The 72,089-nt window shown below is 42.4% G+C and overlaps 2 protein-coding genes across 3 annotated transcripts in view; both read left to right on the forward strand.

The window, feature by feature from the left end:
• The first annotated feature begins 1,011 nt into the window (after positions 1-1,011).
• Positions 1,012-58,740, forward strand: ITGB2 (integrin subunit beta 2). 2 transcript variants are annotated; one of them, XM_069985228.1, is made up of 16 exons: positions 1,012-1,069; positions 23,728-23,788; positions 25,228-25,319; positions 27,953-28,136; positions 29,461-29,631; positions 32,120-32,361; positions 33,643-33,798; positions 35,015-35,110; positions 40,100-40,189; positions 41,352-41,489; positions 41,770-41,957; positions 44,384-44,628; positions 47,112-47,322; positions 52,852-53,060; positions 55,329-55,495; positions 58,358-58,740. In XM_069985228.1, the coding sequence occupies exons 2-16, from the start codon at positions 23,731-23,733 to the stop codon at positions 58,421-58,423; spliced, it is 2,313 nt and encodes a 770-aa protein (XP_069841329.1). In that variant the 5' UTR covers positions 1,012-1,069; positions 23,728-23,730; the 3' UTR covers positions 58,424-58,740. The 2 variants fall into 2 exon arrangements, with proteins under 2 accessions (XP_069841329.1, XP_069841330.1); XM_069985229.1 differs by lacking the exon at positions 1,012-1,069 and adding an exon at positions 15,949-16,166.
• Positions 58,741-70,253: 11,513 nt separating this feature from the next.
• PTTG1IP (PTTG1 interacting protein) overlaps positions 70,254-72,089 on the forward strand; it is a 19,488-nt gene continuing 17,652 nt past the window's right edge. Inside the window, exon 1 of the mRNA XM_069983260.1 lies at positions 70,254-70,381. Within this exon, the coding sequence (XP_069839361.1) occupies positions 70,312-70,381 (70 nt within the window). The 5' untranslated portion in view covers positions 70,254-70,311. The remainder of the gene's footprint in view (positions 70,382-72,089) is intronic.

Genomic DNA, 72,089 nt, shown 5'->3' on the forward strand with positions numbered 1-72,089 from the left:
CCTCAAAACCTTAGCAAAACCACCTAGACTGCCCTGGCCAGTCTAGTAGAAGGCAAGGTTATCCAGATGGGACAACCCACTAAATACTCACATCTTTTAGATTTATTTACCAGGGAGAATACTGATATCAACTAGAGAGAAGAATCTACTGTCATAAAATAATCATAAAAGCCTTAAAGCGTAACTGTCATTTCAGGGTCATTTTTTTGAAAACATTAAATATCAATAGTACAAGCGATTTTAAGAAGCTCTGTAATAGGTTTTATAAACCAAAAGAGTTTCCTTCTGGACTGAAATAGCAATCTCCCAGCCTCCCCCCTCACATCAGATGAAGCAGGATTTCTGTGTCCACTATGTGGCTATGGAGAGGGGAGGGGCTGTTAGGAGTGACTGAGCACGGAGCAGTCCTGCAGAGCACAACACCCTGCAATCTTCTCTCAGTAAGTTCATAGATAAGCACTGACCTTTCTGACACCTGAATTTAGCGTTCTAGGTGCCCAGAGAGTCTAGAAACAGCTGACCTTCATGTCACCTCTTCCTGCTCCCTCATCTCCCCCAGCCCCTCCCCCCTTCATAGGCTTACAATGGAGAGAGCAGAGCCCGTCTTCACTGGCTTCTCTGTAATGAAGACGTGTTTGCCTGATAATGCATAGATAAGAATCATGGGGGGAGGCTGGGAGATTGCTTCTTGAGTAAAGAAGGAGGCTTTTTTGGCTGATAAAACCTATTACAGAGTTTCTTAAAATCGCTTATACTACTGATTATTGCAATAAAAAAAATATGACAATTATGCTTTAACCCCTTAAAAGAGTTGTAGCTGAGATGTGCCGATGAATTTATAATGTTTTATAGAAGGACAGTTCACAGTTATTTCTTGGTGTCTCAATCACCCTTACACATGTCTAACGCAATACTTATTAAGAAGTAGAGAAGCAGTTCTTTCATCATTACAAGCCTGTATTGGTTTCCTCTTTTTACCCTTCCTGTTTTCATGGGAGTCATTTGAAATAAGACCACAACTACACTAAAAGTAGCACTACAGCCGAGACCCTGGCGTCCATCTCATGAGGTAAGTGTACACTAGTTCTTTTTTATTCTAGATATGGTAGAGATAACACATATATATATATATATATATATATATATATATATATATATGCATTTTTGTTTGTGACTTAGAAATAGATTAAGAAAATGAACACTGTGAATCAATGTGGATAGATACTCCTTATGCAATTTAGGCTGAGGATTATAAGAAAGCCCTGACTGTTGTATGGTTGTCCTGATCCAGCTCCACTATAGTATCTTGTGCCAGGATAGTATTGTTGAAATAAACAATTATTGTTATTATTGAAAATAAAAATGCGTTTTTACATCTAATACTTCTAGCTACAGTGGACAATACAGTGAAAAATATGTTAGAATAGATGTGCTCTTGTGATGTTCTAGCTACCAAGTGGTCCAAATGTTGACCCTCTTAGGCCAAACTAATTTTACACTGTGGCATTCCTTAAAGAATAACTTAAAAAAAAATGTTTTTGTATCAGCACACACACAAAAAAAATCATTTGTGTAGGACATATTTTTCACACATACCAATTTGGCACACTAAGGCTATGTTCACACAACGTCAAAAATGGAGAAAAAACATCCGATTTCGCTATTTAAAAAAACGTTCGTTTTTGCAGCAATTTAACTGACTTCAACGCAATTGCATTGAAGTCAATGGGAACACGGACGTCCTATGCACACAATGCATAAAAAAACGGACGTTTTTGCCGCGGACGTCAAAATAATGAACATGAACATTTTCGGACGTTTTTTGCAAATAGTGGACGTTTTGTATTAGTTGTTCACACACAGTTCTTCTATTGTCACCGTTCTTTCTCCGTTTTTACTATTAAATTCAATGGATTTTTCAATTAAGCCACAACCAAAGGGTAATTAGTAACCCCAAACTAAGATAATGTGCATACACCCGTATGCCAGGCTTTGAAAAACGTCTGTTGTTTTAGACTCAAAATAACGGACGTAATTTTAAACAGAGCTAAAAAAAAAAGGTTGTGTGAACATAGCCTTACACTGTACATTTTTTTTATTATTTAAATTTGGACTACAATCCAAAAATCCCTTATTGTGTTATTTTTTTATGGTTTTCACCCTGATCTAAAAATACGTATTTACAATTTTGGGACATCATATGTGGTTATTACTGTATACAGGTTGTATTAGGCACAATACGAGGGGCTATCTTTGATATATCTTTGGCTTTACTCAAAAAGAAAGAAGATAGGAAGATGAAACTTTACACTTATTCCACATACTCTCCACTGATGTCAGCACACTTCTTACATTGGTATTCCAAGTTCTGTAAGCCTTGTAAGAAGAAGGATTTCGGTTGTGCCCCAAACCAGTCATCCGTAGCAGCCATGGCATCAGAAATGGTGTGAAGTTAGGTTCCCTTAAGGTGTTTCTTTGGTTTTGGAACAGATAATAGTTGGAGGGAGCGAGTTCTGGTGAATATAGTGGGTGGTCAACTACCTTGGAGCCTGGCTCCACCAGTTTTGCCATGGTCGCTTGTGCAGTGTAAGTTGAGGCATCGTCTTACAGAAACAAGGTTCCTTTGGACAGCTTACCGCACCTTTTGCCTTCAGAGCTGCCTTCAATTGGTAAAAAAGTTCAATGCAATACCTTGCATTGATGGTGGAACCATTTCGAAGGTAGTCCATTAGCAGCACACCCTCCTTATCCTAGAACACAGACGCCATCACCTTCGTGGCTGATTTTTGCAGCCTGAACTTCTTTGGACCAGGAGAACCACTGTGCCTCCACTCTTCTGACTGATCCTTGGTCTCAGGGTCATACAAATACTTCCAGGTCTCATACATAGTGCCCAGTTGCTCCAGGAAGTTCTTATCAGTCCGGAATCACTGACAAATGGACCGGGAAGTTTTCACTCACATGATTTTCTGATCTGTTGTCAAACTTCTGGGGACCCATATTGCAGATAGCTTCTTCATGTTCAAATGTTAATGGATAATGACACAAACACGTTCACGAGAAATCCCCATGATGTCTGCTATTCCTTAAGCTGAAATTTGCTGATTTTCCAGTATGAGGTTGTGCACAACAATCTCAGGAACAACAACCACTCTCGGTCATCCAGGACGTTCATCATCATTGGTGCTGAAGCAGCCTGTTTTAAATTTGGCAACCCAGCACTTACCTATAGAATATGAAGGGCATTGATCCCCCAATGTCTGTGACATATCACCATGAATATCCTTCGTGACTTTCCTTCCAGAAATAGGAATTTTATGACTCCTCTGCTGTCATTTGCACAAAATTTGGAAGAGATATATTAGACCCAAAAGGCTTTCTTGTGATGTAACATTCATTCATAGGAACAAAAAAAGAACACAGAGTCCAAGACTTATCAGTAGCCCCTCGTATATAATTTTTAAAAATATTTTTTGTGTCTATTTTACTTTCCTTTTTTTCCTACTTGTTATCTGGTATCCGCACTTTCTAAAGCATACCACTGATATGGCCTAACAGGCTTTTATGAGAGCAGGCCCTGGGGACCTTTGACAGATGTCTGGCTGCTTCTATAGTGATACCAGCACTGCTCCCTGTATATTGCTGCAATCAGGTTTAATTGCAGCGGTGACTACATTAACTATAGGGATTAGCGTTTATACTAATCCTGACAATTGTAATTAAAGTGTTTTTGTGGAGCCTCATTTTTTTTATGATGAGTTGTTTTTTTTAGCAGTTAGGGGGGTTGCTTTTAGCAATTTTCATATCTGTATTGGGTTTATGTCTTGGTATTAGCAGTGAGTTGTTGCATTATTTATACAGTCTGTTAGATAGGTAAAAGCGGCACTCACCGATACGGGAAAGCTGACCAAGGGTTCATTTTGTCTTTTTGTCTGTGTTGTAGATGGGGGCAGTAGCTGGCTCTACTTGGTCATGCACTTCACCTATCCCAGCATTATTTGGACCCTGCATGCCCAGAGTACAGGCTTATTATTACCCAAGGAGAGGCTAGAGTAAGGGCTGCATTACACAGTTCGATCAATAATGTAAACAAGCGCTTGTGTACTGAGCCTTTTACACAGCCCAGCTATCATGCAGCAAGCGCTGCACAGACAACATTACCAATGTCCGTATAACCATTGCCTTTAGTGTAAAATAATAAAGTTCATACACATGTGACCACGCTCCCCAGTGCCTCTGCCTGCTACCCGGTATCTTCCTGACTTTTTCCCTGTTAGATCGGGTAGAAGCCATGAAGATACCAGGGAGCAGGCAGAGGCCCCAGGGAGCGGGGTAAGGTATCTATGAACTTTTTTTAAACAGTTTTTAGGTCAGGACAATGATCGTTGTCATCAGCTGATCATTGTCTTTATTACTCAGATGGATAATCTGCCGAATCAGCCTGATCTGGTAGATTATTGGTTTGTGTAAAAGGGCCCTTATTGTAAGTAACATAGTAAATAAGGCTGAAAGAAGACAAGAGTCCATCAGGTTCAACCCAGGGAAATCCCACTGTGTTGATCCAGGAAGGCAAAAACCCCCATGAGGCAGACGACAATTGCCCCATCACAGGGAGAAAACTCCCTCCCGACTCCAATGGCAACCAGAACAATCCCTGGATCAACGTATCACCGGAAATCTAATGCCCATAACTTGTAGTATTATATTGTTCAAGAAAAGCATCCAGGCCTCCCTTGAACTTATTTAATGAATCAGCCATGACAACATCATGTGGCAGAGAGTTCCACAGTCTTACCGCTCGTACAGTAAAGAACCCGCGTTGATGCTGATGATTAAATCTTCTTTCCTCTAGATGTAGAGGATGCCCCCTTGTCATGGTTACAGACCTAGGAGTAAAAAGACCACTACAAAGATCTCTGTACTGTCCATTCATATATTTGTACATTGTGATCAGATCGCCCCTAAGACGTCTTTTTTCTAGCGTAAATAACCCCAAGCTTGATAACCTGTCCTGGTACTGTAACCCACCCATTCCCTTAATGACCTTTGTGGCCCTTCTCTGCACCCGCTCCAGTTCAGCTGTGTCCTTATATACCGGTGCCCAAAACTGTACACAGTATTCCATATGTGGTCTGACCAGTGATTTATAAAGAGGCAAAACTATGTTCTCATCTTTAGCATCTATACCTCTTTTGATGCATCCCATTATTTTATTAGCCTTGGCAGCTGCTGCCTGGCACTGATCACTAAAGTTGAGTTTACTGTCCACCAATACCCCCAGGTCCTTTTCGGAAGTAGTTTTACCCAGTGTTTTATTATTTAGCACATAACTGTACTTATTATTTCTACGGCCCAAGTGCATAACCTTACATTTATCCACATTAAACGTCATTTGCCATTTCACTGCCCAAGCCTCTAGCTTCTCCAAATCCCTCTGTAATATGATATTATCCTCCTCTGTACTGATTACTTTACCCAGTTTAGTATCATCTGCAAAAATGGAGATTCTACTCTGTAGCCCCTCAACAAGATCATTATTAAAAATCCACATATGTGAGGAAAAAGATGCGGGGGCACTCACCGTTGTGATGCGTAGACTTTATTTCATGTGTACTTTAAAATACAGCAGGTACATCTGAAGCGGGTGCAGACGCCAAACACTATTCACACGAGCTATGACAGCCGTTTCACGCGCATGCGCGCTTCGTCAGATGACGCTCCTCCCGCAGGTCCCAGGTGAAATACCTTCAATGACGTGCGCAGAGGGGCGTAGCTTACTGCAAGTAGATTTCTGCTACAAGTTAAAACATAATTCTAAAAACAGTAAAAAAGTGCTTATTCTCACCGAGTGTTTTCACAGGAACATCTGCAGCTCTATTTTATCATTAAGGCCGCAGTTACTTTGAGCTTGTGTTTTCATAATCAGTCTTGCCTCATATTGTAGCAGTAACCTATTGGTATCCTTTCCTGCGGTTCCGTTAACCCTTTTTAAACCTGTAAAATTGAGGCATTTATAGTCTCCATCGTGTTGTTCTATGACATGTTGAATTAGTTGAATTTGTTAATTCAAAAAACATTGTGTACGCTCCAACGTGCAACTGTGGTAAATTTTACATTGGTAAAACAACCAGACCACTAAACCGAAGGTTCTATGAACATGTATATTCCATAAAAAATAAAAAAGCCATGACAAGGCTAATTCAACATGTCATAGAACAACACGATGGAGACTATAAATGCCTCAATTTTACAGGTTTAAAAAGGGTTAACGGAACCGCAGGAAAGGATACCAATAGGTTACTGCTACAATATGAGGCAAGACTGATTATGAAAACACAAGCTCAAAGTAACTGCGGCCTTAAAGAGTCACTGTCGTATTTTTTTTTTTTTGCAGAAATCAATAGTCCAGGCGATTTTAAGAAACTTTGTAATTGGGTTTATTAGCCAAATCTGCCATTATCTGCATGTAAAAAGCCTTTTCCCAGGTCCCCCCCTCCTTCCTCTTTTTCATCCACTCCAAAAAATCTGAAAATTGTGACTTGTTGCAGGAGTCGTACCCTGTCTGCTCTAGGGAGAGGGGAGGGGGGAGGAGGAAGGAGGGAGTTAGCACGGCAGCAGAAAGCAGATAACAGAGGATTACAGGCACGGAGCTGGGTGACAGCTGTAATCTGAGCTCAGACAGGTCACTGGTGACTGTCACAGGAGATATCCCGTGAGGGATTTGTAGATTAACTCTTTGTTGTCCTGTTTTGGTCTTTTCTTTAGCTCTCTCCTTAGGAGAACAATGAAGACAGGGGGGAGAGCTTGAAACTGCTTTTTCATGATAAAAATGCATTTTTCGGATAATAAACCCAATTACAAAGTTTCTTAAAATCGCCTGGACTATTGATTTCTGCAAAAAAAAATTCACGACAGTGACACTTTAATGATAAAATAGAGCTGCAGATGTTCCTGTGAAAACACTCGGTGAGAATAAGCACTTTTTGTCAGGAACCGGTGACACCAGACACACAGAGACAGTGAGCCCTGAGCTCAGCCCCACCCACTGACTCTACCTACTTGCCCCCCTAGGCTAAACCCTAGGGCAGCAACTGGGCGGCGGTCCCTGTACTGGCTTGGTGGGACAAAAAGACAAGACAGACAAAACACAATAAAGAATGGTCGACAGTCCGGGTCACAACAATCGGGCAGCGCAGTACAAAAACACAATCCAAAAAGCAAGGTCAGTAAACAGGCAATATGGTCAGGGGCAGGCAGCAAGCAGGGATAGTCAGAATACAAGGCAAAATAGTCAGAATAAACAGAGAACTAAACAGAGGCAGAAGCAGGCTGAGACAAGCTCAATAACCGGCACCAGAATGCGCCTCAGCCAAACACTTATAGGGAATAAGGAGAAACACCAAGCCCCTATTGGACAAGGCTCCTGGTTCCAAACAGAATCACCTGCGGATCAGAACTGGCAGCAGTTAACTCCTAAATAGCCAGAGCACACAGCAGATGGGTGGGGCTGAACATCATGATAGAAATAGGCCAGTGTTCAGACAGGGTTCAGGTTACTGCACAAGACATACAAAACACTGAATATCAGCGCCATCTCAGCCGCACAGCACAAGCTGAGGGGCGCACGGAGTTCATCCCAGGCACATTCATGACACTTTTTTTTACTGTTTTTAGAATTATGTTTTAACTTGTAGCAGAAATCTACTTACAGTAAGCTACGCCCCTCCGCGCACGTCATTGAAGGTATTTCACCTGGGACCTGCGGGAGGAGCGTCATCTGACGAAGCACGCATGCGCGTGAAACGGCTGTCATAGCTCGTGTGAATAGTGTTTGGCGTCTGCACCCGCTTCAGATGTACCTGCTGTATTTTAAAGTACACATGAAATAAAGTCTACGCATCACAACGGTGAGTGCCCCCGCATCTTTTTCCTCACATATGTGGATCTGCTAAGTACTGTCTATTTTCTAAGGGGAACACCCCGTGTGCGAAACGATTATCCTGACTTCAATATGGGTCTGTCTGATAATTCACCTGTGTCTAGTGAGTATTGCCGGTACCATACTCCTACAATAAGGTTTTTTTCATTATTAAAAATATTATGTAATTATATTAATTTAGGTTCCACCTTGTGCATGAGACCAACTTACCATGGTGGGATGGTTTACACTATTTGCAAATGGTATGCCAAGAGCCAAGAGCTGTGGCCAGGCTGAGGTGCGAGTTGGCTACCTGCCGCCGTGCTGTCAAACGAAGGCCGCCCGCTGCCAGACACTGTGGGAAAGGGCAGCACGCGGTCTCCTGTGATGTAGTGATGACATTTTGGAGCTAAAACCTAGCTTTCCACAAAGTTCCATTCACAAGTTATAATAATTTCAAGCTACACTGATTGCCCTAGAATTAAATAATATAGTAACTCAAGGGACAATTCTGTACAATTAAAGGGATTCCCCCCCAACCCCAGAAGTGTGGTGCATTATACTCACCGCATTCGTGTCGACCCCCGGCCGCCATCTTGGGACAATGAAGACATCTTCGGGAGGCCGGCCGAACCGCTCCAGCCAGCCACCCCCCCCCCCCCTCTGCCGCGTCATCAGCTGCTCAGTCGCAATTGGCTGAGCACAGTTATGCTCAGCCGATCGCGGCTGAGCAGCTGATGTCGCGGCAGAGGGGGGCCAGAATGAGGGACGGCTGGAGCGGTTCGGCCAGCCTTCCGAAGATGTCGTCATTGTCCCAAGATGGCGACCAGGGGTCGTCAGTAATGCAGTGAGCATAAGCTAGCTGCTAGCTAGTATAAGCTAGCTGCTTGCTCAATCCAACTCATTGCAGAAGACAGGTTCCATAGACAATTTAACTAATTTAACAGGTTCAATTTAGCTATAAATGATGTATACTTGAGCTAGAAATATTGTCCAAGCACCGTGAGCAATATTTAGCAGGGGGATTTGTAGTTTACCTTCCTCTTTGCTAGTCAGCCAGGTCTAAAAATGGTTCAACTGAAAGGACATAGGTCAGATGACTTATTACTCATTGGATCCCCTTTTTTTGTTTTTTGAGCATGTTAGTATGCAGTATCAGCCTTGAGCATTTCATATCTAATGCTTAAATTTATTATAAGTGATTTTTTTTTTATTGTGGGAAAATGTTGCATAAAGAATGTCTCTAAGTTGGGGTTTACACTTTATTTAAAACTGGCTATGGCTATGGTGCCTACCTCATAGGCCTCATTCACACATTGGCATAATTTATCCGTAATTCTGGATCCGCAATTCTGGACAAATTTAAAACACTTTGATTTCAATGTGCCTATTCACACATCTGCAATTTTTGACTAGGCTGCAAAAAATAGCACATGCTGTATTGCAGATTAGCAATTGCAGAATGGGCCACCAGCCGTTGTTAGAATTTGTAAAAGTTGTATTTAAGCTAAAAATCAAATATAAAACAGAAATTATTTCTTTCCTCATGGGATCGGGAAAAAAATGGCTTGCAAAGTGGCTTTGGAGAATTCTAATGTGGCAGGATGGTTTTCAAAAAATGTAAGGTTTAGGAAATTGCAACTAATTCAGCTTGGTGTTGGGGGCAGTAAGTGAAGTGGGATAAGTTATAAACCAGTTATGGTTTAAAAAAAAATGCAAAAGAAGGGTCTGTGGAGCCTCAGTTACGAGTCTCAAAACACAGGAATAGCCAGATATCCCTCCAGGGGAGGAAAGCCTATTGCCAAGGGGGTGACTCTCAGTGGGAAATTACCAAACCACCCTGATACGTGGCCCCTAAAGTCCCACTCGGTTGCGGGTATTGAGACACAAATAGGGAAATACCAGGGTGGCTCCTTTTACGTCAAAGTCTAACTTTATGGCGAGTATTGTGACATGACAAAGGTTTACCAAGGCAGGCATCCATCCACAGACAGCCGTTTCAGGGTAGTTGCCCCTCATCAGTGTGGAGTAGGATTCTGGCTAACAGGGGCAATGAAAAATAGACCAACAAAACACAGCAATTGCTGAGCTCAGGGAGACCAGCGACAAAAAATCAAATGGAGTACTCACTGAAGAGTCTCCATTTATTTTCATTGCCCCTGTTAGCCAGAATCCTACTCCACACTGACGAGGGGCAACTACCCCGGACCGGCTGTCTGTGGATGGATGCCTGCCTTGGTAAACCCTTGTCATGTCATGTTAATACTCGCCACAGAGTTAGACTTTGACTTAAAAGGGGCCACCCTGGTATTTCCCTATTTATGTTCCAATACTCGCAACCAAGTGGACTTAAGGGGCTAGGTATCAGGGTGGTTTGGTGATCTCCCCACTAGGAGTCACCCCCTTGGCAATAGGTTTTCCTCCCCTGGAGGGATATCTGGCTATTCCTGTGTTTTGAGACTCGCAACTGAGGCTCCACAGACCCTTCTTTTGCATATTTAAATAGGAACTCTGGATAAAAAAACAATGTTTTCTATTAAAAGTACATTAAAAGTTATATAGATGTGTCTATAAAATGTATTACCGTATATGTGCGGTTCTGCCACACTGGTAGCTGATAGAAATCCAGGAAGTGAAAAAAAATGGCCCTGTGCCAATTCACATTGTCTCCTACTCCTTCTGCTATCCCCCCTTAGGAGACAAATCTTACATGCCTCTGTCTCACATTGTGTGTGTTTGCTGAGGACAGGCTGATGATGCAGACAGGGGGTAGGGCGTGATGTTACAGGAGGCTTGGCTGGATCCCTCTATCCCCTGAGTGATTCACCATCTTTGAATGGCCAGAAGCAGCTGCTGCACTAATTTTACTGATCGTGATGGGTGGGGGACTGTGATGATCAGCTAAGGGAAATCATTGCATTCTGGGAACTGCTCAACCAGGAAGGGCAGAAACACAATACAGGACAAACCCCCCCCCCCCCCCCCAACAAATGAATTTTTGGTAGTTTCAAAAATGGGATAGACAGGTTAGTAATGCTATATGCTTCTGCAGAGGTTTCATTTTTTTAACCTCTACCTGGAGTTCCCCTTTAAATTAATACAGGGCAATGTATCAATGGAGACTCTTCAGTGAGTACTCCATTTGATCTTTTTGTCGCAGGTCTCCCTGAGATCAGCAATTGCTGTGTTTTGTTGGTTTACAAAAACATACCTATACTCACCTGCCATCTTTCTCTGTCCAGCGTTGCCACTGCGGTCCTCTCTGCTCTGTCAGTGTTCCGTTTGAGGGCTCTCCTGTTTTTTTTTTTTTTTTACATCATAGTCAATGATGAAGAGTGTAAACTAAAGGTGTTTCCGCTATACTGACCTGCCATCTTTCTGTGTTCAGCGCATCCACTCCGATTCTCTCTGCTGCTTATGTTTGTTTCCCCTGGATGATGTATTCTCCCTGCTCTCCTTATTATGTGCAAACACCATGCGGCCCATCACTAGCCCTAGTGGCCAGTGCACTGTGTTTGGAATGTTATCATCAGAGCAGGAAGAACATGTCACCCAAGGGAAGCAAGCAGAAGCAGTGGAGAAGCTACACTAGACACAGAAAGCAGAAGACAGGTGGGTATAGTGTATTTTATTATTTTAGAACCATAGTAGGCTATATTTTGCAAATTACAGCTGTATTTTGGCAGCAAAACGACGGCCATCCAAAAAGGTCACCATAAAATGGCTAATAAAATACATTGAGCCAGACTGTGATGGTTAGAGCATAGACAAAACAGCAGGTCTTGTAGGACGTTTCATGTATGCAGCTGCCAGCACCCACCTAGGGAGCTCAAAGGAAAAACAACCAGGGAATTGCTGACAGGGTCTTGGGCAGTCAAGGCTTATACATGGGGAAAGAAGGCTAGCCCACCTAGGCTGTTCTCACACAAGAGCTAATTCATTACTTAAAGCATACTTATGGGTAACCTCCCCATCTGGGCAGATTTCTGGCTTGGTTTAAATCCCTAGTCTTGTTCTAAGGCTTTTAATCAAACTTTGATCTGAAAGGAAAGCTTTCTCCACCAGATGGCAGCAGAGAGCTGCATTGCATGCTTTTCTTTTGAGAGCTATTGGTAATGTTGTAAGAGGTCCCATGTTATCCCCACCAGTGTAATGGTGCAGCAATAACATGACAGACACATACCCTTTTCTCGTAAAATGATGGAACACAGCAACACCTCTGTGGTTTGTGGTTTCGAGAAACATATATACAACTTCACAATGCTTGGTGGTTCTCACAAAAACACATATGCTTGAGTCATGTACTATAAAGTTGCAATGGCAACAGATAGCTTGTAGTTCTTAACGGCAAAGCCTCTTATTGCAGTCTCAATGTCAGTCCCTTAGATCAGGGGTTATAGTGGCAACCTGATGCCATGCATGCCTCATACCACTACTAGTCCATCTCCTGCTCCAGAGGCACAGTGGTTAGTGTCCAGGTGAAATCACATAACTTTACTATTTTATAAAGGGTTCTTGAACCATTGATAGCCTCCTTGCGTGCTTATGAATGTTATTACTAAACGTCTTGAGCTGTGCTTTGGCTTTGATGTCTATGTTTTTTCTTTACTAGGTTTTTATCAAGACAATTGTCATTGAGTACATGCAGATAAGGAAATCATATTCTGACACTGGGTTTGTAGTACTTGTTAATGCTGATTTAGTAATATATTTAACAGAGTAGGATGAAGAACTGCTAAAAATAAACACCAATACTCATTTTTTTTATGCAAAGTTCCTCAAAAATTTCCATTACATGGCAAGAATGTCACCACCCACATCCTCAGTACAAAGTTTTTTCACCACTGATTTCTTTTTTTATACCAACTGGATACGCAATAAGGCTGGGTTCACACTACGTATATTTCAGTCAGTATTGTGGTCCTCATATTGCAACCAAAACCAGGAGTGGATTGAAAACACAGAAAGGATCTGTTCATACAATGTTGAAATTGAGTGGATGGCCGCCATATAACAGTAAATAACGGCCATTATTTCAATATAACAGCCGTTGTTTTAAAATACCAGCAAATATTTGCCATTAAATGGCGCCATCCACTCAATTTTAACATTGTTTGAACAGAGCCTTTCTGTGTATTCAATCCACTCCTTGTTTTGGTTGCAATATGAGGACCATAATACTGACTGAAATATACGTAGTGTGAACCCAGACTAAAAGTCTTATTCGTCAATGTTCAATCTCTTGTGACTCATTGATTCAGAGAATGAAGGTGCATGGTCTTATATCCATACATAGAAGTAAAGAGACAGCATCCAAAAATAGTGAAAAAACGTGTAGCTTTATTCACCAAGCCATGGCTTGGTGAATAAAGCTACACGTTTTTTCACTATTTTTGGATGCTGTCTCTTTACTTCTTTGGAGATTTTTTTCGGACTTGATCCAGTCTGGTGAGGCGTGCATCTGTTATTACTTCTTCATTGATCTTCTTTACTCAAGTGCTGTTGGACTTTGTTATTTGGATTATATCCATACATAATGATACCTTCTATTAATGGGAGATATGGAAACTGTCACGCCTTTGAAGCAAATCTGTATGGGCCCACGCCAGTCTGTTCTTGTAAAAAACACAAAACAATGAACCTAGTGGTACATTTACTTAAAAAAAAAAAAGACATGTGGTAGAGAGGTGTCAGGAGTTTTAATGGGCCAGGTTCTGGATGTTTAGACCGGGAGAAGTGTATGCTAAGCATAACATCTCTCACAGCTCTGTGCACATGTAAATCTAAGGACTGCTTCATGTTATACTCCCTGAGGGTTATGTTTACACTACGGAAACCGCGCGGATAAGTTCCGGACGATTCCGTCGTCCGTACCCGCTCACGGCGGGGTGCATCTCCGCCCTTTCCATAGACTCAATTCTTTATAAATCTTTGTAGGCTTATTTGCCTGGATAGATCTGCAGGTCAACATTTTAGTTTAAAGAATGCAAAATAAAGAATGCAGGAAATCCTAATTAAGGGTATGTGCACACTATGGAATCCGTGCGGGTAACCTGCCGTGGATTCCACTGCTTGCCCATGTTCGCATCTCCGTCCATGGCATAGACTTTATTCTATGCACAAGCAGAGTCTGCCATCCGCCAAAAGAATGAACAGGTTCAGTCGTATATACTTTGGAAAAGAATTTGGTGACCACCATATAAGGTTAGATGCAGGGGCGTAGCTAGGGGTTCAGCCTAGGGAGGCGAGTGAGTATGAGTGGGCCCCCAACCAATTATGTTACCCATAGGGAACCTCAGTAGATGACAATGCTTTCCGAATAATAAAGGGTATTTTCTACTACATTATGCATAGTGAACAGGTACTGAGAACAGTGACAAAGACTTTTTATATTTCACATATATAACCATGTAAAAAGGGGTTATCCAGCATCACAAAACATAGCTGCCTTTTTCCAGAAACAGCGCCACTCTCCTCCAAAGCTTGGATGTGGTAGTGCAGCTCAGTTTCACTAAAAGATAATGGAACCAAGTTGTAATACCACACACAACATAGAGAAAGCTTTGGCGCTGTTTTTGTTTCCTAATTAGCCATAAATCCATTCTTCTATCTCTTTATCTCATATCTATCTGTCTAATATCTATTGGGCAGTATGAGGACTACACCACAGCTGATGGTCAATGACCAAATTAGCAACACCTGAAGGGGATACTAACAGTAGCTATAGAGTAATTGTATAGTACAAATACTGGGTAATAACAATAAATAGTCCCATGCAGTTCAAGGGATATACCAAAAAGACAGACTACTGCAACATAACTAAATGGAATAATTATGTTACTAATTCATAGAAACAATACAAGACAATAAATTAAAAATGTAGGAGAATTCAGCCCCGATAATTATGGTGTACAGGGTATATGAGAGCAGCCAATTTATGCCTTTAGTGGGCCCCAAGCCTGTATGGGCCCAGGAGCGGCCGCCCCCTCTGCCCCCACCAAATTACGCTACTGGTTAGATAGTATACTTATACTTATCCTATATATTTTTTTTTTCATGCAACATAACCAGAGAATCTCTTCTTTTCATGACTTCTATTGAAAGAAAGGCAGTTTTCAATCTTGGGGCATTGTGTACTTTACCAGTCATTGTTAGAATTAGTAAAAGTTATACTAGGCTAGGGTCACACAAACGTTTCACCCTCCGGCACATTTTCGTTTCTACTTTCCGTTTTGATGATAGAGAAATGGAACCAAGCAGGTCCGTCTATCTCCCCATTCATTTCATTGGCTTTTTATTGTGTTTTGTTTGTCATAGTTGTGCTTAGTTTTCATCAAATCCATCAGCATTCTGTTTGTTTGGACGGACATAAAATTTGTCTTCTCTCCTGTGCTCTGCAGCTTCCCGGTCCCAGCGGGTGCAGCGTCTGAGTGGACTGTCACTCAATTTAATTACATAGATTCCAAATTGTGGATTAATATATTCTATAATATATTTTTAGAATAGTTGGAATCTTTTTTCTTTTTTTTTTTTTTAGAGTGCACAGCTCACTGCTTTGGCTTTCTGCATCTAAATCTAGAAGGGAATCAGTGCAAATTGATACATTGAACTCATTAGCTTTGTAAATCTATATGTAGGGACAATTTTTTTTGTGTGGGGGGCAATTAAGGTGATTAATGTGAGCGGGGTCCTGACTTCTGTGACCCCAAGCGTTATCAAGAATGAGGGGTTCCATATCCAACTGTAGAGCAAAATGTGAATATACCGACATAATGACATAAATGAAAGTGTCAGCATCATCTATAATTTTCTGGCAGTTTGTCGGGCTTCCGCTCGAGCAATGCTGGTCCCCGTGTTGGCCTCCTAGCCCTCTGTCTAGCATCTGCTATGAATATAGTTACGCCCATGTAGTTAGAAACAAATAACATTAAGGAAGGGGAGGATATTACACCAAATGCTGCAACCATCATTTTGTGTATTTCCTCTGAGACTAGTAGATCTTTCCTTTTGTGTTACATGTTATATCTCTCGGTGTGTAGGTTGTAAGATACTTTATGATATGTGGAGGTTGTTGCTTCACTCCCACAGCAGCCTCAGTACTATCAGAGGAAATCAGAAAGAGGAAGACTCTGATACCGCAGAACATTTTGGTTACCACATTGAACACACTATATGTGATTTACAAACTTTCCAAATGACATTCATTTAACATGAGCTAAATGCATTAGATGGGAAGCCTAAAGAAAAGGTAAGGGTATGGCATATGTGTCTGGCTGAAAGCATTGCTTCGGAAACTGACGATTGATTGGATAATTTTCTGGAACTAGATAAACTATAACAGATTAACTATAACTAGTTAAACTATAACACAGGACATGAACTAATCTTAGTCTTTATGGAACTTAAATTATGACGGACTGATAGGACAGCGGCAGACTATTTAAGTTCCCTGCTACTAATATGTGATATGGCTGATCAGGATATTATGATATGCAAGCTCTTGTCTATGCTCTTTGGTTTGAGGTTTTCCCATTTTTGATATACAGATCTTATACTTCAATGCTGTATGATCAAGGTCAGATGTGAAATTGTTGCAAATCTCTGCCATGAAGTTGCTCCCCGTGAATTTGTTTTTAAGCTCCCATTGCACATTGTTCCCATTGCACTTATGCTGTCTATTGCAGTATCACATATCCATCAAATGTATCCATCCATCCTTGTGTGTCCATCACATGTATCCATCGATATCCACACCAAGAACAGGATGCTGATGGGTAACGGGAATATACAGCATAAACAAAATGTAAACCTAGCCTTACAGTGCCTCACTTAAGTATATCTTACAATTTCTCCAAAGTGTATTAGTCAAACTTTAAAAAAAAAAAAAAAAGTTAATTTTTTTGGCCTAAGTTGACTTGGTACATAACAAACAAACCTAGAAGCTAACATATTCACAAAGCACCCGGTTCAGGCTTAAACATATTATACATTGTGCGCCATTTGGCTACATTTGTTGTGCATATTTAAGGCATAAGCGGTACTTGTCCGTTACAAGAACAATAGAATATGAATGATTTGATAAATTTCATCCTTCCTTCCTGTGACTTAACATGTGCTAGAAACATCAAAAGTTTTGATCAGTTGGGGTCTGGATGTTCAGACCTAATGAAAATCTGCCCTTGTAGTAACATCCAACAATCAAATGACAAATTAAAAATCATTCATTGTTGTCTTTCAACAAGTCAAAAAGTTATTGTTGGTAGTCATTGGTAGATAAAAGATGATGTGTGGGTCGTCCTGAGGAATGATTAACGACTGCAAAAATGATCAGTTATCAGTGAATGTAATAACATCAGAATGGTTCCCGATAAAACAGCTAGTTATCTCAATCATTATGGCGAATCTTTAAATAATAATTGCTCTGTGTAATAGGGCCTTAACTCCCTGACTGCATTCACTATCACTCTGCTGACTTAGGGTACTATTACACAAAGCAATTTTTCGACGATTAACGATAAACGAACGATATGGCAAACGACCTGGAACCGTTCACCCAATTACACGGGACGATGATCGTTACTTATGAACATTATTGCGTTCGTCCTGTCGTCGCCACTGCGTTCCTTGCTACTGCGAACGGCGGAACGATGTCTTATTACATGTGAACGATTTGCGAACGATCACAATAAAAATAGGTCCAAATTCTATTAAATTATTAAATGACCAACGATTTTTCGTTGGACGTTTCATCATTGTCTGCTATTACACTAAATGATTTTTCGAACAATAATCGTTCCGTATAATACCACCCTTAGGGTACTATTACACGGAACGATAATCGTCCAAATTGGCCCGATTCGGCCGATTATCGTTCCATGTAATAAATACAACGATCAGCCGGCTGATCGTTGATATAGGTTCTGACCTATTTTTGTCGGGCGCCGACCGCGTACCGCTACATGTAATAGCGGTGCGCGGGCAGCGACTAACGATATACATTACCCATCCACGTTCCAGGGCTGCTGCTGCGGTCTTCTTCTCCCCGGGTCCCGCGCGCTGTAACGTCAGAGTGGCCTGTCAGCTGACAGGCCGTCCGGCCAATCGCACGCCGCGGCGGTCCCGGCCTGTGATTGGCTGACCCGGGGGCGTGACCCGGGGAGAAGAAGACCACAGCAGCAGCATCGGTAACGATGTCCTTGCAGCCCTTGTTTAACGATTATCGGGACGTGTAATAGGCCCAGTAAACGAGCGGCGATCTAGCAGATCACTGCTCGTTTACAGGTATTATTGGGCCTTGCTCGGCCTGTGTAATACCACCCTTAGACTTTGTGTCCTATTATCGATAATCGGCTGAATCAGGCCGATTTGGCTGATTGTCGATTTGTGTAATAGAGAGTACGATCAGCCGTTGAAAAGATCATTGGCTGATCATTTCTTTAGATCCTGACCTAAAATCATCGGGCGTTGGGAACGCATCACTACGTGTAATAGCGCTACACGGGCGACGGCTGATAATAATAGTGTAAAATAATAAAGTATTTACTTTATTAGCTGCAGAGACCAGGGAAGGCCAGAGGACACCGGGGAACGTGGTAAAGTAAGTAAATACTTTATTATTTTACAGTAAAGGCAAGGGCTGCACAGACATTGCTAACAATGTCCGTGCATCCCTTGCTGCACAATAGTCAGCCCATGTAAATGCTCAGTAAACAAGTGCCAATCTAGCAGATCAGCACTCGTTTACACTTTATGATCGGGATGTGTAATAGGACCCTTACAATAAAGAAAAAGAGGGAAAAAAGAGAGAGAGAAAAAAAGCAGAGAACACTTCTCCCACCTCTAACAATTAGTGAGGGTCAGAACTCCCAGACTGATCAAAACTTTTAACATTTCTCTGGAGAACTTTTTTTTTTTTGACAGTGCCCATTTAACAAACAGGTTGCAGACAAGTCTGCTTAATGACTAAGGGAAGCTTCACACATATCGGATTATATCCGCTGCGATTCCTGGTACTGTAATTTTCTATGGGTTTTTACATACTCGCAGTGGATTTTCCTTCAGCCCGAGTATTTAAAGCCCCTTCTCACTTAACCGAGAGCTGCCAGACTAATACGTTACGTGGCCATGCTCCTGCATGCTTCTCTGGCTCCCGGCTCCCTGACATTCCTCTCTGCCAATCAGTGCTGAACCAAAATGATCAGCACAGCGACAGTCTGCTGCTCTTTGTTCCATGTAATAGGAGACCCTGCTCTTCCCGCTCGGTGTCTGTGTCCGTAATAGCACAGTCAGTGAGCAAGAAACAAGGAGGAGCCGAGCACTGATCTGACAGGTCACCGCTTGCTTCATGCTCAACATCGGCCTGTGTAGTAAGGCCTTTAGAGAGTCAAGCTGAATTGTTTTACCACACACAACCTAAGGACCTGTGTGGTGCTGTTTTTGCAAGAAAGTAGTTTTACTTTTTATAATTCTGGAAAACCCTCAGGTTTAAATGGTGTAAAGGGTAAATTTTGCCGTTTTCATACCTTATTTTATATCATACGTCATAGTGCTTGTTCCAGTAAAAAGTGATCTTTTATCATCTGTGGACTGTGCTATCTGGCTTCGGCTTCACGGCCGAAGCGCCACTTAGCCACGCTTACAACTCAGCTGGCTCCGCCCTGTGCAGTCATCAGTGTATAGGTCTCGCCCCCTCAGCGGCCATTGGTATGGGCCAACCTAGAGGGGGTGGGGCCTAGACCTTTAGGGTGGCCTGCTCCAATGGCTGTTTAGAGGATCCAACTGTGGCATTGTGGGTGGGGCGATTCGGTCGTGAAGCCCCGCCCAGATAGCATAATCCGCAGATGATAAAAGATTACTTTTTACTGGAACAATCACCATGACGTATGATATAAAATAAGGTATAAAAACTGCTAAATTTACCCATTACATCTGTGTAGAGAAGTCATAATCCAAAAAGGGGGTGGCAGTGTCACTTTAAAGGGCCCCAATTGCAGCCAACATGGGCTGGATCATCACACAACTACTGTATTTTGACATTATAAGGTCCAACGAATGACTTGAAATATGAGATGTCATACTGAAGCTGCAAAATAAAACAAGTTACAGTGATTATATAGCAGAGTAGTAAAAACTAACCAAAAGGAAAAGTGGAGCATTGATAAGGCATAGATTAAGCATTCATTCTGTGTGAAGTAAAAGCCATAGCCATAAGCAGGCCTGAAAAGAAAGAAATATAGTAAGACAAAAACCACAGAATAGTGTAGTTTGTGTTAGGCCCGAGATGAGTCACACTAGCCCTGCCCACAGTGCTTGAGAAAACAGCGTTTGTGTTTTTCACATCTGTTCTGAGTAATCTGATATGCATACTTATTGTATGAGATGTTATAGTGATATACTGCAGGATCAGTTCACAATTCGCTTATGCTAAGGCAATTTATCAATAATTCATATATATCTTTGTAAAAACGAAATTATCGCTATGTTGTTAATTTTATGTAGGCAAAAATAGTTCCGATTTTTATCAGACCTGCAACGTATTGATGTAAATCACACATGGGTGTGAATATGACTCAAGTATATTAATGTATGCAAACCAGAAATGAGCTGCACTTACTTGGAAATGATCAAGATTAGCAAATAACCTGCTCATACTGATTAGGGAAAGGTCAACTGGATCTGATGATTGCGGAGGAGCTGGTCAACTATTCTGTGAATGATGAGGAGGATACTTAATTTTAATTGTACCAGTTACAATAGTTATCAATTTAGTGGGTAATATGAGATAATTATAAGGTGTGTGTTACTTACCTTGCCGCACTCCAGCATTGTCCACTGCTGAAACGCTCCCCGGATCTCCAGAACTCACAGCGAGCATGCTGCAGAAGCACACTCTGGCTCTTCTTTGCCTCACTCCTAGTTGTGAGGGAGATCCAACAGTGTCCCTGGCAACCTGTGGCAGCGTCACCTGGTGGGAGATTTAAATTCCAGCAGTTGTGCTGCAGTTTATTGTCAGTCAAATCAGTTACTGTGCATGTGTTTATGGTGAGGATCAAGGTGACGGTACAGAACATTCTAGACCGGACCACTGACCTCCTATATAATGTTCCCAAGTTTCCGTAATCCTAGCTGGCTATAAGTCTTTCTTTGGAAGCGTGCTAAACAAACCTTGGTTTCTATATTCTCTGTCTTGCTATTCCCTGACTTTGCCTGTTGTACCTTCTGACCATGCGACTTGGATCCTGTTTATGAACTGCGTTGCTCATTTGGTTTTGACCTCGGCCTGTACAACTACCCTTGGTGTTTGTTTGTTTGTCTTGTCTTGTCTTTGTTTTATGTTTCGCCTGTCACAATTTAGGGACTGCCGGCCCAGCTGCCCACCATTGCCTAGGACTGTTTGACCTGGCAGAGCCAAGGTCAGGGCTCACAGTCTGTGTCCACTTGTCCCTTCCCTGGCCGAGCGCTACCTACGGTTGTGACAAAAGGATTATGGAAGATTAGAAGGATGGCAGGGTCTCTTTTCTTTCTATACACTTGCCTTGTTAGAACCTGACTTTCACCCCATGGCATGTAAAGAACAGAAGGGATAAACATTTTGTGCTCAGAGCCAACCAGTATAACACAACATGTAAGGCTATTCACCATCAAGGCACTGTATACCTTATAAGTCAGGGTGGTCTATAAGGCTATATCTGATGTATGGTTCTCAAAGGGGTTTTCCTATCTTATAAAGCGGTGATGATTGCTTGGTTATGTCATTATTTTATTAGCAGGGAATATTACATCACTGCATGCACCTCTACTGTAAACTTTAATATGCTTTATAGGGAACCAGTCAGGCCAATTGGGCTGATATGATTCCCTGGAGCACAATATAAAGCTCCTGTGCAGCCCATGGCATGTATCGGCTGCAGCAGCAGCAGCTTTATACAAGAGAAAATTAAGTTTTGTTCCCTGGGTGCGTGGCAGGCAGAGGCGGGCAGGTAGTCATCTGGGCAGCACCCCGCCCGTGTATAGTCAACACTCTCTGTCTGTCAGCGCACGTTACTGGCCTCTCTGCCTGTCAATCATCCCCGCCGAGCGTGTTTACAGGCCGGGACGTCATGTGGTTAGCCTCTTTTTTTCAACCAGCACAAAACTAAAAAGCTGCCTTCAGGAGACTGGACCTGGATACAAGTAAGTATAGCTTTAATTTACAGCATGATAACTAAAAAAATATTGAATGTAAATTGCAAACTTGTTTAGATTTTGAAAGTTATAACAACAGTGACACTTTAAATGCTAGTAACATAGAAGATTGCCGGCAGAAAAAGACCAGCAGGTCCATCTAGTCTGCCTTCTTGGTATTTCCTTTTCTTTTATCTTAGGTACAGTATAGTGAGAAAAACATTTTTTTTTCTATTATTATTATTATTATTATTATTATTATTATTATTATTATTATATGTGTTCCCTTTTTCAGGTTTGTCTTGAGTAAAATTAATCTTTTATACCCAAAATTCTGCGTGAATTTTGCACCAGGGCAGGTTCACCATGAACCTCACTGTTCTTGAGAACTAGGCTGTGGTGAACACCCAGTTGATGTCTAGGCTCCCAGTCACATACCAGGCACCTTTCTGACAGGGCTTAGAAAAGAAAAAAATATAGAAAATTCAGTACAGCTATGGCTCTGATAAGACCATGATGTCTAACTTCTATTGCATAGACCCTTGACCTTTTTAAATCACATCTTTAATAAATTGTACAGTTGTGGTAAGGCTGCATAAGTTAAAGGGGTAATCTGGAGAGTAATTTTTATTTAATAATTTTTTATACCTTGCTTTAATATACTACTTTGTATCAGAACTATATGCACACTTTTTTGTTTAACCACTTTCAATGAGTGGCAGCAGTGAGGGGTCCCTCTGCTGCCACCAACCCTACAGTTCTCGACACGGGCATTGGTGACAGCAGAGGGGCCCATGTCTCCCCTCAAGTGGGTAAATAAACAAAAAAAGGATACATGTATTTTCATGAATTTCTATTACAAAGAAATAACTTTTTTTTTTAAAGTAGTGTATTGAAAAAAATTACTCTCCACAAAACCAATTTAATTGTGAAGTATTTCAGGATATTTTTCTTTATTTGTGAAGTAATGGTGCATTTTCTTGCATATAGGAAAGTTTGACTGATTCTTGAAGGCCTAATTCACACGTCCACAATTGCGGATCCCCAATTGCAGACAGAAAATAGGATCAATGTACTTCAAAGGCCCCATTCACACATCCGTAGTTGTGTACAGGGCTGTGATCCGTACCACCAAAAAAAAAACAGGCCCTAGTGTTGACCGAAATCCCTCCATAGACACACCGAAAGAACCCTATAGAATCCGTATTTTGGGGGATGTCATCCGCAATTAGTGATTATTATTAACCACACTTTTTCATTTTTGTGGATCAGCAAAAAATCTGGATACAGTACGTACTCAAATTTGCAGAGTCAAAAATATACTGACGTTTGAATAGACCCTGTCAGTAAATAGCTATGTACATGAATGTTAACCGTGAAATCTGATTCAACAAAACACTGTACACACACGATTGTATGGGTCTATGTATTGGATTCTATGTAAATTGAAACTGGTTATGTATGTAGAATATGTATGTAGAATTTGCTAATAGTATTTTCTAAAACTGTGATGTTTAGAGGAGAATCTTTATAGCATCATGTTACTATTCAAGAAAAAAGTTTCAGCATTAAATGTGATCTTTGAGACTCCACCTGAGCTATTCCCTACTGCAGCCGCTGTATGATCAAGTATGTGTTTATTTCAGGAAATGTCCCGGTGTATTGTATTCCTGTTGATATCAGCTGAATTTATCAGTCTTCAATTCGGTAGGTAATTGCTATAATATAATAATTATTATCTTTTTCATTGTAGGTGACTCTTGATAACAATTAAATAACTCACAAGCTAAAACCTTAAAATGTTAATAATACATTCCAGTTTTCCGGTTTGTGTCAGTCTCATTCTGCTTAAACATTTTTAACTTTTCTGCCTATCATTTATTAAGGGGTTCCGCCCTTCTTAATAAATCTGCCTGGCACCACTGGCCATGTGCCATACATGGATATCTACACAATACTATGAGCGAGCTGTGTCCCAAGGTTTCTCAGTTAAGAAATTTAGCATCAAGGGAGCTCCACTGGTGCAGGAGAGTTGGAGGATTTTACGGGTGCTGATTAGCAGACTGGCGATGGACCTGACGAAGAGTTAATCTCAAAACATGTGGTTCAAATAAAGCTGCTATGCCGATACTATGACTCTGGTATTCTCCGACTCTCCTTCACCAGACCTCCATTGATGCTAAAGTTCTTGTCTGTTCCATTCGGATCCGGAGAAAAAGGCATTAGATGGCTGGATTTTTTGGAGTACAACCACAAGGGGTTAGTGGCTTCTTTGTATTTTCAAGGCTCACCTAGTTATGCCCTTTAGAATTACACTATTTAAGTGCTTAGGTTTCTTAATAAGTCCCACTCTATAAAATTCCTATATAAACCTTACCCTAGCATGTTGTTGCATGTTCTATGGACATTGATAAGAGTTGCGTGCAGGAGGAAGCCAGGACTGTGTCATTGCAAGCTGAGCCAGACTCCAGGCTGTGCCTAAAAACTAAAAATCAAAGCTTCCCACTTATCTGACTACCCATAAAGTTCTTGGCACTGTACATCATCCCCAAACTCAGTGCCAGCCTGATTAGTCCAGTACACTCTCTCCAACACTAAGTCATGGCACAGCAGAAAGGAGTAGGTACTGTTCTGTGATTAGTCTGGGAAGTAAGGGAAAGGTAGCTCAGGTGTGACTACTCCTGGCAAACCCAGCTCTGGCCTAGCCCCCTAAAATGGAGAAAATGAGAAATAGCTGTGCAACAGGGATGTAACTACCACTGTAGCAGCAATAGCAGCTGCTATGGGGCCCACTGCATCCTGTAATACACAGGGCAACCTGAGCTGTCATCATTTGCAGCACCTGGTGGCCAAGTGGGCCTCTCGGGTTCTGCAAATGTCCCTTTAACTGCAAGCACTCCTGACTTGATGGCTTAGTTGTCAATTGGGAAGGGGGCCCAACCAAAAGTTTGCTATGGGGTCCAGCCATATCTAGTTAGGCCCCTGCTGTGCACCATGGAGGGGCCCATTAACAGCTATGAGAGACCAAAACTCACCATATCACCTCTCTGAAGGGTTATTGTAACAAAACCATGCAGGTTTTTAATTACTTTATAAGTACACCTACCTTAAAAACGTTAGTAACTCCAAATCACATTTTGTTACAGCTTCTACAGTCCCAGTATGCACTAAGACTAAAGCAAACACCTGCCAGGAATGTATCCAGTCAGGTCAACACTGTTCCTGGTGCAAGCAATTGGTAAGTTATTTTGTTTAAAGGCATAGCACATGTAGTTAGGGGTATCCTGCAGAATACGTGTGAATGGGGCCATTTAAATGAATAGGTCCATAGTACTGCCTGTAATTGCAATTATGGACACACTACAAAACATATGAATCCAGCCTTAGAGACAATCTCTGTATTAAATGCTGTGGCTTATAGATGAAGATCAATAGATGAATAAAATAGATATATGGCAAACCAACCTCTATAGTTAATTTAAAAAATGGTTTTCAAAACCCTTTTAATCCTAGTGAAGCTATAGTAGTTGATATTAATATACATCATTTCTATTCCATATGCCTTAGAGCACAATAAAATTTTTTTTTTAGAAATCAGACTCACCCACTCAATCCCCTAGAGCTGCTTTTCCAAAACCTTTTGGTTGTCATTCAGCCATGCATCCTGGCTCCTGTGATGAGTTGTTTGGGGAAGGGGGCGGGGGCAGCCATGGTCAGAGTGATTGGCTGAGTGGGCAGTTACTGATGAGATCACCAGGAAACAGAGATCACTAGCAGGGAACAAGAGTTGTCTTAGCATTAGCTGCAGGGACCGGAGAAGGTGAGTATAATGTATTTTTTATTTTAAATGTGTATAATATGAAAAATAAAAAATATATATCCCTGGTAAACTCTTTGTTGTGAGGCAACAAAGAAATCTTTGGCATACAGTAGATATAACTTTATGACTTTATATACGTATTTACCTAGAAGTGTTGAGAATTGACCTGATTATCGGTATTAGAACATTATTATACAGAATTATGGAATTGTAAATGGTTAGGTGGGTTTTGGTAATGTCTCCTAGGATTATTGAATTGTTATATCAAACCTTGGTCATTGCTGAGCTGTTAGTGATCTACCTGGTTCCTATGTAAAGCTTTTATGAGACCTCGCTGTGTAGGAAGGAAGTTTAGAGCCTACATTCGCTGATAGATATTGTCTACACAATGTGGATATGACTGCTGCTTCTATGCTGTTTATACACCAATGACAGTACGGCAGTATTGGTGAGAGCGGTAAGCCAAAATATGTATTTCCTCCCACAGCAGCCACAGGATTTAACTAGACACAGCCTGCAATTGGTAACATAATGTCAAGATGCTTTTTGTACCCATCCTCTCCCAAAAAGGCAACCCTTCCATTATCATGCAATGCCCCAAGACCAGAGGTTTGACTAAAAAAATGAAAATGTATTCTATGGCCCATTAGCCACCTCCACAATGTACAAATCATTTATTTACCTATGTCTCAATAAGGCAGCTATTGGCTTTGTTCTGGTCTACGTGACCAGTGCATATACTTAGTGAAGCATGCAGACACTTATGTACACAATTCCTCTATTTATTCCAATGAGAGCAACAATTTCATTCTCATTTGAGATGATAAAATAGGTGACTTTTGCTGTACTCCATTCATTCTTTGTGGAGCTGCCGGAGACAGATGAATATAGCATGCAGCTCTTTCCAGCGGCTCCATACGGAATGAATACAGACGTGGTCACGTGCCATATCCGTGGCTCTACTTGCAACAAAGGAGCTGGGGGCAGATCTGGAGATCGTCGGGCAGTATGAAGGTGGGACCCTCTGCAATCTCTTGTCCCCTATCCACAGAATTTTTAAGCTGGACAACCTCTTTAAAGCGATTCTATATCCGCAATCTGTCCTGGGGTCCGTTCTGCAGGTGATGCAGTTATTGTCCTAAAAACAACTTTTACACTTGCAGCCCTGTGTCAAACTGGTGTGGACTAAAGTATCTGTGCCTTAGGCCTGCACCGCCTCTCCGTCCCTCCTCCCTGCCCTCCTCATCATTAGGAATGCCCCATGCAGGATTTCTCCTATTCATCCCTTGTCTGAACACTGCACATGTGCTGGATTGTGCAGTGTTCAGACAAGTGATTAATATGAGAAATCCTGGCCAGGGGCACAGGGGCACTCCTAATGCTGAGGAGGGGGGGGGGGCAGAGGGGCGTTGCAGGCCTAGGGCACAGACAGTTTAGGCCATGCCAATTTTACACAAGGCTTCAAGTTTAAAAGTTGTTTTTTAGGACAATTACTTCATCGCCTGCCGAACGGACCCCAGGACAGATCTTAGATTAAAAAGCATCTATCTGACTGTACAAGCAGTTGGAAGGGGTGGAGGGCAGATTGTGAATACAGAGTCACTTTAACTCCCATTAACCTCTATAGAAGTTACGTACACTTGCCTTTTTTGCCATCCCTACCACCTCCTGTCACAGGACCTCCTCCTGTTGGTCCTCATTCTCCCAATGGGTGCAGATTCCAGAGTTAGTGCTTGTATTTTAAGACATTTTTGGCATGACTTGTATGAATCAATAAGAAAAGATGCCATAAAATGTAAGGTACACAAAGAATGAATATGGGCCAATTGCCTCTGATATTATTATAAATCCCTATAATATTTTTATGGCTATATGGCTATGAATTTTACTGTATTTTTAAAACTGTGTAATTTAGTGTACTGAGCAATGTAAAAAAAAAATAATTGTACCATTCGAGTTTGGTTATTATTCTAGTGCTTTATGGGAATTTTATATTTTATGCTACTAATTATCTTTAATGTTGTCTAATTTCTTTAATGTTTGACTTTCAGGACTTCACCAAAGCCGGGGAGTCTGACTCAGTGCGATGTGACACCAATAGCAGTCTTGTTCGTCTAGGCTGTGATCCAAGCAATATCATTGACCCTGGCAGTGAAATTTTGTTTGAAGACCCCCAACCTCTCAATGAGAAAGTACAGCTGACTCCCAAAACTATCAAGTTGCTATTGCGACCAGGTAAAACAAAGAAACTAAAACTAAATTGAAAAAAATATATATAAAAGATACATACAGTTATCTGGCCATTTTTCATCCAGTAAGGTAGATATCTAAATTAAGATAGCTAATTGATATCTGTCTCATCCGCCAGAAGACTGATCTGATGATTATAGTATGTTAACATTATCTGAAAGACAACTTAATAAATAACACAGTCTTATTATAGAAAGATTATAATAAAAAAAAAGTAGATCGATCAATCAGCCTAACTGGTGAGCCAGCCACGCACTTCTCCTGGCTCATTCTAACAATCGGTGGGGTTCTGACCTGACTGTTTAGAACCGACTGTTCGAAACTTTTGACCAGTCTTTTCAGTCTTTATAAGGCTATGTTCACACTACGTAAAAAGTAGGCCATTGTTGCAATCGGCAACAACGGCCGTACTTTGTACACCTGTGAACACTGCCTGTTCTTCTATGGGATCCCGGCCGGAGCATATACACATCATATGCGCTCCGGCCAGGATCCCATGTGGATCCGCAAATATCTGACATGTCAGTTTTCTGCGGCCGCAATTCAGTGAATAGCGGCCACAGAAAGACCTGTTAGTTCACACAATGAAGCGAGCGGTCCCGGCCGCTTGCTTCATTGTGTGCTGTGGAGTGTTCTGATGCGGGCGCGCGCTAATGCACCCGCATCAGAACACTGCGGCCGTATGATCTGTGCAGAGACCGGCCGTACCGTGACCCGGCTGGGCCATGGAACAGCCGGTCCGATACATACTGTGAACATAGCCTAATACTGTATATCAAAGGTTTTTTTCTTCAAATAGCTATACTAGATAGTTGAATGGTCTCTGTGCTGCCATGTTGCTCTATTTTGCAAAAAAGAGTCTGTGGAGCTTCATTTAAGATTCTTGAAACACGAGACTGGCCTCGGCTTGTCATTACATTGACTTATAAGGCCACTTAATATGGTGGTTTTGGTGGTTTCCTTACAGGAGTCACCCCTTGGCCAGAGGGATATCTGGCTAGTCCTGTGTTTCGAAACTCTTAAATGAGGCTCCATGGACTCTTTTTTGCATAATCGTATTGCTCCCAGGGAGCAATACACCTAGGATTTTACTGTATTAAGCACTCTACAGTACAGTACAGTAAAGCAAAGATTTACACTGATACAAAGTTCCCGCCATCTTCACGAATGGTGATGCCAGGAACACTGAAGTCCGCTCCGCAGAACATTGTCCATATGTGCCCCCTTGTTTTTATATTGTTTCTATTTTGAGTTGCACGGAGCTAAATACTTTGTATATGTAAACCAACATTCTATGTCACAATATCAGGTAAGACAGGAGAGTTTACAGTGAAATTTAGAAGAGCAGAAGGTTATCCTGTCGATCTCTACTATCTTATGGACCTTTCCTATTCCATGTTTGATGATCTCGAGAATGTAAAGAAACTAGGAAACCAGTTACTTAGCGCTTTGAATGGAATCACCAAGTCTGCCCAGATAGGTAAGAATTACTTGTTCCTTGAACAACTGGTAAAACTGTCATTCAGCAATATAAAATCACTAAAGAATTACGCTACTGCGTAAATGTATGTATCCATTAAAGAATTGTATATTGTGACATGCAGTTGTAGCCAGGCAAAGCCAAAAGCTGGGGAAGGGATGATACAGCATTCTAGGAACTTTCTAGAAGGAAGGTGGAGCTCGCTTTTAGTCCAGCCTCCCTACTGAGAGGAAGGTAAAGGCATTTAAAGGGGTATTCCGGTATCAATGTAAATGTATTTAAATTAAAGGGGTTATCCAGCTTCTCCCTCTCTCCTGTGACAACGCATCATCCTCTGATGTCACAGACTGAACATCTCGGAGTGACTCAACAAATCTGACCAGCCCCTCCAGCCTACATCTGAGCAGACATGGAATAATAGAAGCAGGTGTAGGGGACTTTTTGCATGTGGGACTTGATTCCTTTGTATATGTGTGGTCTGAACTAGGTTTTATAATTGGCAATCTAGCTGTTTATTGGGTAACACAATTCTAACTGCTCAATACCGCATCCATTTAATATTTTCCATACACATAGCACCTTATTATATATATAATTTAACATTGGAGTCACTTTATTTATGGATGTATTTGATGTCCCAATGTGCAGCATTTTATTGTGACACTTTTTGTACTATGCTACGGTACCCTATACCCTGTTTTTAAATGTCTTTTGTGTACATGTTGCTTTAATTGGATATTTGGGCATGATGAACTAATAAGTATTGGTATTTTTTGTATACAATTTAAACTTTTTGGTATTTATTTTTCAATAAAGGGTTTTTTTGTGGTTAGAGGAATAATAGAAGCAGGTGTTGCACCTTCACTGTGCAATAGTCTAGAGGCAAATTAGGGCAATGTTCACACACAGACTTTCATTGCATTAGTGTTGCAATAATGCAGCATCTTCGCAAAAATGATGCAGTAATTATGCAATGAATTGACATAGTAACGCAATAAAAGAAAGCTAAATGGAACAGAGGATTAGAGCCAGCACTGCCAATCCCACCTGCACAAAAAACAAGGCATAAACCGTATATCCAGTAAAAGATAATATCGGATAAAGTCCTTATTGTGGGCTCAACTTCAAAGATAAAAGATGCTTGATCATATTATATGCATGGTGATGAGAAGAAAAAAAGTGGCAATGACCAAATTAAATAATAAAAAAAAAAACTCTTTCCAGTATGGACGTTAGAGAGTACAGCGTACTGTGTGGGCTGGGACATAATGAAATGATGCAGGACTGCAAATAATAAAGTACTGCAATGTGTGAACACAGCCTAGATGTTCTGCAACAGCTTTGGGCAGGGAATGGGCAGTGTGGAGGAATGAGATGAACAGGTTAGGGAAAGCAATGCATTCTGGAACTTGTAGTACTGAGCAACTGCTAAACCCTGGAAGTACAACCACAAAATATAAAACAAAGACCCCCAAAACAAATGTTTTTTTGTAGTTGCAGAACTGAGTTAGACAGGTAATAAATGCTGCATGCTTCTGCAGCAGGTTTATTTTTACGTTGTGTTACAGTTCCCATTGGGTTCAGGGAACCCAAAGGGCAGTTCTGAGTTTAAAAAAAAATCCATCATTAACTCATCTCTTTTAATATTTCCTAGCAGTATCTTTAATAATATTGCAATTTATAGTTTGTGTTTCCCTGGGATCATAATACCATACTGAAATTAAAGGGGTTATCCAGCGCTACAAAAACATGGCCACTTTTCCCCCTACTGTTGTCTCCAGTTCAGGTGCAGTTTGCAATTAAGCTCCATTTACTTCAATGGAACTGAGTTTCAAAACCCCACCCGAACTGGGGGAAAGTGGCCATGTTTTTGTAGCACTAGATAACCCCCTTTAAAGACATTTAAAGGGTTATTCCACTCAAACATAACTTTTGATATGTTGCTGCCCATGGTGAGACTAACAATTCATTCCATACTTGTTATTATCTATTCGGTCTCTTTTCCCCAGTTCTGAGCTGCTGCTTTCTGCGGAAGACACAAAAATCTCTCCATCTCCCCCTCCTCCTCCTTGCCTTCCAAGACAGCTGATGTAAACAAGTCCCTGACTGACTTTATCTGCAACATTGTAGCTTCTTTGTAATGCTGGGAGGGTTAATCTGAGGTCAAGTTGCTACTGAACTTACTGTGATTAACCCTCCCAGCATTACAAAGTAGCTACAATGTTGCAGATAAAGCCAGCCAGGGACTTGTTTACATCAGCTGTCTCTGAAGGGAGGAAGAGGGGAAGATGGAGAGAAAAGCTCTCACACCGTTTTTGTGCCTTCAGCAGAAAGCAGCAGCTCAGAACTGGGGGAAGAAGACTGAATAGATAATAAGTATGGAATGAATTGTTAGTCTCACCATGGGCAGCAACATATCAAAAGATATATTTGAGCGGAATACCCCTTTAATTGCATCCATTTTATTTATTTGGCTTCTATCATTCAGGTTTTGGATCCTTTGTGGACAAAACTGTGCTTCCATTTGTAAGCACACATCCGGAGCAACTAAAGCACCCTTGCACAGATAAAAGTGTACCTTGTCAGCCACCATTCTCCTTCAAGCATATCCTCAGGCTTACAGATGATGGCAACAACTTTATAAAGCAAGTTGGGTTGCAGCAGATATCTGGAAACTTGGATTCCCCGGAAGGTGGACTGGATGCCATGATGCAAGTAGCAGTGTGTGGGGTGAGAGATGTAGCTACTTACTTTCTGGTGCTGATTATACTTAGTATTATAAATGTGACTTGCTGACCAAAATTTCTATGTCTATTCTATGTGGGAACATAGCCTTAGGCCAGGTTCACACAATGTAAAAACAGCAGCTGTTCTGTGACACAGGCGTGTCACAGAATGACCGCTGTCTGTTGTCTTTGATGAGCATCACTTCATGTTAATTGGAGTGCAGGCACATTAGGGTGTGCCCGTGCTCCAATTAAACATAGAATACAATGTAAAGTTCGTCCAGGAGCTGTACTTTACATTGTGTGCATAGGCTATTTTGTGTGGCCGCTGTTCACTGAATAGCAGCCGCACAAACTAGACATGTGAGCACAGAAAAGCGGCCACAGTGTATAAATAATACTTTTATTTGTATAGCGCACACAGATTCTGCAGCACTTTACTTTTGCCAATTATTGCTCCCTGTGCCCATTAGGGCTCACAATCTAAATTCACCTATCTGTATGTTTTGGGTGTGGGAGGAAACCCCAGCGCTGCAAGGCTACAGTGCTAACCACTGAGACACCATGCTACCCACAAAGTTGCAGAGTGTGTACACTGCAGCCGTTGTTCCCTAGAAAATAATGTCATTTCACACTTTCAATAATTAGCGGCCGGTGTTGCAATCTGCAACAATGGCCATTATTTATTGAAAACATACTGTGTGTGAACATGGCCTTAAGCTGTATTTATTTTAATTTATTAACAGCATTAGTATTAGATTTCCCAGCTATTTACAGCAGCAGATACTAACCAGGATTAGCACTAGGGGTGTCAAAGTGTTACTGAAACGGCAACAATCAGTAACAATACTGGCAGATAACCACGGCAGGCTCCAGGTATATTTTGGTGCTTTGGCAAAAGACACAGGTCAGCCTTTTTTCTATCTACCATGCAACTGACAACCTGGAGCATATTACATGAGATCTTTGGGCCCTGCCATCTGCCCAGGTATTCTACCTTAAATTGAATTATGAGATTAAAAAATATGTTAAATCTAATTTATGGGGGTAAGATCTCAAGAGTACCCCCTTAGTTTCCCATATGGAGTTATCAGCCTGCACAGGATGGTTTCCCGCAACCTGCAGTCTGTACTTTATTGATAAACCAAAGTTAAATTGTAAATCCCAATTGTTCCAGAGCTCTGCAGGTTATTATTACGGTTCTCCTACATTGAAAGTGATAATTACAGTGAATAAAGAGTCTTTGTATATGAAATGACCTAATATAACCATTTAAATTGCATAGGACAAGATTGGATGGAGGAACGTCACCAGGCTTCTGGTATATGCTACAGATGACGGCTTCCATATTGCTGGAGATGGGAAGCTTGCAGCTATTCTGACCCCAAATAATGGAGCATGTCACCTGGAAGAGAACATGTACAAAAAATCCAATGAGTTTGTAAGTGCTTTTACTTTAATCTATTTGTAATGGTTGGATTATGATTTAGACTGTCGAGGAATGTCGCTCAGGACTGATGGATGAGTACTTTTACAGTATGACAATCTCTGTGGAAATGATGACATCATTTAAATGTCAGAAAATAATAAGCGTCAATAGCACAAGCGATTAAAACAAACTCTAATAGGTTTTATTCTGTACTCAAAACGCTGTTTTCCTACCCCCCACACCACTTCAGAAGAAGCCAGATTTCTCTGATCACTATGCTCTATGGAGGGGGGAGGGGTTGAAGGGGATGAGTGAGCACAGAGAGGAGAAAAGAAGGGCTGTACAAAACATCCTGCAATCTTCTCCCAACAAGCTCCCAGATAAGCTGTGATGTTCTCACACTTGCAGAAAGTTTCCTTCTTTTCCCTCTGTGTGTCCGGGATGTATATGAAAGCTGTCTGGCTCTATTTACTAGCTAGAAAATCCTGACATTAACCCTCTAAATGGCCAAAATTAGCATGTATACTAATGTTAACCCCTTTATTCCCTAGAACTCTTTCACTACCCTGGATCACCACAGAGGTTGCCACTAACACCTTTATGGTCATACTCCACAAGCTATACTGATTATATATATATATAACCATTTTACTGCCCTGGACTACCAGGGATGTAGGCAACAGCCTTCTCTGGCTGCCATTTAATACAATGTGCCTGGATGTTATGTGGCTCTGTAGATTAGCTAAATATTAGGGTGCTGTACACCAGTACAGGAAACACTGCCCATGTCCCTAATAGTTTTGCTGGTTACTTAAAATGACTTTGATCAGGAGGAAGTGGCAACTCATACCCATGAGCATTAAGCTACACCCCTGCTACTGTCCTTTAACTGTGTAGATCAATGGGGATCCTAGAAATTCGTCTATCACCAAAGATTAGTAATCTATGAAACCTATTAATGTTACAGACTTGGCTTGTATTCACATTGCGGATTTGCTTGCCGAAATTTTGGGACTAGGCTATGTCCAAACAAGGTTTTTTGTTTTTTTGTCACTTTTTAGGAAAAAAATATGGCCATATTATGCAAAAACAGCCACAATAAGTCATTGTGTGAACATAGCCTTAGACGGTATTTGTCAATCTAGGCCCATATCTTGCTGTACACCACTATGTCACATATTGAATAGATGATATTTAAACTAATAAATGTGTTTGTTGCTTCATACAGGATTACCCATCGGTTGGGCAGCTGGCACAGAAGCTTTCAGAAAATAACATCCAAGTTGTGTTTGCGGTAACGTCCAATATGGTTAAAACATACCAGGTAATATATAACTGAACCAGGTAATATCATTGAACATGAACTGGAAAATAACCAAGGGGCTTGAGGGTGCTGCCGTATGAAATATGTTCTAAATTATTTATCTCTTTTATGTAAATATTTTAAAAATTAGACACATTTAAAGGAGAAGTCTGGTGAAACTTTTTTATTAAAGTATTGTATTGCCCCCCAAAAGTTATACAAATCACCAATATACACTTATTACGGGAAATGCTTATAAAGTGCTTATTTCCCTGCACTTACTACTGCATCAAGGCTTCACTTCCTGGATAACATGGTGATGTCATGGCCCGTCTCCCAGAGCTGTGCGGGCTGTGGCTGCTGGAGAGGATGATGGCAGAGGGACACTGAGGGACACAGGGCACTGGAGGGACACTGAGCATCCCCCTGTCATTATCCTCTCCAGTAGTCACAGCCCATACAGCTCTGGGAGTCGGGTCGTGACATCACCATTTTATCCAGGAAGTGAAGCCTTGATGCAAGGAAAAAAATAATGTGCATTTCCCGCAATAAGAAGTGTATATTGGTGATTTGTATAACTTTTGGGGGTCAATACAATACTTTAATAAAAATTTTTGCCAGACTTCTCCTTTAATAAAGGCTATGTGGATACTGCACTTGTGCCTCCAGGTTCCACTGTATGTTGTATTACTGCTATGTGCATGAGGCATAAAGGAAGGAGGATGGTAGCAAAATCCAATACGTCTCAGGAAGAACTTGCATGTTTCTCGCCATAGCCTTATAACACTCAAGTCAGGAAGGGACTGATAATATTGAGCTGTGCCATTGGATAGAAAAGATAAACGTTTTTTAAGTGTCTACTTACTTTATACTGACATTGATGACGCTCTTGTTGGATACAACTATATGATTTAAAAATTGTAGAAAGGAGATGTCATTTAATAAAAAAAAAATTCTTACAATGCACCACTTACTGTTGACATCTTTAAGACCCCTAGCACCCTGGGTGTAATGTGCTACACTATTGGGTAGATTTGGGAAACAACATAGGAGAACACATGCCCCAGTCTTGACCCTAGTGACCAAATTATATGGTGTAAAACTTTAGTTACTGTAAACACTTATGTGTTAGGCATAGCAGGAAATCAGATTTCAGTTTTGCAATGACAAACAGGAAGTTGATTTAGTCTTACTCATCCCACCATCTCTATGTGCTAGTTTATATATACTCTTTTACATTTCTCAAAAGTGACTGCAAATTACCAAAGTAAAACTTTTATAAAGTGACTTACACAACTGTGTAACAGGATTTCATGACTGCATGCAGCATTGGAGTGGGATATCATGGGTCCACCAGGGGTAAGGATTCTGAGTGGCTACAATCAGTCTAAGAAGAACAGTTGTATGTCCTTAAGTATATGGTTTCTGCATGGGTCACGTATTAGTATATGGGAATCAATCCTCAACAATTGTCCCTAGAAGGAATTAATGGGATTTTCCAGGAAAATTGAAAATTTCCTTTACTGCCCCCTTGCATATAATAATAATAATAATAATAATAATAATAATTACCTCTGCAGCTCTCACTGTAAGATCTTCAGGTCCCGACAGAAGATATAACAGCAGGAGCTACAGAGAAGTGAGGGGGTACTTATACACTTGTATCTTTTTAATTCAAGATGACCCACTAAAAAATGTTTTCAGTTTGCCTGTAAAACTCCTTTAGTATACTTCAATTAGGTTCAAATAATTCCATTCTTTGCGAATGTACTCTTCAACATCATCTTAAAGAAAACCTGTCCTTTGTGGTTCACAAACTACCTCTTAGCCAATTAGCATCTCAGGAAAGGATTATAAGATCATAAGTCGTCCCAGCTGACTAGCAGGGAGCCACTCATGGTTCTGTGAAGTCACACATTCTATCTCTTTCAGCCTATGTAGAGGTGGTTTGATGATTTTTTTTTTCACTAGCATAGTTCCAATAGAGCTCTAATTTAAAGGGAATCTGTAATTCATGTTCCAAACTGCTGACACTGTTAGGCTATGTTCACACAATGTTTTTTTTCAGCTCTGTTTAGAATGATTTCCGTTATTTTGAGTCTAAAACAACGGACGTCATTTAGCAGCCTGGCCTCCCCTTAGTGCAATGACTGGTGTTTGTACATTATTCTAGTTTGTGGTTACTAATTGCTCTTTGGCTGTGTCTTAATTGAAAGGTCCATTGAATTTAATACTAAAAACGGAGAAAGAACGGTGGAAAAATAAAAACTGCGTGTGAACAACTAATAAAAAACGTCCGCTGTTTGCAAAAGATGTCCGAAAATAATGATCATGTTCATTATTTTGACGTCTGTGGTAAAAACGTCCGTTATTCATAGCATTGTGCGCATTAGACGTCCGTCTTCCCATTGACTTCAATGGATTGCCATTGCAGTCAGTTAAATCGCGGCAAAAACTTTAGGTAAGGGATACACATGGTACCTTTTATATATTCATCTGGGCTCCCGGAATGTAGAAAAATGCTTTTATGCTATAGTATGAAGAGTCAAAGAGGCTTTTCCAAGCTGTAACACCTCCACCCTTCCTGGGACCCAGCTTCCAGGTCTCAATTAGGCAGGAAGGGGGGATAAAGAGGAGGCATTCAAGCTTGTAGCAGATCAGAAGCTTGAGAACGCCTCTTTGAATCAAAGAAGAAGATTTTTCTACATTCTGGAAGCACAGCAGGATATATGAAAGGTACCAGGTGTCTCCTTGACCTAATAGCATCTAACAGTGTCAGCGGCTTGGAGTGTGAATTACACCACGCAGATTCCCTTTCTCTTCATTACTACTTCAAGGAAAAGATAGATACTATCCGTCAGGAGATCACCTCCCAGTCCCCAAGTAGTGATGATCCAATTCCCTTTTGTATTTCCTCCTCTTCCCTGTAACGAGGAGGAAGTCTCCAGACTCCTCTCCTCCTCTCACCCCACCACCTGCCCTAGTGACCCTATTCCCTCACACCTTGTCCAGTCTCTCTCTCTCCTTCTCTCACTACTAACCTAACTATAATTTTCAACCTCTACCTCTCCTCTGGCATCTTCCCCTCGACTTTCAAACACTCCACCATCACTCCATTACTGAAAAAAACCCTCCCTAGACCCATCCTGTGCTGCCAACTATCGACCTGTCTCTAATCTTCCTTTTATCTCTCAACTCTTGGAACGTTTGGCCTATTCCCGCCTAACCCGTTACCTCTCTGACAACTCTCTCCTTGACCCCCTTCAGTCCGGTTTCCGTCCTCACCACTCTACAGAAACTGCCCTTACTAAAGTCTCTAATGATCTCCTCTCCGCCAAATCTAAAGGTGACCATTCTCTGCTCATTCTCCTGGATCTATCTGCAGCTTTTGACACTGTAGACCACCAGCTCTTCCTTTCCACGCTCCGCTCTATCGGCCTCAAGGACTCTGCTCTTTCCTGGTTTTCCTCCTATCTCTCTGACCACTTCTTTAGCGTATCATTTGCTGGTTCCTCCTCATCTTCTCTTCCCCTTACAGTCAGGGTTCCTCCGGGATCAGTCCTGGGCCCTCTCCTTTTCTCACTTTACACTTTACCCATCGGACAAATCATCAGCAAGTTTGGTTTTCAGTACCATCTCTATGCTGATGATACCCAGCCCTATACCTCCTCCCGTGATATCACCCCCACTCTTCTACAGAACACCGGTAACTGTCTGTCTGTCTGCCGTCTCTAACGCTATGTCCTCCCTATTCCTAAAGCTAAACCTTTCTAAGACTGAGCTGCTTCTATTCCCTCCCTCTGCTAACCCCCCCCCCCCCCCACCTGACATCTCCATCTCTGTCTGTGGTGCCACCATAACCCCTACACAACAAGCCCGCTGCCTTGGGGTTATGTTTGACTCTGATCTGTCCTTCACTCCTCATATTAAATCTCTTTCACGTTCCTGTAATCTGCATCTAAAAACATCTCTTTTCCTTTCTGTTGAATCTGCTAAAACTCTCATTGTCGCTCTGATTCATTCCCGTCTAGACTACTCCAATTCCTTACTAATCGGCCTTCCTTCCTCTAAACTCTCCTCTCTCCAGTCCATTCTCAATGCAGCGGCCAGGCTCATCTCCATGTCCAGCCACTATACAGATGCCTCCCCCTGTGCCAGTCATTACATTGGCTCCCTATTAAACACAGGATACAATACAAAGTCCTCCTGCTCACCCATAAAGCCCTCCACACTGCTGCACCTCCCTATATCTCCTCCCTCATCTCTGTCTACCGCCCTACCCGTGCCTTACGCTCCTTTAATGACTTACGACTAATAACCACCTTGATCCGCACCTCTCACTCCCGTCTCCAGGACTTCACCCGAGCTGTACCAGTTCTATGGAATGCATTACCCAAGGCTGTCAGGCTTACCTCCAATACACAAAGCTTCAAACGTGCCCTCAAAACACATCTGTTTTTACCAGGTTCCAAATTGACCCCCCTCCCCCAAATACATACGCCAGGTATTCAAGCACTTAGACCTGTAGCAGGCAGGCATTGGCTGGTGACAGGTTTACCCACCTTTACCTGCACTGCCTTATTTATAAAGATGGCCGGACCATGCTAAAAAGAAAGGACTTTGCCCCTCTGCCATATTGTCTCACTCTCCCTCCTAATAGTCTGTAAGCTGATGCATTTGAGCAGGGACCTCACTCCTCATGTATGGCTGATAATTATATGTATATTTCTGTAATGTCACATTTTTGTCTATGTATGTACCCCCAGAATTGTAATGTGCTGTGGAATCTGTTGGCGCTATTTAAATAAAAATTATTATTTTTATTTTAAACTGTAATATGAAATATATTAAGGTAAGTGGGTCATTCCTTACAAACTGCAAATGGAGCACATTTGGTATTGCTGCAGTTGTATACCCCACAAGTAAATATATATATATATATATATATATATATATATATATATATATATACACACACACAAATAATTATATATATGCTTTATTTTTCAGGATCTCAGTAATTTGATTCCAAAATCTGTAGTTGGGAAATTATCTTCTGATTCTAGTAATGTTGTCCAGTTGATTACAGAGGCTTATAAGGTAAGTAGTTCTCTACTACAATACTGAACAATTTTGCTGGTTAATTTGGTAGATTTTGACTTAATTGTTGCTAAATGGCTTTTGCGTGAGCATGAATTTGCCACTACTCATGGTATACTTCAAATTGCTATTGATTTTTTGAAGGCCCTTAGTGTAATATTGCATCACAGGAAAGTGTCTGCAGGGGATGCCTCTCTCATCTCGTGGGCACAGCTACTATGCCGGGATGATAAGGAGCAGGACTTGGGCTGAAATACATAACTCTGGTCCTGCTCTAACAACAGAGTTCAGAAAAATCTCTGTAGACTAACCACTTGTAGGCTATGTTCCCACAATGTCTTTTTAAGGCCAAACAACAACCATTATTTTACATTTTATGATGGTCGCAAATAATTTTCATGAACAAAACGGACATATTTTCACCTAAAAAAGACTTTGTGTAAACACAGCCATATACTGCTATAAAAACAGATTATTATAGAGGAAGTTAACCGCCTTGTGACATCCCATTATAAAACAAAGACACCAACATATGATTAGTCATATAATGACCTACTAAAAGAGCCAAATCATCTTATTAAAGGGGTTGTCTGTGTATGTATGATGTCTGTAAAATATATTTAATAAAATGTTAAATATTTTTTATTATTTATGGTCATTTTGGTTTGGGTAATTAGCTGTTTTTTTTAATAGTTACAGGGAGAAGCTTTATAACTGGCAAGCTTATGGCTGCCACTATAACAGTATTCAGCTCAATGTGATTTTTTTTGTCCGTCATTGCCAGTTGCCGAAATATTACGTGGTGTGAATTTACCCTGTAAACCAACAGGTTGCCCCTGTTGGTTGACAAGGGAACACAGCCCTGTTGGTTTACAGGGGAACGCTGGATGTCAATGGCAGTTCACCGGGTAGTCATTTGATGAACCATTGGGCTGTTAAGATATACTGTATCTGTGCACTTGCAAGAAATTATTCAGCAGGCTTGTAGAATTTGAGGTTGGGCCAAATGTATAGGTATATCTAGTTTAGTTTTCCCTCACATCATTTTAAGGCTCTGTTCACACTAGTATCATAACCTAAACCAAAAGATCACAACTCCTAGTCAAAACATAGAAATAAAATGTAAACTAAAATGACACCTTATTCATTCATCTGTTGACAGAACTTGTCATCTGAGGTAATTTTGGACCATGGAATTACTCCAGATAATCTTGATATTGTGTATGATTCCTATTGCTCCAATGGTGTTAATAAAAATACCTTAAGAGGCCTTTGCAGCAATGTGAAGATTAATGAAGAGGTAAGTGAATAATAGTGCAACTGTGGACACAAACACAGAATGACAACAATGTATTGGGGGACATATATTAAGATGGGTGTACTGGTATGCCGGTGTTAAATAAAGCCCTGTCCCCATGCGTCCGCGCAATTTACTAAGAGGCTCATGCACTGCAGTTCCCGACATGACTGGCAGCAGAGGGGCCTGTGTCACCCATTACTGATGCCACTCAGCCGAAGTTTAGTTTTTACATTAACATTTGCAAAGTTTGTTAATATTTTTTATCATGCTTTTTTTTCAGATAACATTTAAAGTCAAAGTGACAGCGAAACAGTGCCTTACTAACCAACAAAACTTTTCAATTCGTGCTCTGGGACTTTCAGACGACTTGAAGGTAGAAGTAACCACGGCATGTGACTGTAAATGTAACGATGCCTTAAATCCTAAGGCGTGTAACTCCAGTGGAACGGTTGTTTGTGGGATCTGCAGGTAAAATGAAGCAATATTAGTTTCATTATTACAAAGAATGCCTTAGGGCCAGTTCACATGGAGTAAAACTGTCGGAATTCTGCTAGTTTTACTCCGAGTCATACTGGCAGTCTATGAAAGGGCTCGTAAGCCCTCCCATAGACTGCCAGTATGACACGGAGGCTGGCAGGATTCAGCGTCGAAGAGTTCCACCACGGAATTCCACCAATTTTACTCCGTGTGAACTGGCCCTTATTAATAAATTACATGATTTGAATACTCACATTTTTTATAGTTTGGCAGTGTTTGTTTTTTTGGTAAAACCCATACAGAAGTATTGCAGTTCACACTGGCCATTAGAGCAGACAAAATAAGCTCACACTTCCTGTTCTATAAATCACATGATGGCTTAGCTGTGTAGACTGGAAGATAAGAGCCCAAGTCATCTCATCATTAGAGAGTGATGCAGCTAATGACAGCTAACCCCCCACCACTCTTTATATATATATTTGTGTGTGTGTGTGTGTGTGTGTAAACTGTGCTCTCAGAGCATGAAAACAATCCCCATAGAAAATCTCTCTTCCTGCTCTGGACAGTTCCTTTCTTGGCCAGAGATAAAAAGTTGCATGACATACAGCAGCTGATAAGTACTGGAAGGCTGGACTTAAAATTTTTAAATAGAAGTAAATTACAACTCTATATAACTTTCTGGCACCAGTTGATTAAAAAAAAAAAAATTCGATGGACAACTCCTTTAAAGCCCACAGCCTGATGACCAGAATGCGGAGAGGAACAATGTGCCTCACTTCGTTCCTACTCTAAATTCGCTCATCTCTAGTTTTCAACTCTCATTCCCGCTCTGTGCATATAAATTGTGTGCAGGTGTGAGATTTAGAAGGCTCGGCTACCTGACTGGCAGTCTGACAATTTTCACCACAGAATAAAAGCACTTTTCTAAGTTATGGAAGCACAAACAGATATATGAAAGGTACAATATGTCCCTTTGCCGTAATGGCTATCTAACAGTGTCAGCAGTTTAGAATTTTAATTGCAGTTGACAGATTCCCTTTAGCACAATATTGCAACATTCTAGCTAAACCTTTAATGGGCTGCAATTCCTATGACAACCCACTAGATGGCCATAGACACAGAGCATACATTACTAGTATCCTTTATTTTAGATAAGCTAGTAGCTTGTACCTTTTCTGAAGCAATTATCCACCAACCAAAGAACACCTTTAGAGTTATTTGAACAGAATTAGTAGGGATTTTTTTTTTAAACAACCGTTTCAATCTTACAATCCTTTATATTATATATAATAAAAAAAATGCATGTACTCAATACAATACCTAATGCAGTTAATAAATGCATAAAAATGCAATTCAGCTGCAACATGAGAACACAGCCTAGAACTGATTATCAATACAGAAACAAGCAATTATATTGCGGGGGTGGCAATCAGACCACCGGTGACACAGGTAAAAACCTATTGGTGGTAAATTACTTAAAGGGGAAGTCCACCGAAAAATTATGCTCTTTATATCAACTGGTACCTGAATGTTATATAGATTTGTATATTATTTCCTTTTTAAAATCTCACGTCTTCTAATACTAATCAGCTGCCGTATGTCCTGCAGAAAGTGTTGTTTTCTATTCAGTCTGACATGGTGCTCTCTGTTGCCACCTCTGTCTGTGACAGAAACTGTCTAGAGCAGTAGCAAAGAAAACCTCTACTGCTTTGGGCAGTTTCTTTTGCAGACAGAGGTGGCAGCAGAGAGCACAGTTTCAGACTGGAAAGAATACATCACTTCCTGCAGGACATACAGCAGCTGATAAGTACTGGAAGATTTGAGCTTTTTAAATAGCCGTAATTTGCACATCAATATAACATTCTGGTAGCAGCTGATTTGAAGGAGAATTTAAAAAAAAAGTTTTTTAACCAGAGTACCCAGACTGGCAGTGAGGGGCTGGCTGGTACTGCCCACAGAGGCATTCAACACTTCATTTGGCAGCTTCTCTGTGGCCCACTGCAGGATGGCAGGGCCCCCCAACCTTCAGCTAACTTACATATCTGGGATCCTGTTGCTCATGGCCCCTCCCCCTCCTCCTTGATGGTGAGATAATCTGCATGGTGTTGTATAGGAGCCTGTAGCGTCACAGAGGGGCCAGTGAGGTGTGGTCTCCACCAGCCGTGACTACTTAAGAGCTGCGGACTGCGCACATGACTAGATGAGTATGTTTTAAAAAATACTTTTTGGGACGTTTGCCCTGGGTGCAGGAAAGGCTAGCTACATCTCTGGGGAAATGGAACTACACACTGTTGACCTGATCTTCCTAATTCAGAGTATAAGTGTCCCAGAGGTGGAGCTTCATTATAAGACATGCATAAGTATCATGTATCCAATATGCACAATGTATATAACCTATCAGTATTTCTCATGTGCAGCTGTAAACCAGGTTTCCTTGGGAAAAACTGTGAATGTGAAGCAGGAAGTAAAACAAGCCAACAACTGGAACAGAACTGTAAAAAAGACAACACGTCGGCCGTGTGCTCTGGGGTCGGGGAGTGCTTATGCGGACAGTGTATCTGTAATACAATTGACGACCCTGCCAAAAAAATATATGGCCCACACTGTGAGTGTGACAACTTTAGCTGTGAAATGTTCGAAGGGAAGGTGTGCGCTGGTGAAGGTGAGTTCTTAAAATCAGATGCTGTGTAGTGAATGTGTTTACTAAGCAAAGCACTGCCATCTAGTGGCATGTTAGGGAATCTTTTCACACTTCATAGTCAACTGAAACAAAATAGGTTTAGGGTGCGTTCACACCTACAGGATCCACAGCAGATCTGCAGCAGATTTGATGGTGCAGATTTGATGCTGTGGTCAGTTATTTAAGTGAAATCTGCTGCGGATCCGCAGCAGAAAATCAGCTGCGGATCCGGTAAGGCGTTATCCAGCGCTACAAAAACATGGCCACTTTCTGCCAGAGACAGCACCACTCTTGTCTCCAGCCTGGGTGGGGTTTTGTTGCTCAGTTCTATTGAAGTGAATGGAGCTTAATTGCAAACCGCACCTGAACTGGAGACAAGAGTCGTGTTGTCTCTGAAAGAAAGTGGCCATGTTTTTGTAGCACTGGATAACCCCTTTAAAGAGATGATCCCATGTGGACTAACAAAGAGCTAAATATTTTTGCAAATACAATTATTTAGCAAACTTGCCTTCTGATATGTCGCTCTTTTCCTTCCATTGTTGACAGCACTGGAGGCAAGATAACTAAATGAATTTATTTGTTAGTAAATATGACGAACTCTACACATTCAATTATGTTAGTTGTGATGGGAATACCCCTTTAAGGAAGGTATTGGACCCTGATGTAAGATCTGTAAATCTCACCTACAATTTGCTATTTATGAATATGGGTGTCTTCTTATGTGGCAAAGGGCCCTATACACCTCTGGAAACCAAGCACAGTATTCATACTCCTCTTTCACTCTGGACAGGGAGATTTCTGATTATAAAATACAGGTAAATATGGCGCCTTGTTCACATTTTGTCGTGTAGCTGGCCCGATGCGTACTTGTCTAGAATGGTAGCAAATCCCAATAGAAAAGCTCTCCTATTCTGGACATTTCCTGACACGGACAGAGGTGGCAGCAGAGGCCACCATGTCAGACTGGAAAGAATACACCACATCCTGCAGGGCTTAAAGCAGCTGATAAGTACTGCAAGGCTTCAGTTGTTCACATAGAAGTAATTTACAAATCTGTTTAACTTTCTGACATGAGTTGCCGGAGTACCTCTTTAATGTACTTAAATTAAAGAAGTACCATGAAATTGAAAAATGCCAGGCAGGCACGGGGTGCGCAAAATAATAAACAAAGTAAACTTACCTATCCTAGTGCCCCGTAGCACTGCTTTTGACAGCCGCCGGTGGCCTGCAGCTCTTCCAGTTACAATGTCACATACCCGGCTGAGTGCTTACGCTCAGCCAATCAGAGACTAGGGAGGGACACCACCCCAGCCACTGACTGGCTGAGTGGGCAATCACTCAGGCAGGCTGTGACATTGCAGCTGGAAGAGCCGGTTACGTGACATACCCAGATTTCAGACGATATTGACAGCTGATGGCCGTCAATGGCACCCGGGAGCAGCACAACAGAGGCACAAGGATGGGTAAGTTTACCTAATTATTTTCCAGCACCCCCGTCTGCCCTTTTTTTATTTTGTGGGACTTCCCCTTTAAAGGGAAACTAACAGTTAAAAGACTTTAACCTGCTGTTATGTTGCCATGGGGACGGGATGCTGGGAATGAAGAAAAATGTCTTACTTTCTTTAGTGCTGTTTTCTGCATTTTATTAAAATGACTGTACCACCAGGCCCAGGCTGAAGCACTGGAGGCGGCCAACCCACCCTTAGTGGGAGGAAACCCTAGCCCCTCTATCATAGGGTTCCATTGATTCTAATGGAGTCACGTCATGGAGGGGCTGGGGTTTCTTCTCACTGGGGGTGGGTCGGCCCGCCTCTAGTGCTTCAGCCTGGGCCTGGTGGTACAGTGACCTTAATATATTCAACTTAGGTACCACAGCCCTCGATGCAACAATCCGCCCGTCCGCTGCCTCTTCATGAATGTTCATCCTGTGCTCTGCAGGGGAGTGGCCGGAGTGATGTCACTGCCACCTCAATATTCATGGGGAAGCAGCAGATGGACCACCCTCAGTGTTAAATTAATAAAACTGCGGATTTAATGAATTATTTAATAAAAATGACACTGGGCTTAAAGGTAAGAACACTATCACCTTCATGTAAATAAGCATCCAATGGAATGGCTCTGTTCTATTAGAATGTCAGTTCATATCCTTTGATGGTAGTGCACACATGGTTTTATTAGCCTGTATAAATATGCTCCCCCTAGAGGTGGTAATGTGCCAACAACTTTTGTGCATTTGGTAATTCTAGGAGCTGAGAAATGGCAAAGAAGCCTCAACCTATATTTAGTTTTATATGAACAAAAATTACACATTGGAACACTTTAAACTTTTCTGTAAGAAATCTTTACACTTTCAAGCTGTTGTCATATGCGTTATTGACCTTTTGGCATGAGTTATAATAAGACTAGAGAGGTAGACTGGAAAACAATCTGTTCAGTCTGTAACCTGTTGCTTTTAATTTTTTTAGGAACCTGTAGCTGTGGCACCTGCATTTGTAATCCTGGCTTTGATGGGTCTGCATGTCAATGCAAGAGATCTACGGACAGGTGTACCAGTGAAGGAAGCATATGCAGTGGCCGCGGGGACTGTGAATGCAATACATGTAAATGCAGAGGAGGGTATATAACACCATATTGCAAGGTTTGTCCTGGATGCCCTTCCGCCTGCCCACGCTTTGGGTACGTATGCATCAGTATTGCCTTGCAGACAGGTTGCATGATCCATTAAATCAAATAGAAAAAAATCTCCAGCATCAGGTAACTTATACTCAATTTGTTAATAATGCTCTTCAGTCCTTCCACTTATTTCTCACTTGAAAAGCAGTGACAACCAATATGGCAGCCATTTTAATTTCCCCGTAAAGATTGGGACTTACCGGTTGTCACCCATGTTTCCTAGAAACAGATATAATGAAGAGAATGCAGAACAGAAATTGCAACAATCTTCCTGAACACCATGACTTGCACTATAGTTACACAAGATTTTTCATGAATTGCATTGCACCCTTAGGCCTAGTTCACACAACGTAAAAATAAGGTCAAAATACGGCCTGATTTGGATAAATACAGTCAAAAATAATGAACATGATGATTATTTCTAGCCATCTTTACACAATGTAAAATAATGGCAAAATCAGGCCGTATTTGGATAAATAGGCCTGAATTAAAGAACATGTTCATTATTTCTGTCTGTATTTATCCAAATCAGGCCGTATTTTGCCCTTGTTTTGAATTGTGTGAACATGGCCAGGAATAATCATCGTGTTCATTATTTCTGTCTGTATTTATCCAAATCAGGCCATATTTTGCCCTTGTTTTGCATTGTGTGAACATGGCCAGAAATAATCATCATGTTCATTATTTCTGGCTGTATTTATCCAAATCAGGCCGTATTTTGCCCTTGTTTTGCATTGTGTGAACATGGCCAGGAATAATCATCATGTTCATTATTTCTGGCTGTATTTATCCAAATCAGGCCGTATTTTGACCTTATTTTTGCGTTGCGTGAACATGGCATTAGTGGTATGATTTAGTTGGCATCCAAAAAAATGGTTTTCATTACCACTCCATATAGCAAGCATTAAAGCTCAGGTAGTTTCTGATGTGGACTTCTAAGCCAAAGCCAGGAGTGGATCCAACAAGACAGATGCATACTATGCTATGAAAAGGTGGCTGCTGCTCACCTGGTATCTTATTTTTGCAAATATGTTACATTTTTATTTGGTTTTAGGTCATAAGACAAGATGAGTAAACACATAAGCAGCTTTTAATAATCACCCCATTTACTAAAGATAAAGATTTATTAAAAAACGTACCTACTACTCCAGTCAAACGTTTGCAATATCTTCAAATGCATCTCACTGGAGGGGTCTTGCTACAACATCTCAGCATGATTTAAATCAGGTCTTTACTTGGTCACTCCATAATCTTTTTCCATCTTTTGAGGCAGAGGTGGATTCAGAGAGAAACATACTGTAGCTCGCAAGGACTCCTAAAGCTGAGCAATGGCTTTTTAACCCTTACCCGACTGGTAAATTTCAGTGGGTTTGTTTCACATTGCATCTGAATCTCTTTATCTCCCTGTGTGCTGCTTTGAACATCACTTGACTTTTTACATTGCCGGACAGGTTCTATTCAAAGGGAACCTATCACCAAGACAATGCTATCTAATCTATTACTATCATGTTAGAGAGCAGGAAGAACTGAACAGGCTGATATTTACCTTTGTGGGAAAAGGTTCAATATAACTTGTAACTTGTTAATTGAATTCCTTGCCCATTCTAAAGCCCCTATTACACACGTCGGCACCGAGCGGGTGAGTGCGGGAGGGGTTGCGGGGAGCTGCGGGGGGCTGCCCGGGTGATCGCTAAATCGTCTGGGCAGCCTATAGCAGCAGTCTGCTGCTGCCACTCCTTTTCCACGGAGCGACGACAGCAAATCGTTACTATATTAGTCGTTTGTCTTTCAAAATGTTGAAAGACAAACGACTGCAACGATCAGCCGACATCGTTCATGTCGGCTGATTGTTGCTTTCTATTAAGCAAGACGGTTATCGGCCGCAAAGGCCGAATACGGCTGATAATCGTTTCTTGTAATAGGGCCTTAAAGCGACTCTTTACCCACAATCTGACCCTCCAAACCACTTGTACCTTCGGATAGCTGCTTTTAATCCAAGATCTGTCCTGGGGTCCGTTTGGCAGGTGATGCAGTTATTGTCCTAAAAAAACAACTTTTAAACTTGCAGCCCTGTGCCAAACGACCGTAGCCTAGATTGTATATGCATTAGGCTGGCACACCCTCTCTGTCCCTCCTCGTCGCCCTCTTCATCATTAGGAAGATTGTCTCCTATTCCTCACCTGTGTGAATACTGAACATGGTCTGGATTGTTAAGGCACCTGTGCAATGTTCAGACAGGAGAAAATGTTCTAGGGGCATTCCTAACGGTGAAGAGGGCGGGGAGAAGGGACGGAGTGGTGGTGCATAGTTAGGGCACAGATACTCCAAGCCAAGGCCGTTAGGCACGGGGCTGCAAGTTCAAAAGTTGTTTTTTTGGACAATGACTGCATCACTTGCCAAACGGACCCCAGGACAGATCTTGGATTAAAAGCAGCTATCTGAAGGTACAAGTGGTTTGGGGGGGGGGGGGTCAGACTGTGGGTACAGAGTCGCTTTAAGTCCAGTCAATAGACTGGATTCCTTAGCATGGAAAGAGAAGAGATTTGGTAATAATAAATTACAAATTATAATGAATCTTTTCCCATATATATATATATATATATATATATATATATATATTTTATTTTTATATATATATATATATATATATATATATATATATATATATATATATATATATATATATCAATCTGCTAAGTTCCTTTTGTTCTATAACATGTCAATAGCTTAGGTAGCCTTTTCATGGTGGGGCGCTCCCTTTAAGTGGTGTTTAGATTTAACAGGTCTGGCAAGAATCATGCCTTGGGGTGGCTAGTAAAATTGAACCCAATTATCAGTGGAATTTAGTAAACTAGTCAATATAGTAGCTAAAGGTGCAATTACTTTTCTACATAGGGCTACATAGGGCTGGATACCATTTTTCAGTAAAGGAAAAATCTGCAGCAAATAGACATCCAAATCTACATTAAAATATGTATACAAGACATGTGGACTTGGTGTTACATTTGTTAAGGTCCCCATACACTTCCAATAACTGGTGACTGAACGATAATTCCGCCTTCAACTATATTTCTCGACCACCACCCGTCCTCCTCACACACCGGAACATTTGGTACAGCATTCCTGTGTTCTTTAAGCTGAGACACCTCTCACTGTAGCTTATCTCTCCTGAAACAAAGGTGTCAGCCAGGATTTTCCATCACACTTACCCCTATCATCACTGACATCCTCTGTAAGTGGTTGTTTGGAGTGACAGCCGAATCCATAGCAAGCGGGGACCTTTAGTGGTAAATAATTATGCCATGTGTGAAGCCACCCTTACAAGTCCAATATTCAAGTAATATATGAGATAAGCTGCAGAGATGCCTACAGATACACTGCTGACAATATCAGTATTCTGCCATACAAGTACTGCTTGCAATACAGTGTAAGGACATAAGTATTAGGACACTCCTTCCCAGGGCTGTATTAACAGCTGCTGCTGCCCTAGGCACTAAACCTGGAGACGCCCTATCTACACGCACCTATTGGCGATATCAGACCTGACCAATACCACCATACCCCCCACCCCCCTGGAAAAGACACCAGATTTACTGGCAAGTCTGAACGGGAGGAGGGAAACTAAAAAAATACAAACAAAAAAATTTGTTTTTTCTGTCCCCCTGCTCCCTGGTGCTGCCCCTCTGCAAGGTGCTGCCCTAGGCACCGGACCACGGGTGCCTAGTGGTAAATACGGCCCTGCTCCTTCCAATCATTGAGCTCCATACAGTCCCATTGTCACAAATGTATAAAATCCAGCAGTTTGCCTTTGCAAAAGTTTGCCTTTGTGAAAGACTGGTCGTTCTAAAAAGCTCACTGCATATGCTCACATATCAGCATAGTACTGTAATAGGACGCCGCCACTGAAACATCAGTGGCTAAAGTTTCATCCTTTCGAGATATTCCATGCTCAGCTGTGAGGAGTATTATTGTAAAGGACAAAGCATTTAAGAACCACAGCAACCAGAGACGATGTAAAGTTACAGAGCGGGGTACCCGAGTGCTAAAACACATAGTAAATAGAAACCACCAGAGCTTTGCTAAATCAATAACTCCATAGACAAAGCCTCATCTGACATTAACATCTACATCTGTCAGGGGCTCCATGACATGGTTTTCCAGTTTTATTATTGGAAGCAAACACTTTCTTCATGAATTGTCTTTATACTCAGTGCTGTAGGGTGTGTGCAGTGAGTAGAAGTTGACTGCCAGAGAAATGTTATGTTAGGAGGTTATGGAGTACATCACGTCTCACAGGGATCATGGAGTGGCAGAGGAGTCTTATACTGTATATATTGTATGTGTGTATAGTGTTGCTATCCTACCATATCTATACCTTCAGTAACCTGATCATGCTGGCCTTAACTTGCCCACCTATCAGTGATAATGAAATGGCTCTGTTCATTCTGCCCCAGTCCTAGCAGCAAATCTAAGCTCTGAACAAACAGTGACAACAGGCTAAGTTTACAAGTTAGAACCACCACCAATGTTAGAGGCCAAGTTGCACCAGTAAATGTTGAGTCTGGAACCATTATAGAATTAACAAGAAGAGTGGCACAGTGTTAATCTGAATGGTAGGACATATGTTCAGTCTGAGTGTGATCATATTTCTTAGGGTCCTATTACATAGGCTGATGAAGGACCGTTCAATATTGTAAACAAGCACCGAGCTGCTAAATTGGTGCTCATTTACTGGGCCTATTACATGGCCCGATATTCGTTTAGCAAAGGCTGCACGGACAACATTAGCGATGTCCGTGCAGCCCTTGCCGAAACAGTTAATACTTTACTTGTCCTTGCTCCTGGTCTTCTCCTACACTCTGTATCTGTCCCGGCTATGCCCCCTGTGGCTTCAGACCGGCCTGTCTGAGCTGAGAGGCCAAGTCCCGGCCAGGTCAAACAGGCTGCCCTGAAGCCACAGCACGCAGATACAGAGCGCAGGAGAAGACTGGGCGCATCGACAAGTAAAGTGTTAACGCACGCATCACTATTACAAGTAGCAAGTAGCGCAGTTGACAGCTAATGATTTTAGGTCTTGGCCTAAAGAAATGATCAGTCGATTATCTTTCATCGGCTGATCGTTCTCTCTAGTACATCGAGTTATTATCGGTCGAATCTGTGTAATAGGGCTCTTAGTCATGTCACCAACAATCACCATTACATGGGTATTATGCCACTTAAGGGCCAGTTAACACTGAGCAAATTCGGCGGAATCTTGCCTGCCTCGGTGTCAAACAGCGTGTCTATGGGAGGGCTCGCGCGCCTCCGCTCAAAGGATTGAGCACTCCCATAGACAAGCTGTTTGACATTGAGGCAAGCGGGATTCCAGAGCGGAATTCCGACGAATTTGCTCAGTGTGAACTGCCCCTAAAAGTGCATTGGAAATCAAAGTTACCACTGCTACCAATTCCCAGTATAACAACACACAACTATGTCAGGTTGCTATTTTCTGTATTCATCTTTTTTTTAAATCTTGACCTTCCTATTACACAGGCCCTGTGTTGAATGTTATATAATGCAAGAAGGGAAGAATACTGGGAATTGTACAAGTATTTGTCTTAAAGCCAGACTTACGCAAGTGGAAGAGGTGACGGAGGAACAAGCCTGCAAAGAAAAAGACACTGACAACTGTTGGATGCGGTATTATCTAACAGAGGAGAATGGTGTCGACAACTACTCCATAAGATATACCCTAAAAAGAGGTGAGCATTGGGAAACTGAAGTTTTATCCTTGTAAAAATATTTTAGATAACTGCAAAAAAAATTGCGGTGAAGACGCGGGGAGTGTTTTTTTGGGGTGGACTACCTGCTGGGTCAGCTGGTACAGTGGTGTGGTAGCTGAGTTGGTCTAGGGTCACTTGGGCACTTGTCAAAGTAGCCTGGAGTGGTATAGGACCCACCCCGGACAGTCTGGCACCTCTCTAGCACAAAAATGGGATTAACCCAAGTGTAGATGTATGTGTGTGTGCGGAAAAGACAAGCCAGAGTCCAGTGCTTTAGCAAAGTAGAACGGTTTACTTAGGATAAACGTAGTGCAATACAAAAAGAATACTGGTTGCAACAATAGAGTCCAGTGCAATACAGTAGGTACAATCTTGTGATAACTCAGGTGCTAGCAGTAGAGGGTGTAGAGGAGGAGTTGCCAGAGGTAGAAGTGTACTCTGCCGAAACAGTAGAGGTGTGTATAAGAAAAGATAGAGAATACTTATACTCAAGGATGACTTCTAGTCTTGACCGCCTTATACCACCTAGTTGCGAGCTACCCATCCTAGGTGGGTAATTCAAGCCCCAGGCCTTGTTATCTGGGTTTAGCAGACTCCCGAGCCTTCCCAGCCATCCTGCGCTGTGCAGTGGAGACGTTCTGTACCTCTGTTCCACTGTAGTCAGTTCCTATGACTCTTAAGGTAAGTGCCCTGCACTTTTTAGAGAGGTTCATGGCATCGGCAAAGTGTTCCCTTTTTGGCTTCTCTCCCCTTGTAAAACTCGACTTGTCTAGTTGCGTCCCTGTTAGGGTAGCTTCAAACGTACTGACTCGCAGCGTTAATAATGCTAGGTCCTGGCAGATCCCTTTCACTACATACACACAGCGGTCTGAACGACCGCTGCGTGTATGTAATTCTGCCAACTGCTTAACCCCTTCAGCTGCCGCCCGGCTCCCGCTCTGTATACATTCCCTGTCCTCGCTGCACGGGGTCCCGGCGTACTGCTCTCCCGCCCGGCCAATCAGTGGCTGCGGCAGGGCAACACACTGATTGGCCGGGCGGGAAAGCAGTATTTCCGGACCCCATGCAGCGAGGACAGGTAATGTATACAGAGCGGGAGCCAGGCGGCAGCTGAAGGGGTTAAGCGGCCGGCAGAATTACATACACGCAGCGGTCGTTCAGAAAGGTGGAATCTGATTGGTTGCTAGGGGCAACTGAGCCGGTTTCACTTTACGGCATGTTTGATAAATCTCTCCCTTACTCTTTTTCTACCACTCTATCCTACACATCGCAGTGGCTTAACCCACATCCTTTCTGTCTTGCTGTGTCTGATACTAGAGACACTTTGAACCTAACAACAGGCAGTAGACATCAGACTGCAGGAAAGGGATACACATAGCAACTAAGACTTTAGAGCAGTTTCTGTGGTAAGGAGTTATTTTTGACTGCTCTGTGCAGATAAACCAGGGTAACGATTGTTTTGGTAGGGGGTGGTTTAAAGGTGGGTTAGGTAGATTACCCAGGAATATGGGCTAGAACTAAGCTGGGCCACGGGGGGACTCCACAGGATTTTAAATTTTTGTAAAGAAGTTTGGTGATTAGGTTGGGAGATGTTCTCCGTACAGGGGTGGGATTGGGATAAAAGAATAATTGTAGATTATTACTTATGGGCAGGGGTGTAGCTAGGATTCACAGGGCCCCATAGCACCAATGTGCAGAGGTCGGGGGTTATCAGTGCACCAGCAGTAAAGTGCATATATATATATATATATATATATATATATATATATATATGCACTTTACTGCTGGTGCACTGATAACCCCCGACCTCTGCACATTTTCCTACTTGATTGCTGCAGCCAGTCAGTGAAGCAGAGATCTCTGTCTTCTGCTTGTTAACCCTTTTTTTTGTGTTGCGGCATTTAGGTAAACATTGTGTCACTTACACGTTGCAGTACAGAACCTTTTACCTTCTCGCCCGGGCCCCCCTCCTGTAAGGGCCCCATAGCAACTGCCTACCCTGCCTCTATGGTAGCTATGCCACTGCTTATGGGGTGTGTTCTTTTTTTTTGTAAAATTAATAAAACATATTAAATAAAAAAAATAAAATAATAAAAGAAGTAATTTTTGGCTTACAGTAATATTAGGAATCAAATGGGATTAGTTTGAAATGGTCACTGTCATTTTAATCAACCTGTCTCCAAGGCCCCACTGAGAAGATTCTCCAGCAACCCATCAGATAACCTACAATTTTTATTTCATTTTCAGAATGCCCTGAAGCACCCAACATCTTTGCAATTGTGGGAGGTACCATTGGAGGTGTCATTGCAATTGGATTGGTCTGTCTTGCCATCTGGAAAGTAGTCACAACAATAGCAGACCGAAAAGAATACCAGCGCTTCCAGAAGGAAATGCAAAAAGTCAAGTGGGACAAGGTAACACAAAATACCTTCAAAATTTGCTATTAACCAATAATGAAAAGAAACAGATACTGCTCCTCACAGTGTGGATATGTAGATGCAGTCTGCTTTGTGTGAGAGGGCCATGTTTACCTACCATGTGCTTTCAGGTAGAAAGGGTCTGAATTATTTAATTAATTTTACAGTTCAACTAACTGGTACCAACTCCATGTTTTCTGCAACGCCATCTAGCTGTGTGTACCAGTTATGTCATAAAACTGTTGCAGATGTTAGGATTCCCACACATTTTGTCTGAATCTCGTGTATAGCCAGCTTTAACCACATGAGCCTGATATTGAACAGGCCAATGTGGTTATGTGTAATAGGCCCAGAGATCATCCGACAAGCACCATAATCAGATGACTAATGATAGAAGCGAAGGGTTGCACGAAAGATCCAGCTTTTGTTCATGCAGCCCTCCCTACGTGCTGGTTAGGCCTTATAACAGGCCTCTTTAAACAAGCCCTGATATATGAGATCAATGTCTCGATAAACTCAAAGATGATAGATTGACATGACTTTACAAGATACTATGTTTTGGGCCCCATTAAAGGGGGCATTCCCATCCTAACTTATATAGCCAATTTTGTAGTGCTCAAGTTAAATATCTTTGCAAATACACTCATTTAGCAAACTCTCTTCCTTCTCCTGATATGCCACTCTTTCTCTCTCATAGTTGACAGCTCATCTAGGTTACCAACCACCACTCTGCTCTAAAAGCAGTGGTCAGACTGATGTTTAGATAGCTTGAGTGTAAACTGCTGACACTGTTAGATGCAAAAGAAGAGCCTGTGGAGCCTCATCAAAGGGTCTCGAAACACAGGACTAGCCAGATATCCCTCCGGGAAGGGCCCAGCCAAGGGGGTGGCTCCTGTAAGGAAACTACCAAAACCACCATATTAAGTGGCCCTATAAGTCAATGTAATTACAAGGGAAAAACCAAAGCCAGGTCTCCATCCACAGACAGCTGTTTCAGGGTGTTGCCCCTCATCAGTGTGGAGCAGGATTCTGGCTAGGTGGGAGCAATGCCTAGTAGAGCCATAAGAGAAACAGATTGCTGAACTCAGGGAGACCAGCCAAACGACAACACTGCCGGCTGCTAGTGAAAGCGCTCAATGCAGTGAAGTATTAGGTGCATTGCCCCCTGGGAATCATAAATATGCAAAAGAAGAGCCCGTGTAGCCTCATCAAAGAGTCTCGAAACACAGGACTATCCAGATATCCCTCTGGGAAGGACCCAGCCAAGGGGTGGCTCCTGTAAGGAAACCACCAAAACCACCATATTAAGTGGCCCTAAAAGTCAATGTAATGACAAGGGAAAAAGCAAGGGTCCTTCAGGGAGGGATATCTGGCTAGTCCTGTGTTTCGAGACTCTTTGATGTGGCTCCACAGGCTATTCTTTTGCATATTCATGATTCCCAGGGCGCAATGCACCTAGGACTTCAGTGCATTGAGCAAATTCACTAGCAGCCACAGTGTTGTCATTTGGCTGGTCTCCCTGAGATCAGCGATCTGTTTCTCTTATGACACTGCTAGATAACTGTTAAGTCAAGGAGACACACGGTACATTTGAGATATCTGTCTGTGCCTCCATAATGTATAAAAATGTTTTTATTCTATTGTGTGAAGTGTTAATAAGGCTTTCTCAAGCTCCTACAGTGCTACAGGCTGGAATGTCTCCTGACTCTTGAGCTCAGCCTGCAGCCGACTGTCAATTAAGTAGGAATATGTATGGGAGGGGGTGCAAGGAGGTATTCTAGCTTGCAGCATTTGACGAGCATTGGACACTTTGCACATGAAAATGAAAGCATTTTTCTATGGAAGCACGGACAAATGTAGAAAAGGTACCATGTGTCTCCTTGACTTAGCAGCTAAAAGTGTCAGCAATTTCAAAGCACTCCCCGATTGTTTTGCCTATATATTACTCATTCACCATTACTATGTCTGCAGTGCCATCTGTTTGATCCCAGCTCTGCTGCATCCATACATTTCATCAGCATATCTGGGCCATGTGACCTCTGATTAGCCACCATCTTACTTTCAGAATTTACTGCCAGTACCATCTTTGCCTGCTAAGGGGATGGTGTAATAATCCTTATCTCTATATATCTTTAAATAAGCTAAGAGACTGTAAGGAGAAGTCCAGCCAGGGGGAAAAAATCATTCCTCCAGATAGTGGGGGGAACATAATAAAAACAGTGTGCTTAACAGCCTCCATGCCCGCTCTGCATCTCTGGGCTCCCATACCCCGGCAGATGTCATGTTCTCCCGGCTTCAGGGTACATCACGACCCGGCTGACACGTCACAAGCGGGTGGGATTGTGCCCACTCAGCCAATCAGTAATTGTAGCAGTGTCCTGTCCCAGTCACCAACTGACGATGCTGGGCATCCGTAAGCCGGGTCATGCTGCAGCTGCAGGGGAGCTAAGAAGAATGACGGCTGGGGTCCCAGAGCAGAACGCGGCGCTGTGCGGGTACCAGGACAGGTAAATATAATTTCTTTTTTATGTTCCCCCACCTCCAGCCCAAAATAATTTTTTCCCCTTCTGCTGGACTTCTCCTTTAAGTACATAGTTGGGGCAGCTAAACTGTCATCTAATCCATTGAGGCTATGTTCCCACTACGTGAGGGACCGGCCGGAACATATACTATGGGATCCCGGCCGGAGCATATACTATGTGTATACTCTCTGGCCGGGATCCCATAGCAGTAAAGGCAGTGTTCCACATCGTACAAAGTACGGCCGTTGTTGCTACTACTTTTACGTAGTGTGAACATAGCCTAAAACTGTAACAGACATTTTTATGACATCTTGTTTCTATTTTTTTCTTTATTTAGGGTGAAAATCCTATATTTACCACTGCTACCACAACTGTGCAGAATCCAAACTTTGATGGGGAGTGAGAATGACTGTGTATCTAACAGGAAGCACAAAAGAATGATTTGTCTCTCTGCTTCAATTATGTATAAACTTTTTTTTTGTTAAGGTGTCACTGTTATAACGTTCAAAATCTAAATCAACAGTAGATGTGACATAAAGCAAGTTTGCCATATACATTTATTATTATTTTTTTTTAGTTATAATGGAAACACCGTATGTCCTGTGTTTCCCAGGTCATTTGAGCTCACAGAAAAGGCAGTCATATGATTGATGGACACATTGAGCTGTGACTCTCTGTACATGTCAGGACTTCATGGGGAAGATTTATCAAACATGGTGTAAAGTGAAACTGGCTCAGTTGCCCCTAGCAACCAATTAGATTCCACCTTTCATTCCTCATAGACTCTTTGGAAAATGAAAGGTAGAATCTGATTGGTTGCTAGGGGCAACTGAGCCAGTTTCACTTTACACCAGGTTTGATAAATCTCCCCCCTTGTGTTCAGTCTCTTTTTTTTTTCAACCAGCACAAGACTAAAAATCTTCCTTTAGTGCCTTCAGAAGACTGGACCTGGAATATAGGTAAGTACAGCTTTGTTTTACAGCATAATAAAAATAAAAAATAAATAATGAATGTAAATTGCAAACTTGCTTCATACCACATTTACTTTTGATTTAGATTTTGAAAGTTATAATGACAGTGACACTTTAAGTTTTTTTTTTCACTTAAATGCTACAAGGTGGTTCACTTGAGCTTCAATATCCTGTGTCAATATGTTTATAGGTGATGGATATCTGTTTTTCTGTTACAAGGTTCCAAATCATCTACATAGACATTATGGTAAAAAATGATGGCTGCCTGCAGTTGCCACAAAAGTCAACCTAGTGGCTTGCTGCATTCTGTTTTACTATTACAGTTAATGTACAGTATTAGGCTATGTTCACACTACGCTAAAGTACGGCCGTTGTTGCCATCGGCAACAACGGCCGTGCTTAATGCAGTGTTGAACATTGCCTATTCCTCTATGGGATCCCGGCCGGAGCGTATACACATCGTATACGCTCCGGCCAGGATCCCGTGCGGTGCCGCAAATAACTGACATGTCAGTTTTCTGCGGCCGTAGGAAACCCTGTCAGTTTACACAATGAAGCGAGCGACTCTGGCCGCTTGCTTCATTGTGTGCTGTGGGAGGTTCTGATGTGGGCGCGCGCTGATGTGCCTGCATCGCAACCCTGCGGCCGGAGTAACGGCCGGGATGATTTGGGCGGAGACCGGCTGTTCCGTGACCTGATATTGTGCATAATCGACAGCATGAACAAATTACAAAAAGGTACCATGGTCACAAGGGGACTCCAAACTACAGGACACTGTCAGCACCTTAGGGAGGGCACAGGAGCTGACAGATTCCCTTTAAAGGATCTAAATCTGTAGGGAAGGAGAGAAAGAGGGACATGATCAAAACCTGTAAATATGTTAAATTAAATCAAAATGAAAGTGTTTTTAATTAAAAAGGAAAGAAACTGAGCTCAAGAAAAAGGGGACATAATCTAAAGTTAGGTGGAAGAAAGATCAGAAGCAACACAAGAACATATTACTTTACTGAAACAGTAGTAGATACTTGGAACAAACTTCCGGCAGATGTAGTAGTTAAATCTACAATAGCTGATTATAAACATGCCTTGGACAAGCATAAAGTGAAACCTTGTATTACGACCATAATTTGTTCCAGAAATGTGCTTGTAATCAGAAACACAGGTGTATCAAAGGAAATTTTCCAATAAGAAATAATTAAAATGCATAAGATTCAATCCACAACCTAAAAATAAGGTAGGTAAGGTGTTTTGTAACAACAAAAAAACACGGAATCAGTAAGGACAGGGTTAATCAGTTAACTCCCTCCACACACAACTCCGCAGGTGGCTACCAACCTGCCAGTACTAATGTTGGCTGCCTGGAGCAGCTCCTTGAGAGGGCTTTCTACCCAGTACAGTATCAGGATGAGGACACAGGGGTCATGTATTAAGAAATTTTGCTTACCAAGTTACAATTTTTTGAAATTGTCAACCTGTTTTGCAAAACGCTCTCAAACCAAGTTACTTGTAATTTAAGGTTTCACTGTAGAGTATACAGTATCTATCTAATACTTATAGGGCAGACTTAAGGGCCTATTACACGGGTCGTCAGAGGAGCAAACGAGCGCTCTCAGCGCTCGTTTGCTCCTCGTTCCCCGCTCGCTGCCGCCGCTATTCAGCGCAAGCAGCGAGCGGGTGAGTGCGGGAGGGGGCGGCGGGGAGCTCCCCGGGTGATCGCTGATCGTCCGGGCAGCCCATAGGATATAGCAGCGTCTGCTGCCGACGCTCCTATTCAACGGAGCGACGGCAGCAGATCGCTGCTATATCAGTCGCTTGTTTTTCAACATGTTGAAAAACAAGCGACTGCAACGATCAGCCGACATGAACGATATCGGCTGATCGTTGCACTCTATTCCACGGGACGATTATCGTCCGTGGAATAGGGCCTTAAATGGACCAAGTGGTCTTTTTCTGTCCACAATCTTGGTAGACTTGGTAGACCTGCTCCACCTAAATAGTATACAGTAATATCATGCTATAGTCGAACCCCTTTGTGTTGACCACCCAAAACTGCTTTAGAAAATGGGCTTTGAGGGGGTGACTGATGCAAAGAAGAGGTTATTAAAGGGGTACTCCGGCGCTGGTAAAAAAAAAAAAAAAAGTCAATCAATCATAAACATAGTTTTTATATTTTCAATGCCTGCTGAGTCTGTCTCCGTTTAAATTTTTCCACTGTTTGCAGGTCCCTGAACCTCCAGTTGGTGGCTTAATTTTTTCTTTACTTCCTGGTCTGGGGTTTCCCATGATGCACTTTGTCTCCTGTGATGTCAAACTGACTCTGTAAAACTGTTCAATGGCTTTCAGCTTGTTCAGCCAATCAGAGATGAGTAACCTGAGACATCTGACAAAAGGGAGGCTGGCCTAACAGAGCTTAGACCCGCCTCCCTCTTGATGATGTCATTGTCACAAAATGGCTTGCACAGAGCAGCCTGGGGTCAACAGTCATTAGGTAAGAATGAGTTTACTTCACTTCCTGGTGGGGGATTGAAGGGGGGGGGGGGAAGATAGGGAAGCATATTACAGGAAGTTTATTGTAGGAAAACCTATTCTAGGTAGGGGGTGGTATTCTCAACGAGACGGACTTTGGAGATGTTAAAACATCTCCAATGAGGTAAATGAATTCACTATGATGTGATGTGGCAGCTTTATAATGTTTCTGGAATGATGGTGGAATGCCTTTTTACACAGTACAGAAGTTCCAATGAGTAAATCATACCTGTGAATAAATAAAAAAGGATAAAAGTGTTGAATGCTATTGTAAATGTGCAGCATCTACTATTAAATATTTTATATTAATACAATTTCATGTATGATTTCCTTTGTTTTTGCTGCTATGTGATTTTCTTTACTTTATGTATTGACGCAGGAGGTCAATATACAGTGCAGTCAATCTATCATAGTCTCCAAGATTAGAAAGGGCATAATTTGCTTCTTTTTTTTTTCAAATAAACTTTGTAGAAAATGGAAAAATCTATTAAACGTTGACTGATATCAAAGAAAAAAAGATTATGCTTTTATTACAATAGACCATATTACCTTTTGATAGGCTTAAAGCGACTCTGTACCGACAATCTGACCCCCCCCCAAATCACTTGTACCTTCGGATAGCTGCTTTTAACCCAAGATCTGTCCTGGGGTCCGTTCAGCAGGGGATGCAGTTATTGTCATAAAAAAATACTTTTAATCTGTGCCCTAACTTTGCACCACCCCTCCGTCCCTCCTCCCCACCCTCTTCACCATTAGGAATGCTCCAGGCAGATTGTCTCCTATTCCCCACCAGTGGCAGCCCAGCACATGGGCTGGATCATTAAGCACCTGTGCAATGTTCAACATGGAGAAAATGTTTCAGTGACATTCCTAATGATGAAAAGGGTGGGGAGGAGGGACGGAGGAGTGGTGCAAAGTTAGGGCACAGATACTCCCGTTTGGCACCGGCTTCAAATTTAAAAGTATTTTTTTAGGACAATAACTGCATCACCTGCCAAACGGACCCCAGGACAAATCTTGGATTAAAAGCAGCTATCCGAAGGTACAAGTGGTTTAGGGGGGTCAGATTGTGGGTACAGAGTCACTTTAAGTTCAGATGCCCAAATGAAGTTGAAGTCCCCATTCACTTCACTGCCAACTTCACCAGGACTGGCTGATTGTCTAACATTTATGGGGGTCTCCTGACTTAGGGTCCTATTAAACAGGCCGATGAAGGCCCGATCAATATTTTAAATGAGCGCCAATCTACTAGATCTACTAGGGCCTATTACACTGCCCGATAATCATTTAGCAAGGGCTGCATGGACATTGTTAGCGATGTCCGTGCAGCCCCTGCTCAAACATTTAATACTCTACCTCTCCACGCTTCCAGTCTTCTCATGCCCTCTGCTCGCTTCCCGGTCCTGCGGCTGCAGCTTCAGATTAGTCTCAGCTGACGGGCCGCTCAGTCAATCACTGGCTGGTGCTGCTGCGGCCAGTGATTGGCTGAGCGGCCTGTCAGCTCAGAGAAGCTGCAGCGTGCGGTGCCGGGAAGAGAACAGAAGGCAGGAGAAGACCAGTAGCAAAAGAGTTTCCTTCTGTACTCAAAAAGCTATTTTGCAGCCACCCCCTCACTTCAGAAGAAGCAGGATTTCTGTGTTCATTATGATCTATGGAGGGAGAAGGGGCCGAGGAGGATGGGGGAGTACTTGTGCTATTAATTTCTGCAAAAATATTATAAATGACAGTTACACTTTAAATGCATGCTGAAAGATGTGCAGCGGATAATGATTTTGACAGCTGTGCAAAAAAATTTGTCTGCTAAGCAAGCAATTTGTTAGTCTACTGACCGCTTACTCTTTTACACTGATTATTGGGTAAAAGCTTGTTGATATTTTACCCTTGTAAACGGGTCTTTACTCTTTCTCTCTGATTTGAGAACATATTTGGAGAAATCAGGAGAGATAGCTGTTGGCCCAACGAATGTTCAGCCAACATTTAATGAAAGGGTATGGCCACCATAATAAACCAGGGTAATAAAAGTCCAATAGAAGAAGCTACGTTGAAGCTGACTTCGAACGCGATCACTTCTCACTAAATTGTTTCTTATGAATTTAATATACATAACTTATTGGACCCAATTGACGATATGTCCTATGAGTACAATGACAAAAACAAAAAGCAACAGATGAAAAGTAATAATATATGCCAAACCACTCAAATGACCAAACTTGTAAGCCAAGAAATGTCAAGTCTACACTGTCCACCCTCACAGTAGCTGAACCAAACCTAGAACCAAATTTTTTCTGAGAAAATTACAGGAGTAATATTTTTTAGTACAACAACCTATGTTTGCAGTGTTCGAATAAAGGCCTCCTCCTTGACATGCTTGCCTTTCCATCTCCAAAACTGTTGCCTTCACCACTTTTATACCCCAATAATTGTGAGGTGCAACAGTATCGTTTCCATAGCATACATTTACAACACAATGTAATTCCGTTAGTCCGGGTTTCAAAAACAGCTAATCCCAACACCATCACAATGTGATACTGAAACATCTTGTGCGAAGCAAAAAAAAAAAAACAAGTGGCTGCAACATTGATAATGCCAAATCTCTTGTGCAATTTATATAATAAAAAATAAGAAGCAATAGATGAAAGGTAATTGTACATTTAAAACCGCTAAAATGTCAAAATTTTTGTAAGCCAAGATATGGCAAGTCCACAAAGCTCACCTTTACTTATCAGCTCAATCACTCCGCTTACATTCTAAGGCTATGTTCACACAACGTCAAAAAAGAGAAAAGGCGGTCGATTATCCTATTTTTAAAAAGTCAGTTTTTGCTGTGATTTAACTGACTGCAATTGCAATGCATTGAAGTCAATGGAAAGACGGACGTCCAGTGCACACAATGCATTGAATAACAGACGTTTTTACCGCGGACGTCAAAATAATGAACATGATCATTATTTTCGAAAGTCTTTTGCAAACAGCAGACTTTTTTTATTAGTTGTTCACACGCAGTTTTTCATTTACCAACGTTCTTTCTCCATTTTTACTGTTAAATTCAATGGACCTTTCAATTAAGACGCACCCAAAGGCCAATTAGTAACCCCAAACTAGAATAATGTACCAACAGCCGTAATTGCACTAAGGGGAGTACAGGCTGATAAATTACGTCAGTTATTTTAGACTCAAAATGACGTATGTGATTTTAAACTGAGCTGAAAAAACGTTGTGTGAACGTAGCCTGTTGCTTTACCAAAAAAGCTCTCTTGGTTTAAGAAACATTGATCACTATACAAACCAGACCAATGCCGTTAATAAAAATGTATACATCAGGTGTATGCTTTCCATGAAGGACAGAGAAGCAGGGTTTGTACACTCTTTCATCCAAATAACACATCCTTGATTTGAATGAATTCTGACAAAAAAAAAATCACACAAAAAAGATCAATGGAAATAAAGTTTAGTAACCAATGGAGGCCTGGATTAGGAGTCACACACAAAATTAAAGTGGAAAAGCACACTCCAGGCTGATCCAACTTTGATGTAATGTCATTAAAACAAATTGAAATGAGTATTATGTGTGGCCTCCACGTGCCTGTATGCCCTCCCTACAACGCCTGATGAGGTGGTGAAGGGTCTCCTGAGGGATCTCCTCCTAGACCTGGACTAAAGCATCCACCAACTCCTGGACAGTCCGTGGTGCAACATGACGTTGGTGGATGGAGCGAGACATGATGTCCCAGATCGGATTCAGGTCTGGGGAACGGGTGCTCCAGTCCAACCGAGGGCCAACCGCACCAGCATATGGTCTCACAAGGGGTCTGAGTCGTTTCTAACCGTCTGTGCAGACACATGCACATTTGTGGCCTGCTTGAGGTCATTTTGCAGGGCTCTGGCAGTGCTCCTCCTGTTCCTCCTTGCACAAAGGCAGAGATAGTGGTCCTGTTGTTGGACCGTTGCCCTACTATGGCCTCCTCCACGTCTCCTGGTGTACTTGCCTGTCTCCTGGTAGTGCCTTCAGCCTTGTGACACTATGCTGAAAGACACAGCAAACCTTCTTGCCACAGCTCGCATTGATGTGCCATCCTGGATGAGCTGCACTACCTGAGCCACTTGTGTGGGTTGTAGAGTCAATCCCATGCTAACACGAGGTCGAAATCACCACCAACATTCAAAAGTGACCAAAACATCAGCCAGAAAGCATAGGTACTGAGAAGTGGTCTGTGGTCCCCACCTATAGAACCACTCCTTTATTGAGTGTGTCTTGCTAATAATTGCCAATAATTTCCACCTGTTGTCTATTCCATTTTCACAACAGCATGTGAAATTGATTGTCAATCAGTGTTGCTTCCTAATAGGCCAGTTTGATTCACTAGGAGTTATATTGTGTTGTTTAAGTGTTCCCTTTATTTCTTGAGCAGTGTATATTTATCCATTCCACTGCTGGTTTCATGCTGTCTGTGTCTGCCACCATTGTCTTCAATGCTTCTTCTGCTGAGCTTCTGTGGAGCCTATGTGAGGTGATTTTTCCCCTCTGGTTTGCATACTTGACAGAGGTGGTCACCTACTTTAGAGAACTGCAAGGGGGGATGCATTACTATATGGGATTGTATATAAGGGGCCACCTACTATATGAAACTATAGCTAGGGGCCCTCTGTTATTCTATATGGGGTTGCATAGAGAGATGACCCTCACTATAGGGAACTGCACAATGGATCCTTCTTCTATAAGGGAAAGAACAATAATATAATAGGGGGGTGCACATAGTGGGGCCCACTACTATAGATAACTGCACAAAGGGGTTCCCTTTACTATAGGGGACTGCAAAGAGGAGGGCTGTCTACAATAGGGGATCCTCAGAGGGGGGTGTACTGTAGGGGATGCACAGAAAAGGCCATGTACTATATGGAGGCTGTACAAAGGGGCCACATACTGTATGGAGGCTGTACAAAGGGGCCACATACTGTATGGAGGCTGTACAAAGGGGCCACCTACTATATGGGGATGCAGGGGGGGGCACAGAGAGAGTTGGGCCCAACCACTATATGAGTGTGAGGGCACAGAGGGGGTAATACGGATGTGGAGCTTGTACAGACATGAGGATGGTGTATGCAGGGGCGGTCTTGGCATTTCTGGGGCCCCAAGCAAAGTTATGTCTGGGCCCCCCCCCCCTCGACCTGCATTCCAAAACAATAGACCGCTGTGTAGGGCTGGGTGATAATGGCCTAAATCAATATCGCGGTTTATCGTACATGTAGCGGCGGTAACGATAAATTGAACGATAATTATGACACGCCCCTTTTAAAAGCCACACCCCTTTTGAAAACCCCATTTTCCGATGGTAATACAAACGTGGATTTATTCCATATAACAATGTGCAGCAAACTTCACAAGTAGTACACAACGTTTTGGCATCTCCTACACCATTTAAAAGTGCCACTTGAAAATGGTGTAGGAGATGCCAAAACGTTGTATATTACTTGTGAAGTTTGCTGCACATTGTTATATGGAATAAATCCACGTTTTCACGTTTGTATTACCATCAGATTATTTTTACTAGCTGACTTGATCCAGGGTGTGGGATTCATCTGCTGCCACCCACAGTTTGTTTATTGTGCTGCCTATATTTTTTGCTATATCTATCTATATACTGTGGGGTAGATTTCTCAAACATGGTGTAAAGTGAAACTGGCTCAGTTGCCCCTAGCAACCAATCAGATTCCACCTTTCATTTTTCAAAGAGTCTGTGAGGGATGAAAAGTGGAATCTGATTGGTTGCTAGGGGCAACTGAGCCAGTTTCACTTTACACCATGTTTGAGAAATCTACCCCAGTGTGTGTGTGTGTGTGTATAATATATATATATATATATATATATATATATATATATATATATATATACACACACACACATACAGATAGGAGATAGATAGGAGATAGATAGATAGATAGGAGATAGATAGATAGATAGATAGATAGATAGATAGATAGATAGATAGATAGGAGATAGATCGATAGATAGGAGATAGATCGATAGATAGATAGATAGATAGGAGATAGATAGATACAAAAAAAGAGAAAAAGCAGCACTGCTCAATTGGCGTTGGGTTGGTGCCAGCGGACCTAGGTCTTGACTCTTGACCGTATTCAAATAGTAAGTAGATAGCCCACTGCACTCAAAGGGTTAAGGGTGCAAAACGCAGATTTATAAAAAAAAAACGATGTGCTGCACTGTTTTTTTGAATAAATCTACAGTACATTACGCACCATTAACCCTTTGAGTGCCGTGGGCTATCTACTTACTAGATAGATAGATAAATAGTAGATAGATAGATAGGAGATAGATAGATAGATAGGAGATAGATAGATAGATAGATAGGTAGACAGTAGATATCTCCTATCTATCTATCTATCATTTATCTATCTCTCTAGCTCCTATACCTTTCTATCTAATATCTGCCCCCAGTCACTGTCACATGCTGCCCTGCCCCCCCCCTCCCCCCCCCCCTCTCCCGCACATACAGTTGGGGTCAGCTATAGGTCAGCACCTCCATGCTCCCCCGGCCTCTCTCTCCCGCACAGGAAGGAATCCTCTGCCCCCTGTCACTCAGTGCTGTAGCACATATATCTGCCGGCAGCGTCCCGGGAAGATCGTCACACACGGCTGCTTCACCACTGCCAAAAGATGAGGTGAAGAGGATTCCTGTGCGGGACAGAGTGCGGTGCCCGGTGGGGGGAGGATGTGCTGACCCATACCTGACCCCAGCAGCCACTTTATGTACGGGAGAGAGGAGGCAGGGTACACCGTGCAGCTTCCAGAGCCGCCCGGAAGCAGCAGCAGCACTGAGCACACAGCACACCTGTGCGCAGCCTGTCACATCTCCAGTCTTCCTCCTCAGGAAGATTAACAGAGGGGAGCAGAGCATGCGGCCGCAGGGTGAGGAGGAGGAGGAGGGAGGGGAGAAATACCGCAGATACCGTCCTGGCAGAGTTGAGGTCGGTTAACCGACGCCAGAGACGGTATCGGTATTTTGACGGTATACCGCCCAGCCTTACCGCTGTGTGTTGTCGCCAGTAGTATATACCCCTTGTGCACTACCGCCAGTAAAATATACTCCTTGTGTGCTTCCCCCAATAGTATATACCCCTTGTGTCCTGCCCCCAGTAGTATATACCCCTTGTTTGCTTCCCCCAGTAGTATATAGACCCCTGTGTGTTCCCTCAGTTTTATATAGCCCCCCTTGTGCTCCCCCAGAAGTATATAGACCTCCTGTGTGCTGCCCCAGTTGTATATAGACCCCCTGTGTGCTGCCCCCAGTTTTAAATACCACCTGTGTGCTCCCCCACTAGTATATAGGCCCCCTGTGTGCTCCCTCAGGGGTATTTAGCTCCCCTGTGTGCTCCCCCACTTGGATATAGACCTCCTGTGTGCTCCTCCAGTAGTATATAAACCCCCTGTGTGGTTCCCCCAGTAGTATATAGACCCCCTGTGTGCCCCACCAGTATTATATAGACCTTTTGTGTGCTGCCCCAGTTGTATACAGACCCCTGTGTGCTCTCCCAGTTATATATAGACCACCTGTGTGCCTCACAAGTAGTATATAGACCCTCTGTATGTTCCCCCAGTAGTATATAGACCCCCTGTGTGCCCCACCAGTAGTATATAGACCTCTGTGTGCTCCCCCAGTAGTATATAGCCCCCCTGTGTGCTCCCCCAGTTGACCTCCTGTGTGCTCTCCAAGTTGTATATAGACCCCATTCTGCTGCCCCAAGTAGTATATAGACCCCCTGTGTGCTGCCCCCAGTAGTATATAGACCCCTCTGTGAAGCCCCAGTAGTCTATAGCCCCCCTGTGTGCTCCCCCAGTTATATATAGCCCCGTGTGCTCCCCCTGTTATATAGCCCCCCTTGTGTGCTCCCCAATTTATATAGACCCCCGATGTGCGCTCCCCCAGTTAAACAGACCCCTGTGTGCTCCCCCTCCCATATAGTATATAACACAATAAAACAAACACTTATACTCACCTGGGTCCAGGCGTCTCCTCTTCTCTTCACTCTTGTGGCCGCAGGAAGGGTTTTCCCTGCGATCACAAGAGGCCGCACTCCCCTTGTCCTGGCGCCGATGCTCCAGTGATGTCACTGGAGTGCCGGCACCACAAGGACAAAGCTGCCACTTGTAACCGCAGGGAAAACCCTTCCTGCGGCCACAAGAGTGACTGACAGTAAGGGAGCCAATGTCTCCCGCCCTGTCATAGCTGCTGCATGTAACTATGAGCGCTCATTACAAGTGCTCATAGTTACAGTTCAGATGGCAGCAGCGAGCGGGGCAGCGGCCCTGTCCAGCGGTCTTGAGCATAAGAGCGGGGCGTGGGGGCCCCCCTGGATGTTGGGGGCCCCAAGCGATCGCTTGGGTTGCTTGGTGCCAAAGACCGCCACTGGGTGTATGAGCAGCCTGGGAGAGTCCCAGGATATGGAGCCCTGGTGTAATGTCATATCAGCTGGTCCCCACCAGAACTCATAGTTTGTAACCATGGAGACTTCCACCTACTCCGATCACTCTCAGCGCTTTGCTGCTTCCATACTACGGGCCGTACTAAAAAGTTGGTTCTCACATTGTGACGCTCTAGTTACAGTCGGGCGGGACTAGGAGATCACGTGACACCTCAGCGAGGCGCAATAAACAGAAGACTCTTGGCTTGTGGGCGGGGCTTGGCGGTATCGGTGACGTCACGGAGGGTCGGCTGGAGGCGAGTCACGTGTTGTAAGCAGATCGCTGTTGGCAGAAGGACGCTGCTGGTGCGCGAGGATGGCGCTTCTCCGCTGTGTGGCCGTGGTGCTGGGGCTGCTGGTCGTAGCCTGCGCCGCTGATGATCCAGGTGAGTGTGAACGAGCAGTAGATGGACGCGGTACCGTGAGATTGTGAACGGGCGTAACTTTTACACAAGTTTCTGCCACTCTAAGGGTCGTTAGTGGGAGCCCTCCCTGTACATGGCGGATGTGCTCTCCGGACGCTCTCTATGCTTCTGCCTGTCCCAGCCCGCACGGGTGGCGGCTAGCAGACTACCTCCGTACCCTGTGTCAGGATAGACTCTGTACCGTATTACTTCTAATACAAAGTGTGTACGGGGGGAGGGCATGCTGGGAGTTGTAGTTTAGCAGCTGCTGGAGAGACACAGACAACATTGGCGACCAGCCCTGCTCCCCAACCTGTGGCTGCTGGAAGACTACAGACCTGGTATGATGGGATTTGTAGAGGGTCTCCAGTACTGATGGACACAATTCCCTAGACTGGTCTCACACAAGATAAACTCAGTCTAAAGCCCCTGATCGTTCTGAACAGTTGTGTATTCCTCTGAAGACTGCCATGACTCTGTCCAACCATAGGTTATCACTAAAATAGTGGCCATCCCTGGAATCTCACTCTTTTGAGAAAAACAGAAGAAATTTAAAGGGGATATCCAGCCCTACAAAAACATGGCCACTTTCCCCCTACTGTTGTCTCCAGTTTGGGTGGGGTTTTAAAACAGTTCCATTGAAGTAAATGGAGCTTGATTGCAAACCGCACCTGAACTGGAGACAACAGTAGGGGGAAAAGCGGCCATGTTTTTGTAGCTCTGGATAACCCCTTTAAGTTGTTGAATTTTAATGGATTACACCCCCCCCCCCTGTACACACCCTGATCCCAAACCCCAAAGGGTCACAAATCCAGCATTCCCATTGCTTCTGTACAGGAATCTATGGAGCAGGCCTATCCCAGTAAGGAGGGTTATGTTGTGGTCACTTGCTGGGAGAAGCCACAGTCTCCTTTTATTCAATGAAAACCAGTAAGGATTCCAGAGATCGGACCCCCATGAGTCCACTGTTGATAGTATATTCTAGCAACTTGTCACCGACTCATTTGTAGGGGGGGAGTCTAGATGACTAAGGGCCCTATTCCACCGGATGATTATTGTTCAGATTATCGTTAAATCGTTTGAATCTAAACGATAATCGTTAGTTTGAACAGCAGTTGACCACTAACGACTGAATGAGAAATCGTTGATCATTTAATAAGACCTGGACCTATTTTTATTGTTGCTCGTTTGCAAATCGTTCGCATTGAATAAGAAGCCGTTCGCAGTAGTGACGAACGCAATAGCGACAACAAGATGTCCGCAAGAACGATCATAAGTAACGATTATCATTCCATGTAAATGGGTGAACGTTGTCAGGTCTTTCGCAATAGCGGTCGTTTGGATCTTTATCGTTAACGATTATGCGAATGATAATCGTCCCGTGGAATAGGGCCCTAAGGGTCCATTTACACAGATTATCTGCCAAAGATTTGAAGCCTAAGCCAGAAACAGACTATAAACAGAGATCAGGTCATAAAGGGAAGCCTGAGATTCCTCCTCTTTTCAAATCCATTCCTGGCTTTGGCTTCAAGTCTTTGGCAGATAATCTTTCTGTGTAAATGGACCCTAAGGGCCGTATTACATGGAACAATTATCGTGTTAAAAATTGTTATATTCAAATTTATACGATAATCGTTCTGTGTAATTGCAGGCAACGATCAAATAATCGTTCGAATGTCGTTGATCGTTA

Source organism: Dendropsophus ebraccatus, chromosome 9 (genome assembly GCF_027789765.1).
Source record: "Dendropsophus ebraccatus isolate aDenEbr1 chromosome 9, aDenEbr1.pat, whole genome shotgun sequence".
Taxonomy (NCBI): Eukaryota; Metazoa; Chordata; class Amphibia; order Anura; family Hylidae; genus Dendropsophus; species Dendropsophus ebraccatus.

Coding starts and splice junctions, on each gene's coding strand:
- ITGB2 (XM_069985228.1), top strand. CDS start 23,731: ATGTCCCGGTGTATTGTATTCCTGTTGATATCAGCTGAATTTATCAGT. Junction 28,137..29,460: donor CAAGTTGCTATTGCGACCAG/GTAAAACAAAGA, acceptor TCACAATATCAG/GTAAGACAGGAGAGTTTACA. Junction 40,190..41,351: donor TGATTACAGAGGCTTATAAG/GTAAGTAGTTCT, acceptor ATCTGTTGACAG/AACTTGTCATCTGAGGTAAT.